General features: G+C 38.9%; 3 protein-coding genes across 5 annotated transcripts; 2 read left to right on the forward strand and 1 right to left on the reverse strand.

The window, feature by feature from the left end:
• The first annotated feature begins 23,185 nt into the window (after window positions 1-23,185).
• On the forward strand, window positions 23,186-37,070 carry LOC110686392. Its single transcript, XM_021862998.1, has 17 exons — window positions 23,186-24,148; window positions 24,742-25,095; window positions 25,190-25,330; window positions 25,848-25,980; window positions 26,078-26,191; window positions 26,297-26,370; window positions 26,456-26,530; window positions 28,653-28,745; window positions 28,831-28,891; window positions 30,374-30,706; window positions 31,767-31,893; window positions 32,060-32,159; window positions 33,213-33,282; window positions 33,374-33,526; window positions 33,625-33,720; window positions 34,088-34,407; window positions 36,321-37,070. The coding sequence occupies exons 1-17, from the start codon at window positions 24,068-24,070 to the stop codon at window positions 36,579-36,581; spliced, it is 2,586 nt and encodes an 861-aa protein (XP_021718690.1). The 5' UTR covers window positions 23,186-24,067; the 3' UTR covers window positions 36,582-37,070.
• Window positions 37,071-40,939: 3,869 nt separating this feature from the next.
• LOC110686394 (probable 1-acyl-sn-glycerol-3-phosphate acyltransferase 5) lies at window positions 40,940-50,970 on the reverse strand. Of its 3 annotated transcripts, none has more exons than XM_021863000.1 (5): window positions 50,363-50,970; window positions 49,835-49,959; window positions 43,402-44,005; window positions 42,780-42,910; window positions 40,940-41,435 (listed from the first exon to the last, which is right to left on the reverse strand). In XM_021863000.1, exons 3-5 carry the CDS (start codon window positions 43,971-43,973, stop codon window positions 40,993-40,995), a joined length of 1,146 nt encoding a protein of 381 aa, XP_021718692.1. In that variant the 5' UTR covers window positions 43,974-44,005; window positions 49,835-49,959; window positions 50,363-50,970; the 3' UTR covers window positions 40,940-40,992. The 3 variants fall into 3 exon arrangements, with proteins under 3 accessions (XP_021718692.1, XP_021718693.1, XP_021718691.1); XM_021863001.1 differs by lacking the exon at window positions 50,363-50,970 and adding an exon at window positions 50,167-50,185; XM_021862999.1 differs by lacking the exon at window positions 50,363-50,970 and having other exon boundaries at window positions 49,835-50,153.
• Window positions 50,971-59,557: 8,587 nt separating this feature from the next.
• LOC110686481 lies at window positions 59,558-61,079 on the forward strand. The gene is made up of 4 exons (XM_021863107.1): window positions 59,558-59,968; window positions 60,051-60,104; window positions 60,360-60,642; window positions 60,787-61,079. Exons 1-4 carry the CDS (start codon window positions 59,558-59,560, stop codon window positions 61,077-61,079), a joined length of 1,041 nt encoding a protein of 346 aa, XP_021718799.1.
• The last annotated feature ends 11,010 nt before the right edge of the window (window positions 61,080-72,089 follow it).

Here is a 72,089-nt window from a genome sequence, read left to right on the forward strand (position 1 = left end):
AACAATCATACAAGTTAAAGGAGAGGTTACCTCCATGTTCATACAATTGGAAGGAATTAACGATTAATCTTCAATACATGCTAAGAACTAAACTAAAAAATCACTTGGCTACTAAGCTAAGGAAAATCTAAAGAATCTAAGAAGAAAGCTTAAAGAAAACAATATCCTTTTGTTGATTGATTTGTTAATGTCGTTCTCTTGCTCATCCACTTCTATTTATAGACAAACTTAGTACGATTTTACTCCACTAACTCCAATAACTGCTAGACGGTTACAACTCCTTGTGTCAGTCCTTCTTTTTAAATTTAAATGTCTTGTTTGCTTCATAACTGGTCATGTACTTCTCTTTGGGTCTTTCGACTGGGCCTTGTCCACTAATCTACATTTTCATCATAAGAGTAAGACCTTGAATAAATTTCAATTATTCACTCTTCCTTAGTCAACAAGTCAAAGTCAAAGTAAAAAAAAAGTCAAGATTTTTGGGTGTAACCAAAACAACGAAGCTCCGGTTTGACGGAGTTTCGCCTCCAACGGTTAAGTTAGTGCCGGAAGGTCAATGGTCAAAGCAAGTAAATTGAGATGAGCTTAATTACTCTTTGGGATCTTACTTGCTATGTAATTCATGTCTTTACCATCATTAATGCTAGGTTTATATAGTGAATGGGAATGCACGTTAATTAGGGCTTTTGCCCTAATTTTTAGAACGTAATTACATTGCTTAAAAAATGAAGTGGAACAAGCTAAGCTTACAACCCTGTAGGATGATTTGACCTAATTGCCACGTGTCCAGCTCTTAGTGGTGAGCTTAATAAGAAATCACTGAATTAGTAAGGAAAGAATCTGCTCATCCCTACAAAGTCATTTTCAATTGTGCAGCAATTTCATCACACACTCCATCATTGACCGAACGATAATAAAGAAGGTGGAGAAGGGGAAACATTACAAGAAATCAATGAACTAATGAGGAATTGAAAAAATTTGCTCATTCCTACAAAGTCATTCTCAGTTCTACATAGTGGCAAACCTAGCAATTTTTTCAGGTGGGTACAAATAAATTAATACTAAATTCTAATTAAGCTTGGTTTATTATACTATATTTGTATACATATTGTACATATATTGCACTATATTGACCTATAAAATAATAAATTACTATCTAAGCTCTATTATTATTGTGTCTATTCAATCACCTTAGTAATAACTAAATTTTTTTTTAGTGCAATAATTAAGTTATATGCACTAATAAGCGATTTATTTTTCTATTACATGTATACCAGTTATCTCTTATCGTTTTATTTTTTAACTGGCCATACACAAAGCATCTATTTAAAACTTGGTTCGTGCAATTGTTGATTTTGTAGTTGTATTGTCATCGTATCTATATTCAACCCATTTAACATTAAATGGCACTTATGGTGATTATTGTTATATTAGAACGATCCATGACATTGTCTCCGCCAGGAGCTAGTAAAACTTTAAAAGTACGAGGAATGCTAGTTTCTTATCACGTTAAGTGTCCCACGTGATGCTTGGTTAGTTGGTCTTTCTCCATCTTGTGAATTCGTGTCCTGTCATAGAAAAACAGAATTCATCAAGGTTATGAAATGCATAAGTTTGTAATAAGTTAAAGGTGTTGTTTTATGGTTGTTTAATTATCCATCAAATTTGTTGTCTTTCCTTGCCTACAAAGTGTAACTTTTAGACTTATTAGAGAGGGATTGAAATTACACATTAGAATAGATTGGTGCATAGCCTTTTATTTTATGTGCGTTTAGTATATACTAGCATTTTGTGATTATGAATTTTCATAAATTGGTTATCTTAGTGATAGGGAGGAAAATTATCATGAAGGAAAAACAAATTTTAAAGCATTTGAAACTTTCACAACATCATGATATATGGGCATAAATTTATTTAAATTTGTTATAACACAATAAGGTGCAAGTAATTAACTTTAATACATTAAGTAAAATATTTTTTTTCTTACCCCATAAACGTTTTCTTATGAAGCTTGTCTCTCTTCTTCCTTTGTTATAATGCTTTAAATGACAAGTTGTAGTTATTAATAAGAATTGATTTCGATTGATATTATGCCACTAATTATGGGAATAAAATCAATAATTTATATTGTAAATAGTAGTATCTTTGATAGAATTATCAACAACATAATACTAAAACAAATACCGAGAATGACACATGTCACTTCTTAGTTTTGTTTTTTTCCCTCCAAAAACAATTTTCCAAAAATAAATATATTCTAACTTTATTTTTCTTTTTAATTGACAACTTATTTAAGAATATATATATATACATATATGTGTGTGTGTATTCTAACTTTATATATATATATATATATATATATATATATATATATATATATATTATAATAGCAATTAAAGATCCTTATTACTGATACTAAAATTATATGCTTAAATGATTTATTTTTCCTAATATATTACAATTAAATGGGTTTAATATATAGTACGAAATAAAAAATCATCTTTACGTTATATTGCATCAAATTCACTCTAACAGAAAAATGTATAACTGTAACTATATATTATATTAAATTAAATAGCATATTAAATTTTTTAATTGCACCATTTGCAATTTTTCACTATTCACACGACCTCCTTTCACCATCTTTGTGATTTATCTGTAAGGAAAAACATAGTCATGTGGGATCTCGTTAGATTTGTCTCGACGTCTACTTTTCAAATATCAACTTTTATAATTCTTACTTAAGTACAATTAAAGATATTAATGATCAAAGTATTGCATCGGCAAGCGTGAAATGACAAATGGTGCAAATGAAAAAAAGGAGGAAGTATAAAACTGATTCTCAATATGGCTAAAAAAAATCACCCGCTAATTGTAACACAAGTACATTCATAATTATTATTTATGTAATAAAAAAAATTCCTCTCAAACATGTAGATCCTAAAAAATAGATGCAAATATCAAAGGTCAATCCAATAAATTAAACTCACATCTTATAAATTCAAAGTTGTAGGTTCATCTAAGTTGTTTCGGGGTTTTTTTTATGTCCTGCGGGAGAGTTACAATTCCAAGACTGACCTCTGAACGCCTGTACCTACAAAACAACGGAGACTCCTGTGGGTGAGAGTTTCACCTCCGACGATCAAGTTAGAACGTGTATGAGGAGTAAAGTGCAAAAAGTAAAGGGTCTATCTTGGATTCCAAGAGAGTATCTGCAATGTGAAATTGCTCAGTTCGAGGTGTTAGGTGTCTGACTTTCTCTGATTGTGGGTTAATGTGAATTAAATGTTTTTTTGAATCCCCTTCCTCAGAGAGAAACATCTCCCTTTTATAGGGTATTGGAAAACGTGCCCAGTACTAGGTTTTAGTAAACCTAGGGCTGACTGGGCTTTTCCTAGGAATTTGGACCGCAGGAGGCCATTTTCCTGATGGGCTATCTGTCTGCCACGTGTCGTGGCCTGATTAGTCCACTTTGGACCTCTCACGAGGTGACACGTGGCGGACTCTGATTGGTCCACGTGGATGACACGTGGCAGGGCTTGAGTGGTCCACGTGGCAGGAGAAAATCTCCTAATCTTAAATCACTAATTAGAGGCTAATGTGACTCTTTGCAAACTTTTTTTTTAATGTATTATAATTAGTTGCAATGAAATTGAAATTATTTTGATATTATCTTGCATCTCATACTGTATTACATTACATTAAATGACCCGATTTCCCGGACTAGCAACTAGATTTCTTTAAATGTCAACTTTCTTCGGACTCCTCCAACTGCAAGAACAGCCGGTATACCAAAGCTTGTTCTGTATCATTACCCGACCAAGGGGTCGGGGTTTACTTGACAATTTCAATTTTAACATTTCTGTCGGTCTCCTGACCGACTGTTTATATTAATCATCCGACCGTTTTGGCCGTTTTCAAATTTTTCAATCGAATTTTGCTTTTCATGCAATTTTGCCATGCATCACATGTTTTGCTAAGGGCATCCTGCCTTTTTGTATGAATGCTTCGTATTTCATTAGCCAAGTTTTGGTATACCGACTGTTCTTGCCCCTGGCCGGCTGTGCGCCTGGTTTTCTAAGGTTGATGGATTATCTTGGAAATCTTTGATACTTCAAAGAGTATGACTGATTCTAGGTCAATCAATCACTATGGTGATTTCCCCAAACTAGGCAGACAGGCGGCTATTCGACAAGCGGGCACTCGGCATTATCCAGCTCTCGGCCTCAATATAGTTTCAACGAACTTCGCTCTACCACTTAGTTTATTTTATTGATTGTAAATAGTCCGTCTGCTTGGTGCTTCTACAGAATAGGCGCCAATCTGGATGTTTTTTAATCAAAGTAGGTTCCACGGTGTTGCTAACCTATATAGGAGTAGTGGTCGAATGCCGTCTGTTTATTACAAGGACAGGCGGCTTTATTCGTACCTTTTAGACTTCATTTTAGGTTGGGTGAGTGACTATGAGTTAACCTTTTGAGGTTAATCAGTCTCCGACACTTGAATTTGAGTAAACAGAAGAATCAATCGGTCGTGGTCGCATGTTTCTTTCCTGTTTACAATTTTTAGGCTATTGATCGTTTCTCGTATGGAAACAGGCGGCGCTTGGAATATTCAGCCGTAGTAGTCGCCTGTGGGTTTACAAGCGATTACTGCTTGATAACCTTTAGAAGGAATAGTGGTCGAATACCGTCTGTTTTCCAAAAAACAGGCGGTTTGATTGGCACCGTTTAGGTTCCATTCCAAGGTTGCCAATATGACTATGAGTTAACCCTTTGGGTTAATCAATCTCTGTCACTTTGATATGAGTGAGTAGAAGAAACAAGCGGATTTGGCCGCATGGTACCTCTGTATTCGCCAAGTTTTGCTTAGCTATTTACTCAAATTATGCCGACTGTATTGTCCCAAGCAATAACAGGCGGTTTCTGACTTAGATTTTAACTATCTACTGAGTGTTCGCAGTAAAGTGGTACGTTTATCTTCGTCTTAGGTCAAACGACTGTGAGGTTGTCTTGGAGACACTCGGTAGGGCCGTTTGTTTTAGGTTTATAGAGCAATGTGCCACCCATATGGGAGATGCTCTCTGCGACGAATTCACTCGGATAGATGTCGCAGGACGCCTGCTCTTTTTTGGGACAGACGTATTGGTTTAATTTCATAAGGATCATCCGACCATGGGCCTTAGGTTGATCATCCGGTATGTGGCCTCAATAGGTTGATCAGTGAAGAACAGTTTGCTAAGTTGTCTAGACTTAACAGTTTTACTCAAGCGAGAGAGTGATTGAAAGAAATAAGGCCGACTGTGTATAGACGGCTTGCCCCACTGAGGAAACTTACAAAAAACTAAAAAAAAAAATTGCAAATTTTATTGATATGCTTACATATACAAATAATTTACAAATCTCAGAAGTAGTACTTTTTCAAGTTGTCTACTTTCCAAGTTCTGGCTAGCTGCCTGCCGTCTATTGTTTCCACGCGGTAGGTGCCGCCTCTAACTTCTTCATAGATTCAGTAGGGGCCATCCCAGTTAGGAGTCAGCTTCCCCTGTTCATTGGCCCTACTGACTGCTTTCATTTTTCGTAGCACAAAGTCCCCTACTTTTAGAGGCCGCTTGTGCACTCTTTTATTGTAAGCTCTCGTCATTCTCAGACGGTAGATCTCATGGCGCAAGGCTGCATTGCCCCTGCGTTTTGGAAGTGAATCCAATGCTAGCCGCATGGCCTCCCAGTTAGCCTCTTTGTCATAAAGCATCACTCGAAGCGTCGGTTCATAGTGCTCAATAGGCAGAACAACCTCTGCCCCATAAACCATGAGAAATGGAGTTTCACCAGTCGCCCCTTTTTCAGTCGTCCTGATGGCCCATAGAACATGCGATAGCTTGTCAGCCCATAGGCCGCTAGCTCTTTCAATCTTCTTTTTGATGCCATTAAAATTTAACTTGTTAAAGGCTTCAACCTAGCTGTTTGTTTGGGGGCGGCCAACTGATGCAAAATAGTGAGAGATCCCTTGGTCTCCCAACTAGTTCTTGAGAGCAAGCGTCTCGAATTGAGGTCCATTGTCAAAGACCACTGACATGGGTACCCCCTACCGAGTGATGAAGTCGGCAAATGAAGGAGATGACATCTTTTGTTTTAATTCCCTTGACTGCCTCTGCTTCTACCCACTTGGTGAAGTAGTCGACTGCTACCAAAATATATCTCCGTCCGCCTATAGTAAGCGTATAAGGACCCAGAATGTCCATGCCCCATTTGGCGAATGGTACTAGGCTATGGATAGCCATTAGGTTAGTTGCCGGACGATGGATGAGCTTGTCAAACCTTTGACACTTGTCACATTTTTTCACCATCTCCATGGCGTCTGCTTCTAGGGTAGGCCAGAAGTAGCCTTGCCGCCTGGCTCTCTTTGCTAAGGTCCTGCCATCTATGTGGGAGGCACAGAACCCTGAATGCAAATCTTTGAGGACCTCTCGGCACTTATCTGGGGTGATACACTTCAAAAGAGGTTGAAAATAGTCTTTTTTGAAAAGTTCCCCTTTATGAATTTCAAAGTTGGACGCACGCTTTTTCATTATGATCATTTCTGGGTAAGTATCCGACAGGGTGCCACCTGTTAAGTATGCCCGGATGCCATCCATCCAGGTTGAGCTTCGATCAAGGACTCCAATGGATTCCTCCTCGATGCTTCTTTTTTCCATCATTTCCCAGAAAACAGACCTTGGTGCGTCACAAGAGGCGGATGATGCCAATTTGGAGAGGGCATCCGCCTGTTTATTCTCAGACCTGGGCACTTGACTTAGATGGAATTCTTCAAGTGTACCAGCCTCTTCTTTGACCGCCTGTAGATACTTGATCATTGCCAGATGTGTGGCTTCATAGTCACCATGGTATTGGCTAACAATCAATTGTGAATCAGAACAAGCGTCTACTTTCTTTGCCCCAGCCGCCTAACACATGCGGATGCTGGCTAGTAGAGCTTCATATTCTGCCTCATTGTTCGAGGCTTGGAACTTAAAACGCAGTGCATATTCATATTTGTCCCCTTCAGGAGACTGACATATGACGCCTGCACCACAACCGTTCATTGTGGAGCTCCCGTCCACATATACCTTCCAGACTTGGTTAGGATTGTTTGGATCAGCCGACCTAGTCATTTCAACAATGAAGTCGGCAAGTGCCTGCCCCTTCACTACTTTCCTTGGCTCAAAAGTAATTTCCAGGCTTTACATTTCGATTACCCATTTAATCATTCGGCCGGATGATTCCATGGTTGTTAGTGGCCGCTTAATAGGTTTTTCAGTGTAGACCATGACCGGAGGTGCCAAGAAATAGGGTTTCAGCTTCTTAACTACCATGAAGAGGGCCAGGCCAAAATTTTCAATCATGGGGTACCGTAACTCAACATTTTTCAGGACATGGCTAATGAAATAGACGGGGAGTTAACAGTCGTCTCTTTCAGCAAGGATAACGACATTGAGCGCATGATCAGAGACGGCCAACTACATGTATAATACTTCCTTTGACAGAGGGCTGACGAGCCTTGGCAAAGAGTGCAAGTGTTCCTTCAACTTTTGGAAGGCTGCCTCTGTATTCGTCCCCCTTTCAAACATAGTCTTCTTCTTGATTGCTTGGAAGAAATAGAGGCACTTGTCGCCTGACCGACTGAGGAATCTCCTCAGTGCCCCCAGACAGCCTGTTAATTTTTTAACTTCCTTTACAGTACAGGGCGACTGCATGTCTATGACCTCCTGTATTTTTTCTAGATTGACCTCTACCCCCCTTTGATCAATCAGAAATCCGAGGAACTTTCCAGACTCGACACCAAAAACACATTTCTTGGGATTGAGCATGACCTGGTGCCGCCTGAGTGTGGCGAATGTTTCTCGGAGATCTATAAGATGGTCCGTCTGAAGTTTAGATTTCACTATCATATCATCAATGTACGCCTCTACATTCCTTCTAATTTGATTAACGAAGACTGTATTAATCATTCTCTGGAAGGTAACGGGCGCATTTTTCAAACCAAACGGCATCACAGTATAACAGAATAACCCCTAATCATCGACGAATGCCGTCTTTTCTTGATATTTTTTCCACAAGGGTATCTGGTGAAAGCCTGAATAGGCGTCCATGAAGCTCATCAAGGCATGGTCGGCTGTAGAGTCGGCCAGACTGTCGATCTTTGGGAAAGGATAACTATCCTTCCGTGACATTTTATCTCCATTGCCACGATATCTAAGGACTCCTTACTGATATCGTTGAGCTTAACCAAGACAACTTGTATACCTAGTATACCTTACGTCCCTAGGGAAGTAGTGATGCCTCGCTTTGGCGTAGCCCATCACATACGCACATTAGTTCGGTAAGTGTTGTTCTTGGAATGGCATATTTTAGCTCAATATTATTAAGGGACCTAGGGTTTCTATGTTGGTTGATTTAAGTGAACTTAACTAATCGTCGCAACATATGAAATCCTAGACATGCATTTAACATTCATATATAACAATAAAATATAAAGCATAAATTGATGCATTTGGCAACAAGCATGACCCCTTGAAATCTTCAATTTCCATGGGTCTTCATCTTGGCTCGTCTTCATCGAAACGCCGTCTTGAGACATCTTTGCCAAAATAAATTAACTAGCTAGTATGACTAAGATTAATCTAAAGTACAAAAATACTTAACGGTTCGCAAACCGTATTTAGATTTACAAAAATACATAACGGAACGCAGTCCGTATTTTGTATCCTAGTCGGGTCCCACTAGTTGCCATTTTCAATAACCTGTGTTGAAAACAATCTTTCATTCACCCATTCACTATTTGTGAATGGCACATGCATTTTACGAAATACATAATTAAACACGCAAAAATAGTAACTAACTTAGGTGGTTAATCCGATTAACGCGCCTAATTAAAACTAGTCAAAGTTGTTTAATCCATTATTTCTAAAAGCAAATTGCTCAAGTAATCAACTAAGCTCCCACTAAATTTCGTATCCATACTTAATTAATCCGATTAATTAAGTCGGCATAACCCATAATTTGTCAAAATCAAAAATTTTGCAAAAGCCGAAAAATCGAGGTCTAACCTCGTTAAAATAATTACATAAATAATTTTAAACGGCAATATTTTCGCAAAATTACATAGCTCAAAATTAAGCAAAATAGCCCACACAAGAGCTTGGTGGGTGCGCACCATGGCTGCTAGGCAGCCCATGTGCTGCGCCTGCTGTGTTGTGTGCCAGCATCCACGCCCAGCGTAGCATGTTGCGCCAGCCAGCACTAGCAGCTCGCTACACATGCTGCGCATGCTAGCTGGTGCCTGGCAGCGTATGGCAGGCTGGCTGGGGCTTGCTGCCTCACTGCCCAACAGCACCCACAAGCAACTCCAGCAGCCCTTCCACGCAACTAGCACTACAGCAGCACGCAACTACCATGCCACACAGCAGCCCCTCAAGGCACACCCCTGTGCGCACCATAGGCAGCCCGGCTAGCCTTGGTGGCGCTTGGGTGTTTTTGCCTTGATTTGCGTGCCATTTCTCGGGTTTTTATCCCGATTTGCGTGTGACATAAAATTAATCTAAATTTATTTTAGAATTAATTTAAGGGCAAAAATGATAATAAAATAAGTCCAACTTAATTAAATTCAATTTTAACGGTGCACAAGCCTAAATCATCCAAAAAAATTATTTTTGAAATAATTTAGGTCTTCCTTTATGCTTAAAATTGAAATAGCTATGTCCATAATTAATTTAGCCAATATGCAAATTAATAATGGATTTGACAAATAGGGAGTTGGAAAAATAAATTAACCATCTAATGATAAAAATTTTCCAACTTTCATACTTGTGTAAAATACCAAGATTACATCTTCCAATATGAAGATTAATCGAAATTTTACTCACAAGTATTTGAACTTCATGGATTTTAATCAACCAAAATAAAAAAACCCAAACTTTGTTCAATATGGAATTTAGGGTTAGAGTTCCAATCATTTAAACTTTTAAAGATTAGAACTTTAACATACTTGGGAACTTAAAATTACACATTCACATCAAACATTCACACATTAATGCCGTTTATTTGCATAATTGTGAAAAAACAAGTTTGTGTAAAAAATAGCATATCAACTCAAGCACTAATTATAACTCCATAATTATGCTCAAGGATAATTAAAATAGCAGTAGATTAGGGATGCAATAATGCATTTAATCTAACCTTGGAATGCTTGCATTAATCAAGGCTTTAAAATATTTAAAATTTTCGTTGAAAAACGAAAAAAAAACCCCAAAAACTTGGTTTTCTTGTTCGAATTTGGCTTCTGGACAGTTCTCGAAGAGGGTTGAATCTTTTTCAGAATGTCGATTCCACCCAAAAATCACTATTTTTGAGCCAAAATCTGGGTTCGACAGCTAAATCGAGAAAAATACGAGTTTTAAAATTAATTAAAACGAGCTTCTAATCTAATTAGAAAAGCAAAAACAGAATGTAAATCTTAATTTAAAACACCTTAATCAATAATTGCAAAATTAAAAGGAGCGTGGCTCCGATACCGCTGTAGGGTTTCGTAGTGACCCACACTACGCGGAATGAAACCCGCCAAGACCCGCCCCCATAATAAATGCAATTAACAAGCAAAACATAATTAAAACATAAGAAAGGATAAAAGATTATACCTTTGACGCGTGCTTCGCTCAACAATGAGCTCTTACTTGAACCTCGAAAACACGAGGCCTCCGATGGGATCGTACCCTCGAACCCGACCCGAGCGTCCTAAGCCTCGAAGGTTAGTCGAGGCCTGGACAATATAAACTTGGAGTTTTACGAATTTCAAGTTATACTCAACAATGGAGTTGCCTTTACTTTTCCACTCAAGTGTTATTTCCCAAATACCCAAGCTTTGGTATTTATAGGGAAATGAACCCTTGATCTTCATTTCCCAGCCAATGTGGGAGGATGAATAATTTTGATAATTAATTTAATTCCAAAATAAATTAATAATCAAATCAATCACAATGCAACAAGTGTCAAGGGGAGAGAGAGAGTTAGGTGAGGACCAAAGGCTTGGGGGGGACCATTGCCTTGATCCCCAAGCCATTGCTCCAAGCAACGGTCCCCTCATTCAAAACGGCTCATGTGCAAGCCAGCTGTGCTGCTCGCCAGCTAGCACGCCAGCTGGCCCCTTGCCAGCACGCCCAGCGCTGCTGCTTGCTAACTAGCCAGTCGATGCTGCTTGCTAGCTAGGCGCTTGTGTTGTGCGCTAGTGCAAGGCGTTGCTAGTGCTGCACTGGCGCTGGCCCCTAGCACTCCCAGGCACTCGCACATCCAGGCACATGCACACCCCCTCGCATGCCTACGCACAACCAGGCCAGCATGCACTAGCACTCGCACACGCATACGCGTAGGTGTGTTGTGCTTGGTGTATGGCATGCGATGGTGCCTACGCACACGCACACACACAAGGATTCCTAGCATGGTGCTGCTGTGCGAGGCTGTTGTTGTGATGGTGCGAGACACACACGCATACGCACACACGCTAGTGCCCAGCACTACGATGGCTGTGCTTGGTGCGTGTGGCCTGCGATGGCCCTAGGCACATGCACACGCACACACGCATAGGCCTGGCCATGCGATAGTGATGTGCATGGTGCGTGTGGCCTGCGATGGTGCTGCCATGCCATGCGAAGGCTGCGATGGGCTGCCTTGTGCGCCTAGCACTCATGCTTCGCCTAGCACACCATGGTGCGCCTAGCACACACATGGTGCGCCTAGGTTTGCGATGAGCTAGCCTACCCTAACAGTCCACATGGTTAGGCTAGTGCGATGCTACGGCTACGCTCATACTTGCTGCTTGTGATTTTGCAACGCTCGGTCTCGATGCCCTAGGCTCGATATCCGACGTCTGTATTCGTAAAACTCCATCGACTCATTAAATCCTTCGGATTAATTCATCATCTCGGATCGGTTGTTCGATTGGGTTCGACCCGAAGGGTTCAGTTAAGATTAAGCTGTAATATTAATTATACCTTAATATTACTGATCGGAAGCAGCCTCCACCTAGGCATTCCGATCACTTGATCTTACTGAAGAATTAGCTCTGTAATAATTCTGAACCCTCTATCAGAATAATACACTTGTTGGAAGGACACCATTCCTTTCAGTTCCTGTAGAAGAACGGATTGACGTACGATAACCCAACAGAGCAAAGTGGAGTTTGTCAGGCCAATCTTTGTAATTTTCTGTCATCTTTTTTATGATTGTCTTTAGATTCTTATTGGCTGCTTCTACTACACCATTTGCTTGAGGTCTATATGGAGAGGAGTGGTGATGTTGAATACCATACTTCTTAAGTAGGTCCTCACAATCCTCTTGAAAGTGAGTACCATTGTCGCTTATCATTTAATGTGGGACTTCATATCTACATATGACGTTTCTTTCAATAAAGAGTGCCACATGTTTTGCGGTGAGTTTTGAATAGGATGCCGCTTCAACCCATTTGGTGAAGTAATCGATGGCAACGAGGATGTATTCATGACCTCCTGTTCCAAGGGGAGTGATCTTTCTAATAATATATATTCCCCAAGTTGAGAATGGCCATGGAGATGTGTAAGTGTAAAGGAGAGATAGTGGAACATGTTGCAAATTGGCATATATTTGACATTTTGCATATTTCTTCACATATTGAGGGCAATCCTTGTTCATGGTAGTCCAATAATAGCCTTAGCGCATGACTTTCTAGACTAGCATTTTACCATTCATGTAAGTTTCACATGCTCCTTCATAGATAATTCTCATTACTCTTTGAGCTTCCTTTTTGCCTACACATAGGAGAGCTCTGCCTTTAGGTACCCTTTTATGAAGTTCATCATTTATGATGACGAACTTTGAAGCCAAGAGTCTTAAGGGACGTTTTTCTCTTTTAACAGCATTAAGTGAATATTCCCCTTTGGTGACATAATTGAGGATGTCTGTATACCATGGTTCTTCTTCTTCTTCTTCTTCTTCTTCTTCTTCTTCTTCTTCTTCTTCTTCTTCTACTGTTTCTTCTTCATCCTTAATGGCTTGGATGTAAGCAGGCTTATTCCTTTTCTCTATTATTAAAGGTATTTGCTCAATTTCCTTAGGAATCCTAACCATCGAGGCTAGTCTTGCCAAGGCATCAGCAAATTGATTTTCTTCCCTTGGTAGGTATGTGTATTCTACCTTTTCAAGTTGATTAGTGAGGGTTTCTAAATAGGTTTGGTAGGGAGCTAGGATTTCACTCCTCGCCTTCCATCTTTTGGAAATTTGGTTGATGATAAGAGATGAATCTTCGAATATTCGAAGTTTCTTGACTCCCAATGCCAAGGTTGTTTCGAGGCCTACCACACATGCTTCATATTCTGCAGCATTATTGGTAACGTCGAAGTCAAGGTTTATTAAGATTGGGACATGTTCTTCTTTAGGTGATTCTAATAAGACTCCTACGCCATATTTTTTCTACTTGGATTCGCCATCAAAGTATAATGTCCAAGTATCATCCTCAGTGATCCTCAGTGACCATTAACTCTTCATCTGGAAAGTCAATTTCTTAGACTAGTGTAGAATCTTTAATTGGAAAGTCTGCCAAGAAATCAGAGACCGCAGATCCTTTGATAGCCTTTTGAGGCATGAATCTTAGGTCGAATTGAGCTAAGTTCACTATCCATCTTGATATTCATCCATTAAGTGTAGAATTCACAAAGAGATACTTGAGAGGATCCATTCGAGATACCACATGGACTGTATGGACTAGCATGTAGTGTCTTAACTTAGTTGTGCCTCACACTAACTTTTCAAGTGGTGTGTAGTAGACTTCGTATTCAAGCATCTTCTTATTCACACTAACTTAGTTCCGACGTGTCGCGGCAGTTTTCTATGTTCTAGGAATTTTTTGATTTTCGTAGTATTTTTTCGATTCTAGTTGTGAAAGATATTTCCAGCTTTTTCCTACATGTAAAAATCCTATGTTTTTTACGCATTACGGATGGTCTTTCCAATGCGGACCTTATGCCACAATGTTAATCAAATTACGCACATGAATATCTAGAATCTTTCAAGTCTCATCCAACCATTCTAAAGTCAATTGCCAAAATAAATTTTAGGAATCAAAATTAGAAATCCTCCCCAGCGGAGCCGCCAAAAACTGTAGGGAATTTTTCAAACATCAACTTTAAGCCCCACTGTGATCATGCTTTTAGGCATTGTGGTGTCCAAAGGGAAGGAAGCTAGAGATAAAAGAGTCGCCAACAAGTTTTATATGAACTTGTAAACCGTTCACGGGTATGAAGGTTACACCTTATTTACGATCACAGAGATCGCTAGCTCCATAGTGGTTCGGAACCATGACTGGATATTCGGGGATGATGGTACGAATCCAACCTAAAAAAGATTGAACCCACCTTAAATCGGCCTCTACTTAATTCTTATGATATTCATGTGCGCTTTTCGAACAACATACATACAATAAATTAATTCTAAGCACATTCAACCTACATTGGTTGATTATTAATGCACAAATAAATCTATCGTTGGTGATCACTTGAATTAAAATCATATTAATCTAAATTCAAATTATTAAATATCTTATTAGGCGTGATTTCAAGTACAAATTCCCTTTAAACCTGCAAGCAAAGGCGTAATCAATCAATAACAATCAATCATGAATAATCAAGCAATGTATAATTGACACAACAATCATCATCATAATAATAATATCAAAACATGATTAGTAGGATCCTAGGCATTATACTAAACGGATTAATAACAAACCCTAGCATGTCACTAATAATAAAAATCAAAGCTTTAGCTTAAACATGATACTAGGAATATGATATTAGAAATCATAAATCAACATCCTAACATGATACTAGGAATGAAAATCAACATCCTAACATGATAGTTGTTTCGGGGTTTTTTGATGTGTCCTGCGGGAGAGTTACAACACCGAGACTGACCTCCGGCTGCCTGTACCTGCAAAACAATGGAGACTCCCGAGGGAGTTCCGCCTCCGACGATCAAGTTAGAACGTGTATGAGGAGTATAATGCGGAAATGGTAAATAGTTCTCTCTGATTCAGAGAGAATTCTGCAATGAAGATTGCTCGGGTTTTGTGTGGATTGAATGTGTATTCAATGTTGTGATCCCCCTCAACTGCTGTGAATGATCAGTATTTATAGAGAGTTTTGATGGATTTCTAGGGTTTCATGGGCTTCAAGCCTGGTTTCCCCTTTAGATGACACGTGTCATGCTTTGAGTGGCTTATTGAGCGCTAAGCGTATGGACACGTGTCGCATTGGCATTGGTCTATTTGTAGGGGTATTTTTACCCCAAACATTAGCCCCTCGGAAGGAGTAATCTCTCGCTCAAGGGAGATTATTCCTTTCGAAAGTGAGACTCTTTAAGCCTTTTTTGGTCGGCATGTGTCTAGTTCAATTAAAGAGAGATTTGATTAACTTGGAAAATTTTGATACCTTGAGTGGTATGATATTTTCAAAGTTAATCGAATCATAATAATGATTGCTGCTGAACTAGACAGATGTCGACTCTTATTGCTTTTAGCCCCACTATGTTGATAGCCCCAGACCAGGCGTACTGTTGACCATCGAGCAGGGGGGTAAGCGCATAATATTATCCGGCCATTGGCCTCTTTAATATGAGCTGCAATATACTAAGTTTGGTACTTAGTTTATTTTGCTAGATGATGGCTGGCCGTTTGCTTTGGTGACTGCGTAGGAGCAGGCGTCAAACGGAATGTCCAACCAAAATAGCTATGCCCGTTTATAAGCGACAACATTTTAGAAGTATGGCCAATCTAGTAGGAATAGTGGTAGAGTACCTCTGTTTGCCAAAAAACAAGCGGACTTCTCATACCTTTTAGGTTTCGTACTAGGTTGGTTCGAGTGACTGTGAGTTAACCAGTCTCCGTCACTTTGGTTTCAGTAGTAGGGAAGCCAGGCAACGGAGGCCGGATGGTCCCCTTGATTCGCCAAGTTTTGCTTGGCTATTAACTCAAAGGTTGCTAACCTAGCAGGAGTAGTGGTTGAAAGCCCCTGTTTGCTAAAAAAACAAGCGGGCAACTCATACCTTTTAGGCTCCATACTAAGCTTGAGAGAGTGACTATGAGTTAACATGGGAGTTACTCAGTCTCCGTCACTCCAGCATGAGTAGTAGAGGTACCAGACGGCGGAGGCCGGCTGGTCCCCTCGATTCGCCAATGTTTGTTGGCTATTAACTTAAGAGGTACCCCCTGTATTTATCCCAAGTAATACAGGCGGTCATCCGACTCAGATGTCAACTGGCTACCACTGGTTTGGTTAGTGGTAGAGTTATCCTTGTCTCAGTTGTAAACGGCTACGTGGTTGTCCTTGGGGACAATCGTATAGGGGTCGTGTGCTTAGTTTATAGAGCAATATTCCACCCAAAAGGGAGCTGCTCTCTGCGACGAATTTCATCCGAAGGGATGTCACCGGACGCTTGCTATGATGTTGGGACAGGTCGTATTAGTTTAATATTAAATGAGATCAGTCGGCTTTGGAGCCTGGGCTGATCATCCGGCCATGGGCCTCAATTTGATCATCCGGCCATTGGCCTTCACTTGATCATAGAGCAATGCACCACCCAAATGGGAGATGCTCTATGCGACGAATTCACCCGAATGGGTGTCGCCGAACGCCTGCTAGAGCAGACAGATTGTTTTATTTTAATTTTGATCATCCAGCCGTTGGCCTTCGCTTGATCATTCTGGCCATAAGCCTCATTAGGTTTGTTCAGAAAGGAACAACACTCAGCCGCTTAGTCTTTTAGACTTAGCTTAAATTTGCTCATATTGGAGCAGATGGTTGGTTTAAATTTTGCCGCTTGCACATTGCACAGGCGGTGTATTTAAATTTTGCCGCCTGCACATTGCACAGGCGGTGGTTCTTCTTAAGCCTATTCAACATACTTTGAAACCTTTTCTGGCCGGTATGCTGCCCTTGAGGGAGACTTGAACCAATGTTTCACAAAATCAAGTAGGATGCAATAAGGATGCAAACAATACTCATATTGAGTTTATTAGAATGGTACCTTTCTATGGAGGATATCAATATGCTGGACGGCATTGAAATGCCTCCTGCTGATTTATGATACCAAGCTCTTCGCATGGGGACAGGCGGTCATGAGATGCTGGGTAGCAGAATCCAAGAGATGAATTTGAATCTCCGAGTATACAGGCGGCTCTTTGCTGAGGCGCCTCCTGCTTGACTACTCAAGTCGCTTAATTTCATGATCATGCTGCTTGTTTTGGTGTGGTAAGGCATACAACCCCACTCTCAGTCTTCAGCCATGCTATTTCAAGAGGTTGTATCGACCCATATACATGCGGCGAGACTTCATACATTTGATAATAAAACAAGTTGTTGAAGTACCCAGGCGACTCCTTAAAGCTTTGCTAGCTGATACCCCAGACGGTTCACCGGCTGAGAGCAGTTTGAGATCAAGGGAGTCTGCTGAAGTATGCCCAGGCGGTTTGATGCACCTTGAATGTTGATGGCACGGGCGCAAGGACTGCTGCTTCAAGTGCTCATTGGTCATTAATCATGATGATAGCCAATCTTGGCTTGCCGCTTGCTATTGCTGGACGTTTGTAATTGTTGCCACCTTGCTGATAACAGCCGGCCAGGTGTTCTTGATTTTGCTGGAGATCTGCTCTCCACTTGCGATATTGCCGAGTGCTCCCATGGCCACGAGGACTTGCTTGCTAGCATTGTGTCACAACCGGCTCAAGGGATGCATCACAAGCACCGGCAATACAAGCGCCCTTCCTCAACACCCAATGTTTGCCTTTTTGCTCAACTTTCATAACCTCTCATGCGAGGCAAGGCCAGTTGTGACAAACTGTTTTGACTGCGGGACCACTTGTTGTATACACAGGCGGCTAGGGCATGGATCGCATGCTTCCTTCATATGCCCTTAACCGGACTAAATTGGCTGGGAGCTTGCTTTAGCTGGCTGGTTCTATAATGCTGCATGCCTTAATTATGTTGTTTGCAAGGTGTGCGAGCTCATTTGGCTTTTTAATGGTATGACTCATGCACCACGCTGCCAATTTCACGAGCTGGCATTCAATGCATATGCGGCCGGTGCCTTTGATAAGTTGGGATTATTCTGGCTGAATGCTGCCTGCTTTTAATTTGTTCAGCCAGCTTGAGGGTCACTTAGGCGAAATATTGGTTTGACACGAGCCTGGCTGATTGCTGGGCTAGTTGCCGCCTGGATGCCTTTGGCTAGCTTTCAATTGTAGCTGCTCCACACACATCCGGTCTATGCCGGATGCATAGTTTTTTTTTTTTCTTTTATAATCTTCCGGCCCTTTTTTTTTATAATCTTCCGTTTTTTTTTATAATCTTCCGGCCTTAATAATCCGGCTGTAATCATAATAATGATGCACCAAATATCTTGAGGCTTTTTCATTAATGAGCATTCGCCTACTATGTTGCTCGATCAATGGTTGACTAATCATGCACCCTCAACCGGATGCTTGACACTTAGCTAGGGGTAGCTGGCCGGCTGCTGCCTGGCTTGAGCCTAGGCTAAAAGACCGCCTGCCATGTTGGCTCAACCTCAAGCTCATTATTTTCACACTTATGCTCATACACACAGCTGTCCTCAAGAAAGAAAGACAAGCAACCGGCTTTTTATTCCCATATGTGCATGCGGCAAGGTGTAACACATATGCTACTCAAGAAGGATGCCGGTTGTAGGTTTTAGAATGACAAACCATTCATCTCAAGGGCTCAAGTGCTCAATATTGACACGCTGCTAATGCATTCACAGCCGTACTCTCAGTGCCAAATGGGTGCTTGGCTGAACATTTGTCGCTTGCTCTTCATTTGTGGTAATGCCGAATGAAACTTGAGACAACCGCCTAGAACAGTTGCAGCTAGCTCGAGCATACACAGCTGATCTACGTATTGGGGCAACAAGGGTGTCGGTTGTGCAGTTGATCATTGATATCATTCTCAATGCTGCATGCCCCTATTGCAAATAGCATCTAGCAGCTAGTGCACCCACAGCCAGTGTCTATTATGGCCAGATGTAATGCTATTACAGGCTATCGGTTGTCTTGCTTGTGTATATTGTGCCTTCAATGCACACGCAGCCAGCCTTAGTTAGCCTTTATACAGGTGGTTGCTGTGGTTGTGTTGTTTAAACACAATATTCTTAGGAGGCAAGATTTTGATGAATGGACATGCACCATGTACCAGCTGTTAGTGTCTCATGGCCCCCAAGTTTTGCCTGCTTGCTGAACTTCAAGGCTATCTTATATACTCGTCACTTAACCGGACGCTTGGTTTTTGTTGGATGGCGCTGACATTCGCACCCTCAACCGGTGCAAATCTAGTCGGCTGATATGTATAAAAAGCCGCCTGCTTTTTGAGGATAGGTGCCATTACTTTGCCGGTCAACATGAAGGGAACCGGCTGTCTTCCACTTATAACATGCGCACCCTTAGAGACGGCTGTAGGAGCTTAGGCTGAACACCCTCCCCATTTAGTGCAGCTGGTAGTTTGAGAAGCTGGCCATGGTTTGACATGTGTGAACACAGCTGGAGGTGGCTAAAATTGGCTGGCTGCTATGCTAATTACTTGAACACTCTTGACGTGATGCATGCGCAGCCGGGAGACGATATAATCCTTTACACCGGCTGACCCTTTTGATTATCATAACGGACCGCCTGTATGAAGGATGATCAGGCCGCCTGCTGTGCTTGATCTGTATACTCAGGCGTACTATTTGTACCGGATGTGAGCTCTTCTAATCAAGGCCGCCTGGCCCTTAAGGCTGCAATCTCGTGAACTAGCCTGCATATCAATGCATACATGCGCCTATGATTGCTCTCGCAAGGTAGCCGTTTGTGTATGCGGAAATGGAGCTGGCTGGCTGTCCTCATGGTTGCCGCCCGCAAGCTTTTGGATCACCATGGAGGCTTGATGCCAATCCTCTGCTTGATGCCAAATTCAAGCTTGCTTCAAATTATACATAACCGGGCCACATACGGTGGATGGGTGCTTTTGCTGGGAATGCCGCCTGGGCATTGCTAAGCTTTATTATCGTTTGACCCTCACTTGTTTGCTCCTAGAACTTTTTTTTTGTTTGGGTTATTCATTGAGCCTTGCCTCTAAGTCACATCCGGCCTTCCTTATAGGAAGCACAACCGCCCAAGACAGGCGCTTGACTAGAGTTAGCGTGGTTTGGCTACACTTCTTCATGCGGCTACTGTCGCCTGATAGCTTGAGGCACTATATTTAGGTGTTGCCTGTAGTTCAACGCTTGTAAGCACTTTAGGTCTTGAGTACAAGGTTCAGCATTGAAGGGCTGACTGCTCATGCGCCTATACAGGTGACCGCTTGTATGCCTGGAAATGGAGGCTGTTATTGCCTTTTAAGTTTTGGCATGAGTTATGTGGGCTATCCCTGTTGAGTGCAATTGCAGGCTCCCGGGAGAATGCCGGTTGCATGGTGTGGAGCTCGTGGATGGTTGTGTATTACACATCTCCTGCTCTTTGAATGGTCCCATAGGACTCAGCCTACAGGCCGCCTGTATACAGCAGGCTTAAAAAGGTTGAAATTTATTTCCTTGATTGAATTTACTACCTCTTGCATGCCTTCATGCCTGAGCATGTCGGCTGATCGCGAGACTGCTTGGTGGCATGATGCCGCCTGACTAATCATGAGGCAAGTATAACCCCATGACGTCTGCTACACAAATCCTTTGGCCTCATGGTGCCTGCTGTGCTTGACAGTTGGCTGGATGACGCATGTATTTGGCCGTCTATCACTTTCGTACCAGAAGGTTATTTCCTTGTGAACACAGAAGGTTGTTCAGCAAGGTTTCGCAGACGGAGCTGTCTGCCCTGATGGACATTAATGTCGCCTGACCCCTAGAAAGGGGCCGGTTGATTACAATGTTGTCCATACGACATGCATGGCTGCTAAGGCGCATACCATGCCGGATAGACTATCTGAGGGTCAGAATGGACGGACAGGCCGCCTGTCTGACCCCCTTGGTTTGATTGCGAATACCTCATTGAGGTATTCTGAAGAACTCTGGGTAGGTCGATGTCTGGGTCGACTCAGATGCTTAAGATAGGGAGGAGGCACTCGGTTTTTGAACTTGACCGTAGGCCGCCTCCTATTAGCAGACGGTACAGACTGCTGTGAAGCCATCTCGGTAGTACTCTCCCCACAAATGGCGCCAAATGTTTCGGGTGTTTTTAGTCCCTTGGGAGAGTTACAATATTGGGTATGAGCGCCTGCCTTCTATACCTGCAAAACCACGAAACTCCGGTTGGGTGAAGTTCCGCCTCCGAAGATCAAGTTAGTATGATTCTGGATGAGTAAGCGTGCAGAAAGTAAAATGGGTGTTTCTCTCTGATTCAGGGAGATTACGCAATTAATATTGCTCGGGATTTGTGTATGAATTTTTGAATACCAATAAATGAGGATGATTCCTCTATTTATAGCAGATGAGAATCTGCTCTCCATTGGGGGTTCAATGCCACATGGCATCCTCTGATTGGATCCCCTTGGGCCTGTATGAGGGTGACACGTGTTAGGCCCTCATTGGTCCACGTGGCAGGGGGCAATTTTTACCCCAATCAATAGTAGAAATCATAAAAGCATGCTAACATGATACTAGGAATTAATATAAAATTCTAAGCATAATTTCTATATCAAAAGAACAATTAAGTAATCGAATTACTCACTTTGATGCCTCATACCTCTTTCGATAAAAACAGTACACACGTTAGTAACCTTCAAGAAAGATTAAATCAAACAAATCAAATATAGATTGAAATATAGATTTGGGATCAAACCCTCAGAACTATCAACCTTTCACGTCGAGGTTGAAGTCAACTACGAGATTGGCTAGGAGTATTCGAGGCTCATGAAGGACGTATGGTGTTTGATTAGGAAAAGTATCGAAGGATGTGTGTTGGGATGTGTTTAGGCTAAGGCTAGATTAAGGGTAGGCTAAGAAATCAAGAGAAAGAGAGAAAAAGAAAGAATAAGCTTTAGCTTAAAGAGGGGAAGAGATGATGATTGTTGGTGAATGAAAGCGGGATGATACGACCTCTATTTATAGGGGAAAAGAGGGTCAAAAATCAGAAAAAGAGTCAGAATCCGACTCGGAGTAAAACCAGATCCTTCGCGGCGCGCCAGCTTTGCCGCAGCGTGATAGGCTCATCGCGGCGCGCCAACTTTGCCGCGGTGTTCTGTCGCTCAGCGATGGTTTTTGGAAAATTGAATTCGTATGGAATCCAACTTCCAATCAAATTGGGTTAATCAAATTTCGTACGTACTATAATTTTATCGGGATTAAAATCATTGAAAAACAAGTGTTTTATCCGATGTAAAATTCTCAAGTCTTTATCTTTTCGAAAACAAGATAAATTAGAACCTTCTAAAGAATTCTAGAAACCAATAATAAGTCCTAAGGGATTTTGGATCGAAAACAACCTTCTAGAGAATTCTAGAAGCTTGTAATAAATCCTAATTGGTTTAGAAATGAGGTTAAGGTTAATGGACCCTTCGCATGATCATTGGGTCGTAAGTAAGGCTCGGTTTGGGCTCAGTTTAGTATTTTGTCCATAAGGTTTGGGCTTATAATATATCGTTGGAAAACTCTTTTCAAACCCCATCCAACTAAGCAATAATTGGACCGAGATCATGGACCAAAATAAACTGGCTTGGACGTTTTTATAAGTTGGACACGAAATAAATGATTTTAAGGACACAAAATGAATGATTTTGGGTTTAAAACATTTAAGGACAGATTAGAAATGGTTAAGACGAAAGGGAAATTCACGAGACTCTTCAACTCTTCACCTAACTCGATAATCAAAGACATGAAAGGTACTCATCGCTGGGTTTGGTTTTTTGGGAAGACACAATCAGGTGTCTACACTAACCCTTTTTTTTTGTGGCATGGTAGGTCCCTCATCCTATAACTTCTTCAAACTCAAGTTAAGAAGTTCGGTTCATGACAACTTAGCGACAATATGCATCATCCTTTAAGACAATAATAGCAATGCACACACTTTCAATCTAAGTAACACAAAAGTTTTTATAAATGAATTTAAAACTCATCATAGAGAGATCTGACTAGCAATTGAGAGTGACATAAGAAAATGTTATCATCAAAAGGAACAATCTTCAAATTATCAATTCATTGCAAAGATCGTGGGTAGATCCATGGCTGATTGCTCATATAATCATAAGTATTTGCTTCCTTTTTAATAATTTGATAATTAGAGTATTAGTTTCCCCATACCTATTGAGAAAAAAAATTCAAATATTTCACGATTATAAGAACGAAAAAAAAAAAGAAAAAAGTAAACCATTAGAATTTAGGAGGATCCAATAATCAATAAGCCATGATTTTCACCCAATTGCTAACTTTATTGAAATATAATACTCCATAACAAACAAATAATTGTCTACCCACCATAACCTAACCTTTCATAGTCTCCCTTTTTCTCACCTACACTAAACTACTTTATATCATTTCTCCACAATCCATTACCACCATTATCCAACATCAAACAACCAAAACCTTCCATATTAAAAATTAAAGCTTTCCCAATTCCAAAAAAAAAGAAAAAAAAAACAACCACTTTGTATCACATATCCGTTTTATTTTTATTTATATATTATTTTCTTAAAATTAAAATTTTGCTCTCACTCGTTTGGTAGCTCCACAAGTCCGCAGTACAACCCCACCTCACCTGAACGGCTGAACCCAGAAAAAAAAAAGAAGAATCAGTCTTTCAGTCTTCAAATTCACTTCATCATTTCCCTTTTTCCCCAGAAAATTAATATCTTACCTTCATTTTTTCAGTTTTAATTTAATTATTTTTAAATCAATCAACTATAACGATTTGTTCTTCAGTCTTTTTTCTACCTGTTCTTGGGATTAATTTTGAAATGTTGGGATTTTTATGGGTCCGTGTTTCGATCGAAATAGCGCTGGATTTTTGATGGGAAAGTGGGTTTTTAGTGAAATTATTCATGGAGGTGATGATTTATAAAACTCCATGTTTTGGGTTACGATTTGTTAATTGTTTCAGATTTGCTGTCATTCTTTTCGAGGTAAGTTTTTACATCTTATGTAATCTAATTTGTGTAATTGTAGAATGATTACATTAATGGAATACTGGGTTTTTGTTTTTGGAATTATTTCAATTTTTTTGGGTTTTCTTTTTGGAAAATTAATGTGAATATATGGTAAATTTGTGTCATTTTTCCAAATGGGGGTTTAATTTTTTGGCTTGATTGGAAATTAGTAATGAAATTAATACTTTATTTACATTATTTCCTTAATTTTTTTGTGTATTAAACAGATTACTAATGTTAAATTTAACTCAGAGAGAAAAAAAAGTACTACTAGGTATGACTTAAGAGATTTAATTGTGTCATTATTAGCTCAAATTACACAATCAAAGTGACAATTAATCGCAGACGAAGGGAGTTAAACTTATAGTGTGTCTAATTTTCAATTCTTGAGTGACATTTGAGGTGACCAAAGTGTTTATTTTTAAGGGAAGTTCTATTTTTTGGTTTAGTTTCTAATCAATTGAATTTGAGGTCACTGATTTTTGCTTTGGATAGTGAAGCAGCTTAGTTAATTGTCAATTCACAGTTGTCGTGTAAGTTGCTTATTGGCTAATGTTTTACTGTGGCAGATTGTTTTGGTATTGGGGTTTTTCTCAATCTCATCAGAGTCCATAGATTATCAGCTTCAACAGCAAGGGCAAGAAAGGGAAGTCAAAAGTATTAGCTCACATTCTTGTATACATGATCAAATTATTGCACAGCGGAGGCGACCTGGTCGCCAGGTTTATTCTGTTACCCCTCAAGTGTATGAGGAGCCTAGTTTCACTGAGTCTCTCAGCCGCAAGGGGCGTGCTTTGCTAGGTATGATGGAATCCATGCCACAATCTGAAGATGGAAAGTGGCCAATTAGAATATTTTTAAATTATGACGCAGTAGGTCATTCTCCTGATAGAGATTGCCGAAATGTTGGGGACACTGTAAAGGTGAGGATTGGGAATGGTAGCTGCATTTATGTGCATTGTAGTGGTATGCTTTTGCTGATTCTCTTGTCTTGTATGTTGCATCTTGGTTGATCAGGTTGGGGAGCCTCTTATGACATCTTTTCCAGGAACACCTTTTTGTAATCCTAATGTTGATCCACCAATTTCGGGGGATTGCTGGTATAATTGTACTTTGGAAGATATATCTGGAGGTGACAAAAAGCATCGCCTGCATAAGGTTTGCATTTTGCTTTCCATTCTTACTCTATATGAAGCATGGATTGTGTTGATTTGTTTTATGCCACAAGCCTAATGTTACAGAATGTGGTGTGAATATGTACACTGCAATGTGATTTATCTTTTTGTTGATCATGTATGTTTTATTAGCTGTAGTGATTTAAAGATAGGGGCAGCCTGTCTGTTAAAACTTGGGTGATGCTCAAGTGAAGCAATAGGGAATTTGGAAAATTGGGATACATGATGTAGTCCAAGTACTTACCGGGCTTGAGCTTGGGGTCAATAATTCCAGTTTCCTGGGTTTTATATAATTGTTTGACCCCCTTTGTATCAATCACAACCTCCTACGGCTGGAAAAATGTTTAGAAACAAAAAAATTGTTCATTGTTCTTGCAAGTTCCCCAATTTAACAAATTTTAGGTTCATTTAAGAAAATGTTCAGTTTAAGTATTACTCAGTTTACAATCTTTACATATGGACCTGTCAAGTAATACCTATGTCTGTTAATGGATGGGCAGGCTCTGGGGCAGACAGCTGACTGGTTCCAGAGAGCCCTAGCCGTTGAGCCTGTTAGAGGAAAATTGCGACTGAGTGGATACTCTGCATGTGGACAAGATGGAGGTGTACAGCTACCAAGGGAATATGTAGAAGGTTCTGTCTTATTTGGCATTTAGTGTCAGGAATGGATTCTATTATGTCAATCTTCTGTTAGGGTTCATGACAAAATTATTTCACTTTTTCCTTTCAGAGGGTATTGCTGATGCAGATTTGGTTCTTTTGGTAACCACAAGGCCAACAACTGGAAACACACTAGCATGGGCTGTGGCATGTGAGCGGGATCAGTGGGGCCGTGCTATTGCAGGTAGATTTACCATACATGATCTGGCATAGGGATTGGGTAATTGGGTTGATGTATCTCTGCTATATTCTTGACAAGTGATAATTTACTTTTTTCTTGTTCTTGAAGGCCACGTAAATGTTGCTCCCCGCCATTTGACTGCAGAAGCTGAAACACTACTTTCTGCAACCCTCATACATGAGGTTAGTGATTTTAAATTTTCTTTTGATTTTTGTTTGAGATAGAAATTAATAAGCTTTATCACCTATCACCGTTTAATTTTTTCAGGTTATGCATGTTCTTGGTTTTGATCCACATGCTTTTGCACATTTTCGTGATGAGCGCAAAAGAAGACGAGCTCAGGTAATTTTCAGTCTAACAAAAAGTTTGTGTGTGTGTGTGGGGGGGGGGGGGTTCCCTTGGCATACCTTGTGTACGTTTAAAATTTTGGATTATGGATGTTAGATTTCTTTATAAAGAAGGCAATTGGTGGAAAATTTTTATATAATGCTCGAAATGTTTGTACCAAAAAACCTTTAAAAGCTCAAGGCCAGCTACAAAGCAGTGGACACGATTCACTGGCTCATTGTTGGTAGTATACAAGCATGTGTGGAAAGTATGTAACTTAGTTACTGATTATTTTTATTGAAAGCATGCAAAGTACAATCAAACATGGTTTGTTGCACACTTGCACTTTGGCTTTTATTACATGAAAAGTGGAGTGAAATATGGTTGGGGTGGTTGTAATTAACCCAATCCTCAAAGGGAAAAAGGATATATCTAGATCTTTTGGCAACAGAACAAATGTGTTTTGTGAAACCTTATATATGAAAAGGAAAATATCACCACAAATCTCTTGCCTTGAGTAGAACCTTGACCTTCCAGGTAATGTTGGCTACTAAGATATGGTGCTGTGCACTGCTGATGACAAAAGATGTACACATCCTATTAGAAGTGCATGAATTCCACACTCTCGAGTCTACCACAGAGAATTTTAGAGCCAGATCATCAGCATGTTTCTTAACCTTCCTAGACCTCCGTGAATGTGTTTCTAGTATCGTCAACTTGGTAAGCAGACAATCATTAAACCTAAACACAGAGGTCAGTCGGTCACTATGAAAGCTGATGTTAGATTCCATGGACAAGCCAGCGTCACTCTAGATAGACTCTAATCATCCTGCCTCATATTTTCTCATGCTGAATAGTTGTCAAAAGATTTACATTGATGAGGGGAACACAAATCTCTTACATCCCGAACCTCCATTTAGTTTCCAATGACACAACAAATCCAACATCCAATATGGTACTTGTGCTTAAGATTGATTACTTGTCTTAGATCTGGCCTAATTGATCTAATGAAATTCTTTGCAAAAGTGTTGTGTTCCTTCTAATTCAATGCTTGGTCTCCTGTGTTCATAGTTTGAACCTCTTTTACTATAAATTGGAGAGGGGAATTCACTGAATATGAGAGAATGCTTCCAATGGTCGGCCAATTTATGTTACCAGTAGTCTACTGTGGAATTTCTAATGAAATAAAATACTTCCTCCGTTTTTTATTAGATGCATAACTTTCTAAAAATGGAAGTTATGATTTAGATGCATCACTTTCATTTTTAGTTGATAAATTCTCTCTATCTCTCTCCTATCACATGTGCTCCCTTTATTTTTTTTCTCTCTATCTCTCTCTTCTCCAAAAATTGCCTAGGAGTCTGCAATTACAAAAGTGATGCAACTAAAAAAATAAAATAAAAAAACAGAGAAAGTAAAATGTGATGTCAATACTCTATAATTTAATTTAATTTCTTTTCATTCTTTTGTGTTCTACTTGGTTGATAATCATAATATTGATATATTATATAAATTATTTTGAAACAGGATGAGTGGATGTTAGATAAAGTAGGATAAAGTAAGAGAGAGTGTAAAAAGGTGGGGAAGTGTAAAAGAAAGGTGAATAAAGAGATTGTGCGGAAAGGTGTAATTATTATGGGATAAGAGGGGTTAGATAGTAAAGTGAGGTATGTCTAAAATAGAATAAAGCAATGTGAGCATTAATAAGAACTGAGTATCTTTTAGACTTAAAAATTAGGGTGCTTCTTGCAAGAACATGATTGCTCCACGAATGAACTATAGTTGTGCATTTATTATTAGGTAGTTGAAGCCCTGTTGTCTGATAGTGCTATTGCATTATAGTTTATTCACAGCTTGGTAAAGTTTTGAAAGTTTGACAATTTGGGAAGGTCAATGTGTCGCTTCCTTAGGCACTTGCCTTATTTTCACTAATCCTTTCTAATGTTAGTGCCATAGTTTCTCTACTCAATTTAAAGTCTCTATGGCTCTCTGTTCAGATTTTAGATCTTTGTTGTGTACAGACGTCATTTTGAGGAAAAATCTTCTTTATCTGAGCAAATAATCAGCATTGATTAACAACCTTTATCTATAACTATCTGTAAATTTCTGTAACTTTGGCCTCACGTCTTGTTTGCAGGTCACAAAACATAACATGGATGAAAGGCTAGGAAGGATGGTAACACGTGTGGTGCTCCCTCGTGTTATAATGCACGCGCGGTATCATTATGGGGTATTTGATTAAACTTTCAATTCTTTGTGCATGTAACTATGCAAGCCTTATGACTTAGTGTATAACATATCTGTTACTTTGGCAGGCATTTTCTGAAAACTTTACTGGTTTAGAGCTAGAAGATGGTGGTGGGCGAGGAACATCAGGTCATTCCATTCTCTTTTGTCTTTTACCCTTTCTATTTTTATCAAGTGTTGCCTTCTGAATTTTAAGCTATAATACCTTTATGGGAAAATAAGTTACAAAGAACCATTTTTAACACAGCATGTTATGTATACTGATACAAGATCCTTGGCCAACTCTCCACTCTGCTTTTGAACTTGGAGCCCCATATAAATATCTCCCTTTGTTCCAATTTATTGTCCACTTGCCCTCTTCCCTGTATGAAGTGGAATCCTACTTTCTCTTATTTTTATCCTTTTTCCATCACATCAATCTGATAATTTCGTAATTTCCACACTTGCTTTGTTGCTCTTGCTACTTTTATATTATAATTTCACAATTTCTACAATTTCCTATTTTTCCACTTTCAAATATATTATTCTCTTTTAACACATTTTGTCCCAGCTCTTGTTTTCTTAATATGCATGACAAAGCTTAATTGGAAGATAACATTTGGATGTTGATGTACTAATCATAAAGAGGGCTGGGGTGGGATCATTGTGAAGCGTAGGATTTTATGTCAGTGGAAGATATATTATGAGAAGATTTATAGGCTGTAATAGTGAAAGTCAGGGAGGGAGTTGACAATGGCTTCACCAATGGTGATGTCGTAAATGATGTGAGAAAAATGACTAGCAGTAGTTAATTTAAGAATTGTAAGTGGCAGCAGATCTGGATTGAGAGATACAGACAATTGAATTGCTGATGGGATGTTAATGATGAGATAAGAGAGGTTGGTAGTTGGTACTGAATTCAGATCTTGAATTTCGTGGCATGCCGAGGAGAGAGTAGATAACAAGAAAAGGGGGGGGGGGGAGGGATTACATGGGTAAAAGGTTCAGTAATATCAAGAATGTTCACTGTGAATTTTTTAACATTAATGCTTGGTAGAAGTGGTCATTTCAGGATTTTGACATGTAAAATTCCGTAACAACTATGAACGTTCTTATCATCAAAGGGTCTTTTAACATATTATAATATGTACTATGTTATGTTACGGTTTAAATTATTTTAAATAATTTGTGCATATCTCTTCCTCAAATTGCATGCCTATGAGGTGATTTGCATGTAAAAGGAAATGGAGAAAGTATTTTTTTTTAAAAGCCATGTGACCATGTCTATACCCGTGTCCATTAATTGGACAGTGCCCGTATTTTCAGGGCTATGACAAATTAGGCATCCAAATTCTTATTTCCAACCTTGTACTGCAGTGCTAGTAACATAAATTTGAAGTCAGGAGATACTGCATGGATGTAATAGTTTTGCACTTTTTCCATATCTAATCTAATGTAATTCACCTTTTGTAAAACCTCAACTGTTTTCTTTGTTTGTACTTCCTATAAGGCTATAAATCTTATAAATCTTTGTTTGTACTCCAATGCAAACATTCCTTTTGTGCTAAGTTCATTAATGTATCTAAGATTTTTGCAGTTCAGTGACTTCTAGTTCATTGTATATGCTTTCAGGCTCGCATTGGGAGAAGAGACTATTGATGAACGAGATCATGACAGGATCTGTGGATACAAGGTCTGTTGTTTCAACAATGACTCTGGCTTTATTGGAGGATAGTGGATGGTACAAGGCCAACTATAGCATGGCAGACCGCCTTGACTGGGGGCGCAATCAAGGCACTGAATTTGTTACCTCACCATGCAATCAATGGAAGGGAGCCTATCATTGCAACAATACCCAATTGTCAGGTTGTACATATAACAGGGAGGCAGAAGGGTACTGCCCCATTGTAAATTATATTGGCGATCTCCCTCAGTGGGCCCAGTACTTCCCACAGGCAAATAAAGGTGTATTTCCATGACATGGATCTTCTATTACATTTAAATATTCCCCTCATACAGTCCTTCCTGCCCAGTGGCATTTGTGCTTAGTTCCTAATCATGTTGCTAGTGAAATGATTGAAAAGGTAATAATCTGTGGTGTGATTTATCACCATGGAAGAGAATTCTTTGTTAGATGCAAAATAGCTTCAAATGTTGAAATAAATTAGCTTATTTGTAGTATAAGAAATCAATCATATACCCTAACTCCTGATCAAATAACCCTGGAAGCATGTAAAATAATAAAAAGCATCAAATTGCATTGGATACTTTATTTTTTCTGCCTTTTCTCTGATACTGAACATTCACCTTCTGTATTTTATATTGTATTCTTGCTCTTGGAAACAAAATATAATTCTAAATATGAGAAGAATAAGGAGCTCTACGATTTAAACCAATCATGACAAACATAGAGCTCAGTCAACCTAGAATTTGTTTTTTATAATCTGGGTATTGAAAGATTAAAATTTCTCATATAGTGTTCAGAACAAAGATATTCCTGGTATGGTATCCCCATGAGCCTATTCTTCAAATGGGGTAAACTGAAGTAGCTGATAATTATGGCTATTTCATATGAACTGCTGAAAAAGACCTGTTTCTCATTTGAAACGGAGTGGGAGGAATTATTAGTGACTGTAATTTTTTAAAAGGTATCTTACTTCTGCCATTACTCCCATTAGATAGAGAGTAAGGTTGGATTTGAAATACCAGAATTGGTCAAGGGTTACACTTAGGTTCAACTTAAGAAAGTCTCAATTCCACGCCTTTGCAAATGAAAGAGCACATCAAATTTGGGGAAATTCCAAACTAATGAATAACTTATCTACAAGAGCAAATTGTTTATTTAAAGTTCTGTAATTCAGGATATGGAGAGTGGAATATTTGGAGTTTGAAGCTCTTTCAGGGGGGAGGGGGGACTGGTTGAAGAGGAAGAGTAACCTGTACCAGGAGTTCTATGCGCAAGTTATGTTGTTTGTAGACGTTTAATTTTTGTCTGTAACATAGATTCTGGATTTGGCTATTGCAGGTGGGCAGTCTTCATTAGCAGATTATTGCACATACTTTGTAGCTTATTCTGATGGATCTTGTACCGACACCAACAGTGCAAGAGCACCTGACAGAATGCTGGGAGAAGTGCGTGGAAGCAACTCCAGGTATTACTTATTCTTTATATTTGAGCCTGAATCTTGTCAGGTATTTTGGTCATGGTGTTGTTAATGAGCCTTTCTCGTTTCTGGTGGACATGAAACTTCTTCTAGATGTTAAGAGAAAATATATAAGTATTTGTAGCTGCTAAATTTTGTCTTGAACATGGTGTAGGTGCATGGCCTCTTCTTTAGTTCGAACTGGGTTTGTACGTGGTTCAATGACTCAGGGAAATGGTTGTTATCAGCATCGATGTATAAACAAGACATTAGAGGTAAGGCTGGGATATTTAATACTTGTATTTGTTGTGTACTTAAAAAGATATGGGGCTTCAACGTGATTGGTGGAATGGCTAATAGAGCAAGAGAAGATGCAATAGGAGGGATGGAAGGGGCCGTAGATTATTTGAAGCTAGTTGATTTGACAGGATGTATTTTTCCTGAGTGACAAAAGTCTTACTTCCTCCATCCCTTTATAGTCTTCCTACCTTTACTTTTTTGGTTTGTCCCATACATACTTTATTTTGTTTTTAAAATTTTTGGTTTGTCCCAAATAGACTTTTGCATTTCCTCTTTTGGTTTGGCTCCAGCTAAAATCTTTTAAACCCTCCCCATGATATGCTCCCATTATCTCTCTCTTGAATTAAAATTAAAAAATCTTAAAAATACTATAAGACAGTTTTATTTGGTAAGACCATATACTGCCTACTGGGTAATAGTAATGTTACTTATATGATTAATGAAGCAAAAATGGTAACTAGAAAAAAATGTAAATTAATACTCGTATATGAGTAGCAAACTAATATAAAAACATGATAACTAATTTCTAATATTATATATCACGCCACTGAAATGGTAACATGTAAAATAATAAAAGGTAACCAATTTTTGCTAGTAGTTACACTTCTTTTTACTTATAGTTACCCCTTGGTAATTAGTTATCAATTTTATTTTATTTTCTCTATTAGCTAAATCTTTATTAGTTACCAAGAGTGTGCTGGTGTCGTGCTGACATCATAATGGTCTTACTTACCTGGTTAGACCACCTTACAAGAGACATACTGTATATTAACCCTATATCACACTCCCCCAATTTCTCTCTCCTAAATAAAAATAATAAAATTTCCCTGCCTCAGCTTTTTAATCGTACTATACATGACAATGGTCCACCACTAGAAGTCTTCTAAAATTTTTGGGAAGATTTTTATGGAAAAAAGTCCTATGTAGACCCTTTAGCTAATTTATAGGGTGCTGTCTGCATTAGCTTGTAAGAGCCATTTTGTTTGACAAGGCAATTTGCTATTTAATATTCCTTTTCATGCTCATAGATTGCAGTGGATGGCATATGGAAAGCCTGCCCTGCAGCTGGTGGCCACATTCAATTTTCTGGGTTCAATGGTAATCACACAGCTAACTTGTGAAGTATGTAACTATATAATTATCTTTTCTTCCTTCTGCAGCCCTAAAATTCTATTGTTGCTTTGTTTAGGTGAGCTGGTTTGCCCTGCTTATCATGAACTTTGTAGCACATCATCACTTCCGATCTCAGGTCAATGTCCCAATTCTTGCAATTTGAATGGAGATTGTGTAAATGGGAGGTGTCGTTGTTTTTTGGGGTTCCATGGCCATGACTGTAATAAACGTAAGTTACCCCTTGCCCTCTGCAGTCTTCATTACAAAAGAAAGTTCGAAATTTTATTTTCCATGCCTCTGAAAGTACGTGCTAATTTTGTAATGCAGGCTTCTGTCCTACTAACTGTACCAACCATGGAAACTGTCTTGATAATGGGGTCTGTGAGTGTCATAATGGATACACAGGCGTTGACTGTTCCACAGGTAATGTTGAAGATCCTCAACATAATAAGATCACTGCTATTTGTGTTGTGTGATTTAGAGCAAGGGTTTACGGCAGCATAAACTTTGATTAGTTGGTTTTGCTGAAAAAGAACATATTACTGTCATCACTCAATATCATCATGCATAGTTGTTGTTTCGTGTTTGATGTGTGGCAATTAGCCTATTAAGGAATGAAATAGCTATCTTAGTTTTGCATGATTATGATTTCAGTGTCGGCTTCATCTATATGTTTGAAAAATTTATTAAGACTAGTAGATATCATTGCCTGTGATTTGTGCAAAATTTATCATGTAGAATTAAGTAGAGCCTCCTTATAACTTGTATTTTACATGAATGTGATTTGCAGCTGTATGTGATGAGCAATGCAGCCTTCATGGAGGTGTCTGTGACAATGGAGTTTGTGAGTTCCGTTGCTCTGATTATGCTGGCTACACATGCCAAAATAGTTCTTTGTTGATGTCAAGTCTCTCAGTCTGCCAAAACGTCCTTAAAAATGATTTTTCTGGGAAACACTGTGCTCCTAGTGAACTAAGTATATTGCAGCAGCTTGAAGAGGTGGTTGTCATGCCCAACTATCACCGTCTCTTTCCAGGTGGGGCTCGAAAGTTATTCAACATTTTTGGCAGCAGTTATTGTGATGAAGCTGCTAAAAGGCTAGCTTGCTGGGTAAGTTTGTTGGTTAATATGACTTATGCAAATCCCATTCTTTTTTTGGTTCATTCCATTTGCTGAGATATTTAGAGGATCTTTTAATTCTACATCTGCAAATGTTAAGATCAAAGTTGTTTAACTGAGTGAGTGTGTCAATATTATGCCAGTGCTAATTTTATGATAAATAAATGAGAGTTACTTTGCATGAAATGACAGTTTAAGTACCATTAGTATGTCATAGTGCTAAATTTTTGGAAAGCATATGTAAAGGAAAGTATTAACTTTATTTGTAGATCCCATCATTGTATTTTGTAATTTTCAAATTTGTAAATCCCATCATTGTATATACTTATGTCAGCTATATATGTATCCAAATACGCCATTGACGAGTTATCCACTGAAATTTATACCATTCCTTGTCAGAGAATACCAGCACTGCTAGCCAACTGCCCATACATCTATAAGATGATGCTCTTGTGCAACAGTGCCAGTTGGCTCATCCGTGGGTGATTTCATATCTCTGTTAGCCTATTTGGGGCATGTGGATGTGGTTCAGATGTTATAAGATTATTTGATGGCCTTTTCTATGGCAGATTTTGTGAAGGATATACTTGGAGTTTGAGGTTTGCTTATGAGGGCATGGAAGCTAGTTCAAGATAATAGTCATTTTGATGATGAACTTTTCATAGATGTTATGGAGTATAATTTGATTTGAGAGAAGGATGATTGTCTGTCATAATGTTGATGACTTTATAAGGGCTTGATTGAGCAATGAAAAAAAGACACATGTGGAGCATAAGAAGTTTGACTCCCATATGCTTTCCTTTTTATTTTATAACCTCTACTAGTCTACTTCCTACCCTATTTTACTTCTCTTTTCATCCCTAGTGTTTTTTTTTTTTTTTTTTCCTTATCTTGACCAATTTCTACATGTGCTGCCCTTGTAGGATAGAATGTAAGTAAGCAAGAGAAATGGTTGTTGCATCCCTCCATTCTAGTGAACTCATCTATGTGACTTATTCTACTATAGTACAATGTGCCTTAGTGACTTTGTGATGACAAAAAAAATCTATATCATTAAAAACCTACGTGATGAAAGGGAAGGTTGAGACCCTTAAGGCCATAAACCAATGTGATGGAGGATTTTGAGCTAAGGTTTATTGTCGGCTTCGGGTTAACATGGAGTAGTCAGGGAGTTGAGTTGTTTTGTTTCATCAGGGGCCAGGGTAGGGGATCAAGGGTGGTCTACTTGAAAAAAATATATCAGATGGGCCTATGGGCTCGGATAAGGGGGCAGTCATTAAGTGGTATGTAGTTTAATTAGGGTGACCCAAGCAGTTATTAAGTTGTATGTTGCTTAATTAGTTTGACCTTGCAGTTGATGAATTTTGTAGGATACATGTGGTTTCTGTAGATGGTTTTCATGTGGTGAGGCCGTGAGGGTGGTAGTGTATAACTTGCAGCTTTCTTTTGTTGCACAATTTTGGGAATTTGTTTAAAATCGATGAAGGCTTGAATTAAATTCTTCTTTTGTACAAAGAAAAGCCTTACTAAGCCTTTATTTTAACCATTAGATCATTACAATGCATGGTAAAGAAATATATTTACGTAAAAAAAATCATGGTACATGCAATAAGATTAGCTTTGTTTACTGGCACTCTATCTGCTATAGATTTAGGAAAGCAATTTCCTTTCAGTTTACATGGCATCCGTCAGTAGCCTTTATTGATCTGAAGTGATTCTTCAATTATTCAGTTTGCATTATCAAGCTTTATTTTTAGCAAGTATATGCATTTTTTTTTTTTTTTTGTTGTAGATAGCATTTATTTTCCAGACATTGAGATATTTACACGTGTATGTGTAATACTACGTATTTGTTAGTATATCTGCATCAGTTTAACTCACATTTGGGGCCTTTCTCATTCTAGATTTCAATTCAAAAATGCGACATGGATGGTGACAACAGGCTAAGAGTCTGCTATTCAGCATGCCAGTCTTATAACTTAGCATGTGGGGCTTCGCTGGACTGCTCAGATCAAACACTTTTCAGCAACAAGGAAGAAACTGAAGATCAATGTACTGGCGCTAGTGAGATAAAGTTGTCATGGTTTAGTCGCTTTAGAAGCGGCATTCACTATGTTGATAGTTCCATGAAAGAATCATCTGTAAAATATAGTCAGAAGCTGTAACCCCCCCTCTCTTTCACCTTTTAATTTTTATAGGCTGTTTATTGTAGGAGAAAGGCAGGCGCAATCTGTCGTGCCTTTAGGTGTAGGAATTTAGCTTTCTTCCATTCTAAATGTCATTTAGGAACGGGGGTTGAGTAGGAAAATTCAGCTAGCTAGACTTTCGAAATGAAAGTCCCAATTGTAGAGAAAATTGTATGAGGCAAAAGGAAAAAACAAAGAAATATCAAGGAAAAAAAAAAAAAAAAAAAAAAAACAGGAAATTGTAGGACAAAAGAAAAAGGAATACTTTTGTCAATGTTAAATCTCAGAGATGGCCGAAGGCTGTTTATAAGAGAATGAGAAATCGTCAATTTCGGTTTGAGTTTCGTACTTCATGTATGTATATTTTAGTGAAGGCATTTCTCCTCTGTGTCTTAGATGTTTGTAAATGTTAAAGCCTGGACTTGTATGTATGTTATACTATTGCAGAGAATAATGATTATCTTGCCATTCTACTTTGGTACCAAAAAAGTTGCAATAGTAAGGAATCTTTAACTTATAAATTTGAGAGGTTGTGAGTTTGAATCTTATCATCTTTATGTTTTCGGGGTGGTGAGTTTACTTTTTCTTTTCCCTCCCTTCTTTGAAGGACTTGTTTTGCATTCTTGACAAATATTGGATTTAGCAGACATTTGTGATTTGGACAAATTAATCCATTCGTACTACTGAAAAAAAAAATTTATGTCAATTTTATTTTTTATTTTATTTTTAGCTTAAACAATAGACTATTTATAATCAACTACTCTCTCCGTTTTTAATTACTTGCTTCACTTTCTATTTCCGGCCGTTTTTTAATACTTGCTTCATTTCCTTATTTGAAAGTTTTACAATATTTAATTCATTTCTCTCACCTAGTGGACTCAATATAAATCATATTTTATTAATTTCATATTCTCTATCCTCCAATTTTTCCACTATTTTTGCTTTTTACAATTTTTTATTCTTCCACCACTAACACCACTACCTCTATATTTTATTACTTTCTCCAATTTCTCCTAAAACTCCGCGCATGGAGAAATGGAGCAAGTATTTAAAAACGGAGGGAGTATTAAAAGAAGACAAGTTGTCGCTTGCCATAGTTGCCAAGACATGCGCTCTATTGACCATTTCCCGGCTAAATTTTAATGGGAAATTCTCAATGATGACCCCTAACTTCTGCTACGCACACATGGTGGCCCTTTTGAAAATAGATTGTAAGAAATGACCCTATTTAAAAATTCTATCTCACTTATAACCTTATTTCATTAAATTGTAAATAAAATTAACTATGGTTAGATATTTTGAGGAAAAAAAAAAAACCTTAACCTTAACCTTAACTGCCACCGCCTATCTGGCCGGCCCAAGACTGGATATGGTTTCCCATTACCCCGGCGGCGACGCTACCCCAGCCCCACCATCACCCAGAACCCCAAACCCCGCCGACGACCCTCCCTCTCTCTCCTCTTCCCACCGAAATCTTAAACAAGGGGTTCGACTGAACCACAACCACCATCTGTTTAGGGTTTCGACTGAGGTAAGGTGGTTCCGAAACCCTAACCCCAACCATCCTACCTTAGTCAAAACCCTAACCGAGACGGTTTGGGTTCGATTTGGGCGGAGGAGAAAGATATGGGGTTGCGGTGGGTGAAGAGTGGCCACGTGGACAGGGTTTAGGGTTCTTGGTGGGCGATTGTCGGGGTGGGACTTGGATAGCGTCGCCGACAAGGGTGGTAACCCAGGGTGCCGGCAGTGAAGGGGGAGGGGGAGACGGTGACTAGCTGGTGGAGGTGGTGGTGTGGGTGGATAGTTGGTAGATGTAATTTTTGTATGTGTTTTTTTTTTTTTTTTTTTTTTTTTTTACAAAAAATCTTATTATAGTTAAGCTTTATTTAAAATTTAATGAAATAAGGTTATAAGTGAGATAGAATTTTCAAATAAGGTCATTTCATATAATCTATGTTCAAGATGGTCACCATGTGTGCATAGTAGAATTTTGGGGTCACCGTTATAAATTTTCCAATTTTAATTAGTTTAGGGATAGATTAATCTATTTTAGAGAAGGGGGATGGATTAATCTATTATGTATTAGTTAAATACAAGTACTTACCAATGATTTTATTTCTTATGAAATAAAATAAACTAAAATTTATTGTATTATCAAGCAACATGAGGGGGATAAAAAGAATAAAAGTGCGAGGATAGTTAAAAATTTAACATTTTAATAAAATGTTCAAATTTTCTACTTCCTCTAATTCTTTTTGTTCTTCCCATTTGAAATAGTGGCACTATATATGAAATGATAAAATATATTGAATTTTTCTCGATATTTATAAAACGTAATGTAATCATGTTGAGTCTTAATCTAATATCTCAATATCTTGTTTATTAATAGTCATAGGTTATATTATTTTTACTAATATGCAACTAACGATATTTATGGTCAAAGTAATATATTGACAAATATGAGCAGTTAAAATTGGAAGAACTTTTGGAATCAAAGGGATATAAATTAGCACTATAACACTTAAAATTGTAACCCTATTCCAAATTATGTTCCTGGAAATGATCATAAATGATCAGGGTAACGATGATGATAACAAGGATGAACTTGAATTTTATCCTTCTCAAGACAATTTTAATGGGTCATAATTGATTAGGGTAACGATGATGATAACAAGGATGAACTTGAATTTTATCCTTCTCAAGACAATTTTAATCGGTGCAGGATTCATGCAAGGAAACTACCACCCCCACGATGTGATAACTACTATCCAAGACCTCTATAAAAATAGAACAAAACACCATAATTCAAGACATCAAATCAAATAATCAAACTTGCATTTTACATTCCCTTTAGATTTTCTTAAGTCTTAGTTTTTAGCACTCTAGGGGTAGCGGCCTAGATTAGTTAGTGATAGCAAAAGCATTAGTATAATCTCTGAGAGCGGCTAGACATTTCCAATTGAGATTGATTATGAAGATAATTCATCTTCATTGGAGTTGATTCAATCATTAGCCTGTTTGTTTCTTTTAACTTCCTACTTTTATTTGTATTCTGATTTAAATGATCAATCAATTAATCTTGTCTGTGTTGCTTTGGTAAAATTAAAAAAATTACTCGTACACTAGTAAGAGCACGTTAATTGGCCTCGAGTGCGTTCGAGGAAACCTCTCCGATGCCTAAGTCAGTACTTGTGATTGATACTCAAAGAGAGAAATCAATGCACACAAGTGTAATAAATGTGAGAGTGTTTGTAGATACCTTGTTTGGTAATTTTTGGAGTAGTTATACCTTGGTGACATGGGCCCCAATGTGGAAGGGCTGACTTGATCTATGAGGCAAGTGAGATTGCTTAACAGACTTTGGATGATTTCAACTTGTAGGCATGGAAGGGCTTTTGTGGACATTGGGCTTAATTGGTTATTCAACTGATCTGCCCAAATAAGTTATTTGGACCCCAAGTAGAGGTTTTAATTATTTAAAGGATAGTTTGGTCTTTTGGGTTCTGCATTTAAGTTAATTTATACTGCATTTAGTACTTGTGTTAAAAAACAAATAACATATAAGTTTTTATTTTAGCCACGGCCCATATATACCGGGTAGCCGGCTATGGAGTATAATTTTCAACTATTGTGCACCGTACCCTAATCCCTACCTTACAAAAAAGTTTAACAAAACCCTTTATAAGGATTGAAATAATTATGAAAACATTGTAGTTTTTTCTTCTTTTACATATATAATTTTTTTAATCGGGGGGAGGGCGTGACCGTGTGAGTTACTCATTAACCGTGTGAGTTAATTGTTTTCGTAGTTGAGAATAAAAGATAGCTCAATTGGTTAGATCTTGTCTCTTGATTTCAAGGGATCTTGAGATTGATTTTCATAATCCACCCCTAGTAGCTCAAAAAAAAAATGTTTCCATAGTTCTAATATATTTCCTATTCTTGAATTAGATAGGTAGAGCCTCGAGATGAGGGAGATCCTTAACAACAACAAATTCATAGCTTTGTTACCAAATATATATTACATGGAATCGACTGCATGAACCGAGAGTTTACCTCATATGGTCATCCACAGTAACGGATCCTAACATAGTGCAGCTCTTTCCCTTACCCACAAAAGAAAGTAAATAAATAATTTACCTGCTGTTCTCAATATATTAGACTAAAAATGCCAGTTCTTTCCTACATTACAAAACTGGTTTATTTTCTTTACTTATAGTTTGTAGATATTCAGTATGATATATCACCATAGTTAAATTGTACATCCACAAGCAATAGCCTGAGAAGGAAAAGGGCATCAGATAACATGTGTTTGTATGTGCTTCTAGGAAACTATCTACAAACTCAAATTTTATGGAAAAAATTTCAATTTTTTTTTTTCTAATATTCTTCATTTTTTACAATAGTCTCTACATAGCCGTGGCTTTATAAAGTCCAATAGTGGCAACGGTCGAAAGTTAAAATAAGTAACGGAAGAAAGATATACACAACTTAAGGCTATGTAAACTCTTACCCACGTAGAAACAAAGGCAAAATATGTAAAAATACCAGTCAATGCGATTACCAGGGTACAATTTATCAAGCACTTAGCAGTTGACAGTTCTGCTTCGGTTCTCTGGTTTGGAAAATGTCCTTTGGTGTTGAAGTATGTAAGCAACTGATCCTTGCGCCGAAATGCATCCATCAACCAAGCAGAAGCCTCCTCTTCAGGTACTGGAATTTGCTTTAATGGAATGCGCCGAATATTAACATGGACTTCTGAGGGATCTACTCCAAATACATTGTCCATTAAATCAGGACAACTGTTCTTGTATGCAATAGTCACATCATAAACTGCAAAAAATAGATCAGAAGCTGGAAAACTATTGTTGGAGAAAAAAAAACAACAAAAGAGATCCTAAGTCTTGTCACAGATTTCACCTACAAGGCTACAAAGCCTGTCTTTGGACAAAGGTGACCTTCCATTTTCCATTGTTGGAGAGATTTGGAAAATGGAAGGTCACCTTCTTCCTTCCCCGTCCCTCTTTTTCCTTCCCCTCCATTTCCCTTCACTATTGTTATCCAAACATAGTGTTAATTCCATTTTTTGGCAAATTCCTTTTACTACTTACCCCTCTTATTCAACAATATTTACAACATTTACTCACTATTTCTTATATTATTCACATTTTGCTTACACCTACTCACCTTTATACATTATCTCTCTTAATTTACCCACCTTTCTTTCGCCCACTCATCACATCAACATTCACTCTTGACATATACATTTTGTACTATGTTTATACCCGCTTTAAGGTTAATTTCGTATGGTTTTCAGCTCTTCAGAGCCGTTCTCCTAATAATCTCTCTTCTAGCGTGGTTTGATCTATTTTATTGTGTTATGTAGGAATTTGGAGATTTTGATGTGATTCCCGACCTCATTGGATGTTACAAAAGAAATATACCCTTACTCAACTACGTAATAGGACAAATAATTAAGTTATACTTCCTCCGTTTCTTTATAGTTGCAACACTTCCCTAAAATGAAAATGTCACAATAGTTGCAACACACTATAAAAAGAAGGTTTTTATGGAGAAAATTGTACTATTACCTTTATTTAAAGTTCATGGCTCACTTGATTATACACCTAACAACCTCTTAACCCCATTTTAAGTGTATTATATGAGGTCCACTTTTCTTAAATATCGTGATAAAGCGAGTGTTGTAACTATAAAGAAATGGAGGAAGTATTTGTTAGGTATGCGACACGCCTATTAACTCTCCAATTATCTTAACTGCAAATAGTAAATGTTAAGAACTTCTAACGACAGCAGAGGTAGTAGCACTTAATTTTTATTTTTAGAAATGTCCTTTCCAAAAGAATTTTGAGTTTCAACTCCCTCCACAATATTATATTCTTTTAACTACAATATAATTGGTAATCTCATGCATCATAATATTATCACAGATACAAAATTTCAAAACCATGAACCACCAATTCAAATATTTATTTAATTTTTTTAAATGAGCAAAAGAAGAAGAAAATGGGTGAAGAGTCGGATTTTCATAATTTCTTTCTTTAGTACCCACTTCTCAGAGATTGTACTTTACTGCCTGATTCCTGAAACACATTCTTTGGGGAATGGCATGAATGGAAATTAACAGAAAAAGGTAAAAAAAAATAAAATTGAACCTACCTGCGTCTAAGGAACTCCTTAAAGTGTCCAGACAAGCACAGAAACCTTTTGTTTTAGGAAGCAAAACATTCTTCAGAACAGGAAGACCATTTTGAGAGGCGAAGTTCTGACTACTTGTACATTTCTGTTCACTGCCAAAAATATAAAGAAAAGTGATAAAGCAGTCAGTGGCTAAATGAAGGGAAAAACTAGAACAATTAACATTAAAAGATAAACAATACTTTGGCAGCCAATAAAAGTCAAGCATGGAATCTATTGCTTGACTAACCTGTCAGCATAAAATTCCATAAAATGTAGAACCCATGGTGCCTTTTTCATTGCGAAGCATAGCTAAGCAATAAATTGTCACTGGAGTTAATGCCCCAGTAGTTTGGCCAATAATTGGCCACCATATTATCAGGGACTACAACGTGCAGTAAGAATAGCATCGTAATATCAAGCTAAATTAAGGAACTTTCAGAAGCATTGCATTAATATGGCAAGCATTGAGAACAGTGAATTACTACATTGTACACTGATGTTCGATTCAAATATCACTATGCTTGTCACTTTTCTCAAAATAAAATATCAAACCAAGTGACGAAAATATATTAATTTGATATAGAGGAGTATGAGTTATTACGTAAAATCAGTTCCTTCAGGGAACAGAGCAAGCCACAAGGGATCCTGATGGCTAGTAAATGTCAGTAGCATTTGGTGCATGATCGGTTCATCAGTCTCCCACTTCCTTTCTAGAGGTATGAACTCAAATACATTAAATGCCCAGCCAAATATTGGAAGTTTCATTAAACTATTTTTAAGGATGTACTTGATGTAGCCAAGACGTCCTTTCCTCAGTGCGAGATCCCATAAGTACATCCAATCAATCTCAGTTCTGTGATTGGCAATAAGCAAAACACGCTCCCCAGCAGGAACGTTTTCTCCAGAGAAAAAAAGATTGGTTTTGTTTATCTTCTCAAATAGAAAAGGCCATAATGCCAACCAAAGACCAAAGAAAAAGGCTGCAACTTTCCTACTGTAATGGATACTGCAGACCCGTAACAAGCCTGCTACCAGAGGTGCAAAGAACACTAAGAACATAAAAGCAGTTGAAAGAATGACCGTCAAGCATATTAAACCCCTCAAAATCCTAAAAGGTGTCAAAGGACGGTGCTTTAACTCAATTTCAGTTTTAAGGGGCTTGCCAACTTCCATCTTCAAAATTCAAACCTCCCTCCTCAGTGCAACTGCATAACGAAAGAAAGAACACGGCATTTGGATGTCACCACGCATTATAAGACATTAAACACAATATTTAAATTTTAAGGGGGGAAAACACATTGGCTAGACAGTGGAAATGCAAAATAGACGATCACTTAGCTGTATATAATTGATGAGAAGCAAAGAAAATGATCATGGAACAAGCCCCCAAAACTATGTAACAGAAGTGTACTACAGAACTCAAATATGAGAAGATTTGGACAAAATAAACACAAGAAGAATTTGCCAACTAGGAGAGAAGGAATGAATAAGTGACTTTGGACAAAATAAATAAAAGAAGAATTTGCCAACTAGGAGAGAAGAAATGAATAAGTGGCAGATGGGAACTGCAAGATGCTGTTGATGTTAGTTTGGCCCATCTAGCATGATTTATCATTAAAAATGGCAATAGCAACTAGCCCATCTAGCATGATATAACTTTAAGACTGTGAATAGAAACCTAAAGAAACTTAGCACAAATATGAATCTTTGCTTGAACCTATGAGTTATATTTTATTTAGTCGTACAATGTTATGAAGTACTATTGTACTAGTTTCTAGCCCAGACAATGCTTTTGAGTTACTCTATGCTCTAAAATGCATGGATAACTTATTTGAAATTAAATAATCCCTCCATCCCAAATTACTCGCCACACTTTGACCGGGAAGGGTTTTAGACAAACAAATTGACTTGTTGACTTCTAATATTCATTTTGATAGTGGTGGGAGAATTTTTATTTTATAGTTAGTGAATAGTGGGTTTATTTTTATTATAGATAATAATTAGTAAGGTTCTCTTATTAAATTTAGTTAACAGTGAGGGTTTTTTTTTTATGACTAGTGATAATAGATACCAAGTAAAGTGAACAAAAATAATACTCCGTACTAAATAATAGGCCCATGCATTTATAGATGTGTTGCACGCAATAGGAGATGACCTAATAAGAAAAGTGTTACAAGTATGCAAAGACGGAAGGAGTAATGATTATTTTCCTACTCCTCCAGTAGATGGGAAGGAAAAATAATATAGTATATTGGTAGGAGTTTAATTTTGTGACTTGGCATTAAAGTGTGAATTTTACTGTCCTCATTTTCCTCCTTTGTTACTATGCACTTTGATATATACTCCAGAAAAAGGGGGAAAAGGAGGAATGACATCATGCAGTAAATGATCAGGAATGATTGGAAAACATACAAGGGCAGTCAAGGAATTATCCATATGTTTGTTTGAAGAGTGAGAAGTAACATTTACTAGAATATAAATACGGGAATAAGATAATGGAGAGGGCATACTGAAAACTGTTTCATTACTTTTGCTTATTGTTAGCTAGGAGGCCAATCCACTCCTCAAATTTTGTGGTAGCTTGTAATTGTTTGGTTACTCTGATCAATTAATATAAGCTTATCTCCTTCCTCTATTTCTTCTTTCATATGCATCAATTAATTTCCATTAGATCATCAATTTGTGAGAAAACCCGACCTATATCCCAACAAAGAGATGCATTTCTAGTTCAATTATCCTCACATGGACCGTTCCTTCAAACTCATATAACCACCCAAGCAGAACCAAACATGCATAACTTTAATAAGTGAAAAGGTTTGAAGTATTGAAGGACAGGAGTAAATTATTTTAGGCTTGAACCATATTTCATCTACTCTTGTCATCTCAACTACGATCTAACCATGAAATTAGTCTCATGGACAATGATAAAACAAACTTAAAGGTACCAAAAATCTACAATAACATCCCACAAACTAATTATTGACAGACAGCATTGGTTTCCAGATAAAACTTTGTGAATTTTATGGGTACGAAGTACTATAATGTTTTCAAGATAAGAGATCGTAAATCTCCATGTTTCAATACAAACATATATAAAGTTAACCAATTTGAAAAAAAGGCCTACACAATATCTTTATTCTTATGATTCAAAAACCACAAACTTTCACACTCTTCCATCTAATTATTAGGAAATTTTGTGTAAAACTACCCTAAATATAGGCTGTTTTGTGAACAATTACCCGTGTTTTTCATTTTGTTTAAAACTACCCATAAGATTGCAAATATTGTCAGCACTACCCATAAACAATTTCCGTCCAACTGAGCCGTTTGTGGGACCCACTCCTACGGTTTCTCACTCAATTTTCTCCTCCTTCATATATTTCCCCTCCAAACTCAACCAAAAATCAAAGAGAAAAAAATTCGAGCAATTTAACACAATTTCTCACTAAATCATGTAATGTTTTAAGCTAGTATTTTAATTCTTGATTTGTTTAATTGGTTTAGGGTTTTTAATTTACTTCAATTAACATAATTAGGGATACAATTTAGGGTTTAGAGCTTTAAATCAGTTTGGAGATTTTAATTTCTAGGGCTTAAGGATTTAATTGAATTAGGGGCTTTGCTTATTTTGTTTATTAAAAATTTAGGGTTCTAATTTGAACGATAAAAAATTAGGGTTTCCCACATGTTCAACCTTGTTACTATATTGTACCTCGTTCATCCTTGTTTTCGTTTAATATTTTTTGCATTTACTTTCCCCTTCCCTTTAATTATTGGTGTAGTATCACCCTCTGACATGAAATTACCCAAAACAGCAAGAAGATGAATAGGAAAGAGAGAGGCAACAAAAATAAAAAGGGTTTTAGGCCCTGTCAATTTTCTGAAAAGGGGATGAATTTGGAGATTTGCTTAGATCAGATTAAGATGGTGAAACGTGGAAGGCCAAAGAAAAGAAGTGAAAATGGAGGGAAAGTAAATAATGAAGGAAGAGAGAGGTAGTTGAGGAGGGGAGTTGATTAGGTTGGAAATCATAGAAATGGGCCCTACAAACGGCTCAATTAGACGAAAATCGTTTACGGTCTTATGTGTAGTGGTAGACAAATGTTTGCGATCTTATGGGCAATTCTAAACAAAATTTGAAAAAACGGGTAGTTGTTCACAACACAGCCTATTTTTAGGATAGTTCTACCATAGAATAAAAATGCGGTATCGGTCCGGTCGCAGTAATACGGTAACGGAAATGATGCGTTGGTCTCGGACCGGGTCGCGGTGATCGCGATAGAAAATTAAAAAAGTAATAATTTTTTATGTGCTGTTTCATAAAAATCAGAACACTCCTAGTAGTAATAATAGAAAATAAAGACTACAGAGTATATTTCTTAAAAGAAACTAATAAAAGTAGTACATAGTACATAAGCTGTAAAAAATAAAAGTAAATAAAAAAATATAATAATCACATGGTACTACGTAAAAGTATAAAAGTAAAGATGTGTCCAAAAGTCAATAGAATTTGTGATGACAATAGGACATGGGTAAAGTAAAAGAATTATAAAATATTTTAAAGAACAACCATATGACCACACAGGTGTCCCACACTCCCACACTTCTCCCACTTTCTCTTTCTAATTCTTTATCATGCAGTCATCGGAAACAATGGAGCTGCATAAACTTTCAACCAAAATTCAAGCTATTTATGGGCGTTCTAGCTGAGTACCGCCCGTATCGGCTAAAATGTGGTGTTTTAAAAAAACCCGTTACAAAATGGGAAATCTCGTAACGGCAAGCTCAAAATCCGTGACATCTCGGCCGCATTGCGACGTAACGGGCGAGTTTTTATACCATGAGTTCTACACAAAATTTCCTAATTATTATTTTTGATTTCTACATATACCTATACTATGACAATTGACTTAAATGGGGTGTTTTGATAGCAATGGTGGAGGGAAAGAAAGGGGTAGGACAAAGAGAGAAGGAAAGGAGGAGTAATGCAAGCATCCTTTCCTTAATCCAATTTAGCTAACTAATTTCTCAGCTGTTCAGTTGAGACAGTTGCTTTATGTGTGTAGGTAGCTAGATTATCTTCATTAGTTAGGCTTTTCATACTTAAATTAGTTTGAAGTTTTCCCAAGGTTGTAATTCAGCCAGTGGTTAAAGAAAGCTCATTGAGCTTGAAGACTTAACACAGGAAATCTACAACAGTTCTAAGAGTTGAAACAACAGGAACTTAATTAGCTTTAACTACCTAAAGTTCCATCCTATGATGTAATTCATCAAATAGGTATAGTTATTTTAAGATAAAACTACCCGTGCATCATTCTGAAAAGCTGCAACAAAGGAACAGCAGTCTGCAATGATGAAGCTCAAGAAAGAAGGCAAGCAGCTCCTACCAACTTGGAATATAGCTCCGCTTAAGCCAACATTTCCTTAGCTATAGAGGGCTTTGATCTTAATGGTTAGATGTAAGGTTGTAAAACTGATGTTCGCAATATTTAATACTGAACACAGTACACCAGCAGGGCTTAATAAACCAGCTCAGTAGATAGACCTTTGATTCAAATGTACAAATGACGATGAATATAATTTAGAACTTTTTAATTTGTATAAGGGGAAGTGTTCTATTTCCTCTTGAACCTGGTTTGTTAGTTCTAATATGGGATGTCTACAGAGTTATGGAATCAGTAGCTTGATTGGCTAAGTGTGATGCATAAATGCCATCAGTGCTAATTCCAGCGAGGTCAAGCTTGTTTTACAGTAAAGTACTTCATCTTATGGCAGCTTAGTAGTTCTATTCAGATTACTTAGGTACATTAGTCTAATTTAATGATTGGAGCATGGAATTACCCCAGAAGAATGTTTGAGTTTCACGTTCATTAATTCGGACTCCCTCTGTCCCCCGTTAAATTTTCCATTTCTCACAAAAATACTTGTCTCCCATTAAACTTCTGATATCACATTTTGGGTGGATCTACATAACAAAATGCTGTTTTCAATCGTCTTATCTCCCCTTAAAAAACATACCCACTACCTTTTTCAAGACTTCCAATCAACAAGTCTTATCTCCTCTTAAAAAACATACCCACTACCTTTTTCATGACTTCCAATCAACAAATCTCCGCTACAACTTCTCTCCTAAAACCTGTGCCTAGGAGAAACAGGAAGTTTAATGGGGGGCTGAGGAAGTATCTTGTTTACTATTAAATTTTTCATCATCCATTGCAGATTCTTAGCTCATCGAGCCAATTTTGTTCTGTCCAGTTCGCCTTTCATAAATTGACGCTTAAATTAGTCAATCTAAGTTAGCAGTCAACAACTAACTCGGTTGGTAGCATTTCTACTTTAATTTGATACGTACCACCTTAATTAAAAAGCTTGCTTATAATATCACGATAAGTGATAGATTGGTTTTATCTGAATTAATCCAAGCCAATAACTTCTCACTACACCGAGGATAATTGTAGTCATAATTCTAAATTCTACACATGACGGGTAATATATATTAACGCCGATGCCATATCCTTCCAATAAACAGTAGGAATCCGATCCTCGTTAAACACCAAATGTCGGAAACATGGCTACGAAATCGAAATCGGATCCTCGTCTAACATCAAGCATTATTCAAGATGTGACCAGATTTAGAGTCAAAGGAACTTTGACTATAACACTGATTGATAGTTTATGTGGTACAAGTCATCCTAAAACTACTCTATCATCTTAAGGTCAACAAATTTTGGGTTGGTAGGATTACATTTTAAAATCCACAAACAGATTAGCAGCCCCAATTTTGACCCAATTATCAAATTTAGACTCGAAAATAAGTCAAATTCTACTGGATTCAGAATATGAGTAGAAAAATTCTAGCAACAAAATCGGTAATTACAATTTTTCGTAACTTCAGTAATTATTAGCAGTAGTCCAATATTTCATCTTAGAAGAGCCCTAAATTCACTAAATTTACAATAAACGCTAGGTTGTGAAATTCATATTCGATGATAAAAAAAATAAATAAATAAATAATAAATAAATAAAAATATTACCTGAGAAGCTGCTTTAATGGAGGAGAGAAAGCTCAGAAGCTGCTTCAATGGAGAATTCAGAGTGCGCTTTAATGGAGGAGAGAAGAAGGAGAGGGGTTGGTGGATGCAGCGTCAACGTAAAGAAGCTCCAAAGAGGAAAAAAAGAGAAAGAGTTAAACATAAATAAGATAATTAATAATGACACGCATATATCAACCGCCAAATCTTAATAAAACAGTCATTTTCATTTATGGAATATGTTTGGATTAATACTGTTTTTTAATCTCAATTTTGCTCAATTTATTTTAAATAATCCCAACTTTCGATTATTCTGTAATAATCTCAGCTCTCACCTGCGTTTTCTTTCTTCAATCTCAAACCAGTCAACGAAAGTCAATGACCTCTTATTCTAGGTCATTTGACACGTGTCAAGTTGTAATTGGTTCAAAAAATTAAAAAAAAATATTAAAAAAAATTCAATAAAAAAAAAGAAAAAAAAAAACCAACCAAGCCACCACCAGCCCACAACCGCTGGCGGTGGCCACTCACCCAAAAGCACCATCTCCGTAGCCCCAGTCCCCAAAACCTCCCCAGGTTCGCCCTACCACCGCGAAACCGGCCCACTGTGCCTTCCCCCATCCCCTGAACTAGCCATAGCCAAAACCCTTGCCTTGAAACCGCCACCCATAAAACCCGAAACCACCATAACCAAAGCCCACGACCTTGAAACCGCCACCCATAACCCCCGATACCACCTGTAACAACAACCCTCACCTTCGAAACCACTTCTCCAACCCCCAAAACCACCAAAAATGCAGCCCCCTCACTTTCTTTCTCCTCCAATTGCCGGAAAACGCAAACAATGGTAAGTTGAGGGGTGGCCGATTGTGGGTCGTCATTGTTGGTGGTGGGTTGAAGGGGAGGCAGGGTGGCCGATTGTGGGTTGTTGGTGGTGGTTGGTTGAGGGGGTGGCTTTGTTGTGTGGGTCGCAAATGATGGTCGGATTCAGGGGGGTGGTTTCGGGGTTTCAAGGGTGGTTAAAGTTTTGAGATTTCAGGGTTGCCGGTTTTAGGTGGGTATGGGAGAAAGGAAGGGGAGGGTTGGTCGGAAAAGGGTGAAGGGGGTGGTCGGAAAGGTAAGGGGAAGGGGAAGGGGAAGGGGGAGGGGAGGGGCGGTCAGGAAAGGGAGGGGAAGGGGAGGGGTGCTGCGGTGGGGTGATGGTGAGGGGAGGTAGGTTGATGGGGGAGGGGGGCAGCTAACTGAGGGGACGGAGGTGGGCGATTCTGGTTTTGGTGAGGGTGGGCGGTGGCTAGATGGTTTTGGTGAGGATGGATGGTGGCTAGCTAGGGTAAAATGGTGGTGGTTGCCATGGCAGCTAATAGCCACAGATGAACAACAAAGGGGAGGAGAGACAAAATGGATCTTTGGGTTTTTTTTTTTTTTAATTAATTTATTTTTATTTTGGTGAACCAATTAGCATGCAACACGTGTCAAATTTTTAACCCTTTCTTCAAGTAATCGGTAATCCGGATCGAAGAAAGAAAAGACACCCTAAAGTTGGGATTATTGCAGAATAATCGAAAGTTGGGATTATTTAAAATAAATTGGGCAAAGTTGGGATTAAAAAGCAGTATTGATCCAATATGTTTTTGTTCTTATGGAATTTTACAGGTTGATATTTGATAAGGATGTTTATGGAGTGCAGCTAGGCGCATAGTTGATATGTATTTGGAATGCATATATGAGGGCTAAGCTAATTGGTAAATTCATTTAATTTTTGTATTTTTTATTGCTACACTAATATTTTTAATGTACTATTATATTTACAGTGGTATTTTTAATATACTATTATACATGTATTTTATAGTATTAGAGTATAAGTTGTTTTAGTAGTACTATTTATAAAAAAAAAAAAAAAAAATCACCACTCTTTTGTCTTATAGCTGCTATTTATTTGCCATGTAAATAGCAGCTATGCGCCAATTCTTAACCGTGTTTATGATGTGAGTTGAATTCGAGTTTCAGGTAGCTCGACTTGACTTGTTAATATATTGCGTCGAGCTTAATGGGGTCAAGTGTTGACCGATTTTTTTATTGAGTTGAGGTTTGATCGATCTGTGCCTGAGTCGAGGTTTTACCAAATTTGACTAAGTCGACCTTTGCCTAAGTCTTTCTCGATTAGCAATTTGATCCATTTTAGTGAAACCTGCTATTTAGTGTAACATCTCTATCAACTCTTTAATTTTGTCTTTTGAGAAATATACATATGATGATATGAGTACATAAATACCGTATATCTATTAATTATTATTGTAATAAAATTTAATCAAAATTTTATTTTTATTAACGTATAAAGGAATTCAGATATCTCATGAGCTTTTGAGTCAAGTAAAGAGCTACTCAACTAGACTCATCAACATATCGAATCAATCTCGAGCTCGAGTCGAACTCACTAAATTTGAGTTTTAACCGAGTCGAGCTCGAGAAGCTTGCCAGATTTCTGTACTCATAAGCACCCCGCCGGTTGTGATTAAGTTTAGTTCAACTTAGGGATCGTTTGGTTTAACAAAGAGAGCAGATATGAGTACGTTCAAGAACACCATAACAGGAAAAATTAAATAAGGATATAGAAATAAAACCCTTAAGAGTTGTTGTCTTCATTATTTTAATTTTGTGTTGCAACTCATTGTACTTAATCATTTGCAAAAGTTATGTTCACTGATGAAAAATTATTATTGATAACTTCATTCATTTATTGCAAATAGATGGCACAATTTTAAAACATTAAAGTAGAACTACACCAATGTTGCTTCCTATTACAGTAGTATCATTACAACACAAATTACGTAACATAAAATAGAAGTACACCAAAAAATATCCATGACAAAACCAATGCAATCAACATTTTTAATTCCTTGCATACTTCATTAACTCAATCCGCATACGTGACACCTCAAATTTCATGTCTTGAACATCTTCATCCAAATTTTCCCTCTTCAACTGTAGCTTCTAATTTGGTCCCTTATTTTTTTGTTCAACCTTCATCCAGTGGCGGATTCGAGGGATACACAGAGGTGCAGCTGTACCCCCATTTTGAAAAAAAAAAGAGGGAAAAAAAATTAACAGTAAAAGAGACCTGTTCTCTTAGATACCCAGTCTCTTTGGCTGAAATATTAAATAGCTGTCAGTCCCCATAAACAAGTAATTATTATTAAAAAAAAGGACCCAATTCAAATAAAAAAAACACGCTCTCTCTCCTCACTTCCTCAGTTCACAATTTCACAAAGTACAAAACCTATATCTAGAATTCCTCCGTTAGTCCGTCACCTCCGACTGCTCAGCGGCGCCTCACGACCTCAACCCACTTCTCCGGCAGTGGCGATTTCACTCTGGCAGCAGGTTCCACATCGACTGGGGAGTGAAATTGAGCCAACAATCTCACGGTAAGTGCTTTCAATTTTTCGATTTTTCAGTTTTCATTTTAATTTTTTAATGTTCCAAGCTTCCTACAATCCTACTTTTAATTTAATAATTTATATGTTATTCTGTTTACCTGTTTAATAATTTTGGTTTGTTAATTTGTTGAATTAGTGAATTAGTTTTAATTTTTCAATTTCAATAGTTGAATTAGTTGTATGAATTTGACAGAATTGGAAGATGAAAAACAAAAGTTTAGAATACTTTTGGAAGGGAGGTGGAGGGAAATCACAGAAATCTTGTATTGCATCTTCCCCAAGCTCACAACCATCACAAGAGCCTCCATACCCTCCAATAAATGATATTGAGCAAGAAGTGGATGGATTTGTTGATGAGGAGATTGAGACCGTGGAGCATGAAGTCCCTGCTTCTCTAATTCAGGAAGAAAATGAACAAAAAAGGACTGAAAATACACATGACATTACAGCAAGAACTACTTGTGAGGAAGCTATTTATGATGTTGAGCTTCTTCCCCATGACCTGGGAAAAAGAAAGCCAATTTCCTCTTATCCTCCCAATGATCGAAATGCTGTAGGGAGGATCCTGGATTATTTTAATATTTTTTATTAACTTCGTAACCCCATTATCCGAATCCTAGATCCGCCACTGCTTCCATCTCACAAATAATGGTGGTCTTTCTCTAAAATCTTCATTGCAAGTCATCAAAATCACTGTTTTGATTCACCCATCTAAACATAACACATTGTGTATCCTATACACAACAAATGATCAATAATTAACCAAACAAATCAAAAATTGAAAATCAAACAACTTATTGGCCATAAAGGGTAACAATAGAATTTCATCCCCAAATTTGGTCTTTGTCTCACAGTACGAACCACTGCATCCTTCCCACAATTGCAGCTAATTTTTTATTACCCATCCCTTCTAGAGATTGATGATGACCTAGATGAATTTGGGGATTGCTTCCTTGAAGACATGGGGACCAAAGTAATTTAGAGAAGAAGAGGAGATGGAGAGAACCTGGGAGAAGAAGATGTGGGGAACAAGTAAGGCTGGATAAAATGGAAAAAGGGAGAGTTTTTTTTAAAAAGGTCAAATATTCCGCGACGACCACTGCCACGTAAGCCCTTTACCTTCAACAACCGGTTATCCATGCGATGCAGAACTTAAACTTTTTGATGAAATATTTTTTTATTAAAGAGATGTTCTCATAAAGCTACGTTTCCCATAAATATAAGTAAAAAGGAAGAAGTAATTAAATCAATATTGAACCCTTAAAAATGGCAGATAGAGAAAATCATTTTTATCCTAGAAAAACAGGGGGATAAATAAAAGCAAAAGAAATTTCACATTCCAGAATAAAAAGAAGAATATCATAAATTGTAACAGTAATAAATTAATCAATATCTCAAAACAATTATATGTCCTGTATATAAAATGAAAAGACCTTTTGGGTGATAAATTTCAATATCCCTAAATTACCCCTCTCAAATTGCAAAATTACCTATCTTATTCACAAATCACAATTATTACAGATATAATAATTTTTGTAAAAAAAAAGTCTTATCATAACTACCCATAATTTTTTTTAAACACATAACCACCCTATAATAACTGCTCCCTTTCTTCTGCGTAAATTTATATCTTCAAATGTTCTTACTTCCTATAAAAATTGGAACTACTCTTAATTTTCTTTTTCTTTTTTTTTTGAAAAATACTCCTCCAAATTTTGCTCATTTATGGTTTTTTTTGTTCATCTTTCTTTCTTATGCTTTTAGTAAATATTTCGTCTGTATTATCACACAACTCCTAATACACGTGTAGCATGTACCTCTTAGCTTGTTGAATTAATCCAAAAGCAACATTGGTTAAGAATTTCTTTCTTACTCTAAAAAATTAGAGCCGACATCCCAAAGATAAAATCTCAATTTCACATCACTAGTCTAAATAATGTCTCCTAAATCAACTGCTCATTTTTAAAAATAATCAACAAAATTTTAGAAAAAAATCAAAATCTTTCATATTGTCATTTTCCCAAAACAAATGAACCAGGTAAAAAGATCCACATTTATATACACATGTCAAAGTGGAAAATAATTCATGTACAACTCCAAATTCCTAACAAAACAAAGGCAATAAATTTTTTTGTTTTTAAGAAAAGAGATGTAAAATTTTAGAAGGATAAACACTACTACTTGTATCATGCAAATCAAATACTTAAAAAAAAGGATGTTAACAACAATTTTAAACATTAAACTCCATAAATATAAGGAAATTTTGTATTTTACCACCCACTAAATACACCTATTTTGAAATTACCACCCAAAAAAAATTATTTTAAATTACCACCCATTAAGTTAAAAAACTAATTAAATCACCACCTTTTTCATATTCGTGGTCATTTTTCCAATAGTGGGCTCTACTTTTTTTTTTGTTTTTTTTTTCCTTTTTCCTTCTTTTCTCTCGATTTCTATATCTGCTCTACTCTACTCTTCCTGCATTAAATTTCTTCTTCTTTCCTCATAAATTCATTGTCAAATTATCAACCTCCCCCACCATTAATGAAAGTAAACCCTAAATTTCTTCCTCTTTGCATTAAGTCTACTTCAATGTCCACATCTACCCTCAAGTACTGAAATCTCAATACCTTAGTCTCACCCATTCTGCAAAACAATTTTATTTTTTTTTATAAAAAAAAAAACTGCTATCTTACATCTACATCAACACTCCTTCAACATGAACAACATTTAGTAATTTAAACAATTCAAATTGTGCATTTATTCAACTACATCCACGTTATAAATCAAGTATATCCACAATCATAACCATAAAAACTCTTATCAATACATTAATCATCATTTGTTTAATTAAGACAATTGCATAACAATAACCGCGAAGAACCCTAATTTCTAAAAACCCCCAATTTAATTGAAGTAGGAACCCACCCAATTCAATTGAAGTAGGAACCCTAACTTCAGAAAACACCCAATTTAATTGTGCGAAGAACCATAATTTAACAAAGAATTGAGCTTACATGATTGTGAAAGGAGCGTCTGCACTTGTGTGAAAGATTTCTTCAAATACAACCTTGCAAATTTTGTGAGAATTTGGAGGTAATTGATGAAGAAATTGTGGAGGAGATTGAAGAGTAGTTTTATAAAATAAAATCGATGAAAAAAATAGAAATAAGGTCAAAATAGCCGTTATGTGGGGTCCACTGTCGGAAAAATGACCAGAAATATGAAAAAGGTGGTGATTTAATTAGTTTTTTAATTTAATGGGTGGTAATTTAAGATAATATTTTTTTGGGTGTAATTTCAAAATAAGTGTATTTAGTGGATGGTAAAATACAAAATTTCCTAAATATAAATGTAAACCAGAAAAGATATAAATTGATTTTTAACTATGACGGATATAGAAAAAATATTTAACAGGGTCAAAATAATTTGATAAATTTTATTGGGTCATTTTATAAAAATACAAGTAATAAAAATAATTTTATATGAAATTTTTATGCTCAAGTGGGGTCTCTTGACACCACTTAAATGGTGTGCTTCTGCCACTGGTTTTTGAGAAAAAAAAATATAAAATTTAAAAAGGATAAACACTGCTATAATGCAAATCAAATACTTTAGAAAAAGGATGTTAACAAATTTTTTGCATTTATACTCATTGTTTCTTATGAAATTTGTGACGATTGGACTATTCATCACAAATTTTTACAATTGCTCACAAAAATTGTATCCTTCAGTACTTCAACCTATAACAATTTTGCATTATGCTCACTGTTTCTTACAAAAATTTTGACGATTGGACTATTCGTCACAAATTTGTACAGATTTAAAATCATTAACTCAATAAATTGACCACTACTTTGATGTAAAATTGACATTTGTATTAAATTCATCAATTCATGGCAAACACAATTGTAAATTTCAAAGAAACATACCTTCATTTTCTTAAATTAAACATAAAATGGGGAAAATTGGATAAATTATTGTTGCAAATCAGAAATTAGAATTCAACTCCAATGGTTTGTTTATACTTCAAATACACGAAACAAAAGAAGAGAAGTAAATTCATAATATGCTTGAATCCAAAAACGGGGAAGAGACATTGAATTGGTGAGGAAGAAGAAAAGAGAAATATTAATATAAAACTAATGGTTGTCGAGGGAAAAAACTTAAAAAAAAAATAAATTAAATTTTTTTATTGAAGAGATGAACCGCATACCAGGAATGTTGTGAAATTTAAGATGAATACCATTATCAGGATTGTTGGTATAAACTAAAGGAGATGAAATGATGGAAATTTGACATTTGCTACCAGTAAAATGACCATGGTTGACATTTGCTACCTGTTTAATTTTTTTATTTATTTTACTACCATCCAAACCCCAAAAATATATATATCACTACCATTTAACGGTTTATGTCAATGTTGCTGTTAGTGGGGCCCACCTAATTAACTACCACCCTTCATTACTCTCTCCTCCCCGTATCTACCCCTGTCTCACTCTATCTCCTCCCATTCAATACTCCCAACCTCCATTATTAACCCCATTGAAGATTTTTTCACCCATTTTATCCACGAATCTCTCTTTCTCAACCTATCAGTTGCACCATTGTGCTTTCTCTCTCTAACTTATCTTCATATATATGGTTTGTGTGTGTGTAAGCATTTGACTGGAAGAGGAGGTAGGTCCACCTGGGTTTAGTGTCATTGATTTGTTCATTTTGTATAGAGATTTACCCCTGTCCCTTGGTTATATTTAGGAGTATTTTTGGCTCTTTGGAGCCACTTTTATTACTAATATGCATTTTCTAGTGTTCTCGTAGTCTTGGTATTATTTTATAGGAAATTGCGGATTTGTAGATATGGGATGGGAGGTGCCTAACATATTTAGCATATGATATAAGGAAAAGGGAAAGACTTGGACAAATGGGAAAAGGAAGATTATGAATGAGAAAGATATTAGGGGGTTCATAGAAGCCAAACACAAGGATGGGTATGTGGAGCTTTTTCAAACAGTGGGGTTTGAAGAGTGGGACAGGCTGAATTCTAGTGTGACAGACCATATTTCAAACTCACCCAATTCCAACCCAGTTGAATCTGGGTCATAACCATCCCCTTCAAAACCAAATGAGCCTAGCCAAACTGAAAATGGATCACTAGCATCCCAATCAAACCCATACCAATCCAACCCATCTCAAACACAGTAGTGCTTAAATTTTAAAGGCCCACCAGAAACAGAAAACACCCTAGATCTCAGCATTGTGCCAGTGAATAGGAGGAGCCCAACGTTTGTGAAGTGTGCTGAGAGTGAACCACCTAAAGTTTCCTTACCTCTGTCAAAACTCCAACAAAATAAACCAATTCAGTCTGTGGTTAAGATCGGAGAAGCCCTAGATTTATCAAAGATTCTGGAAAGGGTTAGGTTGTTTGTGGTGTGAATGAAAAGGGGAAGGGTGTATCCGGTGTGGTGAGTGAAAAGAGGAAGGGTAAGGAAAAAAGAAAAGCATTCACAAAGTGTAAGAGGAAGCCGTAAGGGGGAGGAATCTGGATTAGAATCATGATCTTCTTCATAGACAAACAAGAAAGGGTATACTAGGAGAGGTTCAAAAGAGTATACAGGTTAGTGAGCAAGGTGATAATTCAAAGAAAATAGTAGAGCACTCAAAGCATAAGCTTAAACAACTTGTGAAAGACATTGGCTGCAAGGATTTAGAGCTGGAAGTAGAGGGGAGTGACTCAAATGAATTTAGAAGTCTTCATGGGTCAGATGAGGAAGAAGATGCTAGCCCCTGATTCAAAGAAGAAACTAACTTTAAGAAGCCAGTTGTCCTTGTTGACCAGCTCAAGTTCAGCAACAGTAATGTGTTAAGGAAGGTATTGAGAACACATACTATAGAGAATAAGTATGAGTACTACTACTTGCACAATGGAGGGGACAGGGTAACTAATTTCTGTAAAAGAAGGTGTAACGAACTGTGAGTGAAATCCTAAGAGAAGCAACTTGCCATTATGCAATTGCAGTGAAGAAGTGAGAAGGTGTGGATTTAAGATGTTTACTAGGAGATTATTTGACAGTTGAGCTTGGAAAATCAAAGAGTTGAGGCTAAAGCACAAGTGCATGAGATCAAAGATGAATTCATGTGTTATAGTTGAGTACCTGGCAGAGAAGTATGTGGATGAGTGGAGAAGCAATCCCACCTAGAAAATCAAGAGTTTCAGGGCTTAAGGGACCTGGGAATACAGATTGGGTATTTTAAAGCTTGGTTAGCAAGAGCCAAGGGTTAGTTAATGATATATGGTTCAGCTTCAGAGCAATATGCTAGGGTTTGGGATTATGGAAAGGCAGTGATTAGGTATAACCTCGACAGTGGGGTTTATGTAGTTGTTGATGGAGTTAATAAACCAGAACCTCCTATCTTCATGAGGATATACATCTGTTTGGCTCCATTGAGGGCTGGTTTTAACAAAAGGTGTAGGCCTCTGATAGGTCTTGATGAATGTAATTTAAAGGAAGCATATCTAGGTCAAATATTGGTTGCTATTGGCAAGGATGGAAATAATAAAATATTTCCTTTTGCATGGGCAACAGTTGAGGTGGAAAACAAAGAAACATGGTATTGGTTCTTAGAGTCTTTGAAGAAGGATCTTGTTGATATCACTAATAACTTAGGTTTGACTTTCATGTCTGACAGACAAAAGGTGAATGTTCTAAACTAAAGTGTGACAAATTGAAACTATTTTCATCATATAAGCTATTTATTTAATGTTTTTGTTTTTTTAGGGGTTGCTGGAAGCTTTTGAGCAGCTAGTGCCATTAGCTGAGAAGAGATACTGTGTGAGGCACATATAGGCTAATTTTAAGCTCCAGTTCACTGGTTCAACATTCAAAGATTTGTTCTAGAATGCAGCTAGGGCCACTATTTTGGTAAGTGCTAATTGTTTGTGTTTGGTTTGGTTGGTTGTCTTTTGTTTTCTACAAGTTAGCAAACATAAACTTTCAATTTCATGTGTTGGTTGGTTCTGTCATGGTTTGTATTATTTGCAAATATGTTAAGTTAGCTTGTTTTTTTTGTCTTGATGCACATGGTAGTTTGATTTTGAGGTTGCCATGGAGTCCATAAAATGCCTGTTAGAGGATGCTTATGAGTACTTAGAAAATATACCAACAAGACACTGGTCCAAACATGCCTTTTCTAATATCTGCAAGTCTAATATGCTCTTAAACAACCTATGTGAAACATTTAATGCTGTTATCAAGGATGCAAGGGATAAACCCATTCTTACTCAAATGGAGTGGGTGAGGAAGTATATGATGAAGAGAAATAGAGTGAAATGGGAAGCAGTTCAGAAAATGGATGGGAAGAATATGCCTTGTGACTAAGGGCTTTCAAAGCTAGAATGGAAAAAGTTGCTAGGTATTGCATAGTCTAGGCGTCTAGGGGGATTGTTATGAGTTGAAAGGGGATCAAGTTCAAGTTGACTTGAGCCTTAGGACATGCTCCTGTTATCATTGGCAGTTGACTGGGATTCCATGTGTGTACATGGATTTGCATGTATTCTGGATAAGAGGGTGGACCTAGATGACTATGTGGATGCATATTACAGTAGGGCAACTTATATTTTAGCCTATGAGGATGCTATAAAGCCTATTCCATGCCCAAAGCATTGGGAGAAGATAGACCTTAGAAAATCACTCCCACCTCAAGTTAGGGTTATGCTAGGGAGGCCTAAATCAAAGAAGATGAAGCTGGAAAAGGGAGAGGGTGCACCAAACAGCAAAGAGACCCAACCTAAGCTCCATAAGTTTTAGAAAAGGTGAAAGAAGCGTGGTCAACTTTGTCATTATGCCAAGACTTCTAGTAATGGACCTAGGAAAACACCATTAACCTCCGAGCAAAAAAAACAAACAATCAAGCCTGTCCTAAAAACTTCATTGTTGCAAGAACAGAGGAGAAGAAAGGAAGAAAGGGCTACCAGAAATGTAAGCCTATTTTGTTCATTGCTTTGTTGTACTGTCAATTTTGAAATGTCATTGATGCTGAGGGTTTTTTTTTATTACTTTTTTAAAAACAAACTGCAGTAAGTGTTGGACCATGGAGTATTTCAAATAGGTCCTTTCCACAAGAACAACATCAGCAACAACAACCTTAAAGCTCCCAACTATAGGGTTTCGTAGTGACCCGACACTACGCGGAAGGAAACCCACCAAGACCCGCCCCTAAATTAAAGCAATTAAACAAGCATAATAAACTTAATCAAACAAGATTAAGAACAAGAATTATACCTTTGACGCGTGCTTCGCTCCTAAAGAGCTCTTACTTCAAAATCCCGAAAAGACGAGATCTCCGACGGATCGTACCCTCGACCCGACCCGAGCGTCCCAAGTCTTGAAGGTTAGTCAAGACCCGGACAAAATAACTATGAGTTTTACGAATCAAAGGTTTACTCTTTTCTAGAGTTGCCTTTTTAATTCCACTCAAGGTTGTTTCAAATCCCAATACCAAGCTTGGTATTTATAGGGAAATGATCCCTTGATTTCCAATCTCCCATCAATGTGGGAGAGTTGGTAAAATGACAATTATTTAATTTCCAAAATTAAATAATTAATCAACTCAATCACAAATCGACACTTGGCATAATTATAGAGAAAGCCAAGTGAGGACCAAGGCTTGGGGGGGACCATTGCCTTGATCCCTAAGGCCATGAATTGGTCCCCATACACCATGCCCAAAACCGGGTCAAGGTGTGCTAGCTGGCTGCCAGCTGGGGCTGCCAGCTAGCGTGGCCTTGCTGCCCAGCACCCAGCCAGCCAGCCAGTGCACGCTGCTGCTGGGCTGTGCTGGTGCTACGTGCTGGCGCTGGGCGCTGCTAGCACCTAGTGCTGGCACTGGCCCTAGCAGCCACGCACATCTCTCGCGCGCCATTGCTAGCACAACCAGCATGCGTGCTGCTAGCGAGCCACGCATGCTGGCTCATCCCTCGCATCATCCACGCTACACGCATCATGCACCACGCAATGCTTGCACTAGCCAGTGCCTAGCACTGATGTGCTTGGTGCGAGGTATGCACATATGCACATGCATGCGTGGTGCTGCCTAGCAACCCAGCCACCCATTGCACGCACACACGCATCAGTGCGGCTGCAGTGCGAGGCTGCTGTGCGAGGCTGCGAGGCACACACGCATACACACGCATGCCCCTGGCTTTGCGATGGTGCTTGTGCGTGGTGCCATGCCTTGCGATGATGCCTAGCAAGGGCTGCGTGCTGCGATAGACCACCATATGCACCCAGGCACCAGGCTAGCGCGCTGCTAGCTGCGATGGGTTGCTTGGGGCTCGTGGTATTTGCGATGGCTTGCCATGCGCACCCAAGCACCCATGCTAACATGTTGCTAGCTTGCGATGGGCTGCTAGGGTGCGCCTAGGCTGCGATGGTGCCTAGCACACCATGGTGCGCCTAGGCTTGCTATGAGCTAGCCTAGCCTAGCTACGGCTACGCTCATACTTGTCGATTGTGATTTTGCGATGTTCGGTCTCGACGCCCTAGGCTCGATTTCCGACGTCTGTATTCGTAAAACTCTGTCGACTCATTAAATCCTTTTGGATTAATTCGTCGTCTCGGATCGGTGATTCGATTGGGTTCGACCCGAAGGGTTCAGTTAAGATTAAGCTGTAATATCAATTGTACCCTGATATTACTGATCGGAAGCGGCCTCCACCTAGACATTCCGATCACTTGACCTTACTGAAGAATTAGCTCTGTAATAATTCTGAACCCTTTATTGGAAGAATACACTTGGCTGAAGGACACCATTCCTTACACCAACCTACTGCCTGCACCCAATAGTCTCAAGCATCTACAACAACATCAATTCCCCTAAAGAAGCTAGCAAAGGGTAAAAAGAAAGTAGTTTAAGTGAATTATGTACCCTTTCAAGCTTATGAACAGTTGTTTGTAAACTCTTAGTACTTGATTTCAGATAGATTTTGTAACTAATGCATTTAACATTGTAATGGTATCAAATTATGTTTGTTATCTCAAAAGGCCTGCATTTTCATTCATAATTGAAGGTCTTACAAGTTGAAATTGCCAACTTCATTTAGCAAACTTACATAAGACTTACAGCTACTAACCTACACTTTTTTAAGCACAACTAACATTTCTACCATCATAAAAACATAACATATGACCACACCCCCAACAACAGACCCAAAACCAACACTATTCTGTTGCCCTTCCCTAGAGTATTTCTTCCTGTCACCATTCAGAGCTTTGCACTTCAGTTTAAGATTGTCATTCTCAGTCAACAAGCACCTTCTTTGGCCACTAAGGTCTTCTACTTCTCTTTGCAGTGAGTTGTTTTCGCCCTTCATCAGTTTTTTGTCCAATATCAATTGATTGACAATCAGTCCCATCATCTTCATCCACCCACTCAAAGAACTTGCAACCCTTTGTTTCTGTTTTTGGATCATAAAACTTGCATGCTTTGAACTTTCTTCTAGGGTTTTCTCTTCTCCATGAGGTCAGCTTTGCCATGGGAATGCCATAGTCACAATTCTTGTTTTTAGACGGTGAAGACCTAATTCCCTGCAAATTGACCAAGTTAATGAACAAATACAATACCAAATACATTAGTTACCAACCTACAACATCAATTTCATGAATCTCATACCTAACAAAAAAGCCCTAATTTCAATTTAAAAAACAAACCCTAAATTATATTGCTACAATTAACTATAAATTACTCCAATACAAATTCAATTATAAAGAATACATCATTCCTAAACACTAAATTTAGACAAATTATAGCTATTTTGGGGTTTTTGGAGTCCCTCGGGAGAGTTTCAATTCCAAGAATGTGCGTCGACCGTCTGTACCTGCAAAACCACGAAAACTCCGGTTGGGTGGAGTTCCGCCTCCGACGATCAAGTTAGAACGTTTCTGGATGCATTAAAGTGCAGAATGTAAAGGTTTTTTCTTTTGGATTCCGAGAGAATTCTGCAATTAATATTGCTCGGGTTTTTCGTGTGTATTTATGAATGAATAATAAATGAGGATTTTCCTCTATTTATAGTGAGAGGAGATCAGTTCCCCTTTCATAGGCTAGAGTGCCACGTGTCACTAGAGGATTGTTCTCTCAGAACCCCTCTGATGCTGACACGTGTCAGCACGTGATTGGGCCACGTGGACAGGGTATTTTTACCCTAAACATTTGCCCCTCATAGGTGTGACGTGGCTTGCCACGTGGCACCTGTGACAGGTGTCATGCTCTGAGAAGGTGACGCTTCGTCTCCCTCCTTTTTTTTTTTTGAATTCAAATTTTGAATTCGAATTGGGAAGGTGACGATTCACCTTCTGGGGTTCTCTATAAGTAGAGACCCCCCTCCTCTCATTTTCACACTGTGCAAATTTTTGTTGAGAGAATTTTCTGAGAGAGCGCGCTCTGATACCGGCTGCTATTTTATTCAAAACTGTCTGTCTCTTCTTCACTCATACGGCTACCGTATGGGGTACCCATTACTCAAAACTCATAGGTACCAACTGATCATACTCAATTCCTTTCCTTTGATCTCAATATACCATCATCCGGTCTACCGTCTAGGGTATTATCAAGCAAGATTTCAGAGAAACGGTTAGGTTTCTCAATAATTTTCAGTTGCTCTTGAAGAGGGTACATCCGGGCAACCGTCTGGGTTTCTTCTCCAATTTTCAGTTGCGCTTCAAGAGGATACATCCGGGCTACCGTTTCGGTATCTAGCAAGCAACAAAAAGAATTCTAGCTGCTGATTCGAATAGCCTACTTTCCCCTTACTCAAAGCATTTTCAAGGTACTGTCTCTACCCCTTGTAACTTTTTTGAGTTTTTCCGGTTGTATAACTTGTAAAGAATAATGGACTCACCCAACACACACACGGCACGGCCTAGGACAATTGTCAGCAGGCCACCGGATACGGCTGAGTCTAGGACTGGGGATGCCGTCTGGGGGTGTTTGGACCATCCTTACTTTTCTGCGAATCCGACAGTCTCTGTTCATGTGCAGGACAGAATGGCTCGGACGAGACGGACGGTTGTAGACCATGAATACCAGTCAGACGGCTCAACCGAAGCTCCGGCTGAAATTGTACATTATGACCATCCGGGTGTACCTAGCATGCCCGGAGATGATATCTTGGACGATTCCGAGGATATAGGCGGTGAAGAGACCGTCCAGCAATCAGACTCGCACATGAATGCCAGGGATGTGATCACTCTAAATGCCACCTTACCCTGATTTTTACAAAAGCGCCCGGTTGGGGTAGGATGGGAGATTGTTGTGCCGCCTGTAGTGGCAATCATCGTCTAGGATGACAACCTTGACCATGCCGATGATTATTTCGGCTGCTATGACGCGGCATTTAAAGCCGGCCTCAGGTTCCCCTTCCATGATACAATAAAAGCCATTCTAAGGGGTTATGACCTTGGCGTTTGGCAGTTAACACCCAACTCTTGGGTGAATATACTAGGATATATTGCCGTCTGCGAGATGCAGGACATAACGCCCAGCTGGGAGGCGTTTGCACATATGCACTACTTAGCCGTGCCCCAGGCGGCTGGAATGCGTGGTATACATTGACCACGCATTCGAAATACATAATGACGCTTGACAAGCCGTCAAAATGGAGCAGCTGGAAGAGCAAGTTTTACTTGGTTTCTTCCCCATCGTTGCGTCATAACCACCGGCTGCGTCGCTACAATACACACCCGGCTCTCCTTGGAAAGAAATGCGCCCTTCCTAGAGTAGAAGAAGAGGCTTGGATACAAATAATGGAGACGGGGCTCTTTAAGAAAACCTCCTTGCCTTTAGATGATGGGACTGAAGTTATTGTCCCAAAGAATTGGGTCCCTCATCCGGACTGGCTAAAGGACGAGGTGTTCCTTTCCGCTTGCGGCCTTAGCACAATGTTTAGCAGACGTATGTTGACTGATAACCCGCACTTTATGCTGCCTGTATCATTATTGAATGAAATTTGACTTTGATTTTCTTCTTTGCAGAGAAAGGATTAGAGATGGTGCCTCCTGAGAAGACGCCTGCTAAATTTGCTGCACATATTCGGAAGGATCAACTGGAAAAGAAAAGGGCCCAGCTGGCGGCCAAGGATGATGGGGTAAGTGCCTGCTGAGCTCTTTTACCGTTTGTATGGCTTGAAGTTAATTCTGATATTAATCGGTTGTTTTGCTTTCTTTTTTCAGACGGGGAGCAAGAACGTTCCTCTTTCTTTAACAAAGATGTTAAAGAGACCGGGAGAGGAGCCCTCCCAGCCTGCTTCTAAATCCAGGAGGGTACCGGCCGCCCCTGTCTCTTCTGGAAGGCCGCCTGTGCCTAAGAGGCCCACCTCAGCAGGCAAGAGCCTGAAAGACCTTGGCCTAAGCACAGGGCCGGCTGAGGTTGAAACGAGGGAGCCTGAAATTCCCTCAAGTCGGTTGCTTGCTGTAGCGTCCGGTTCCAATGCGGCTGGGGGTGGGATGACCCATCAACCTGAAAATGAAGGTATGGCTCTCACCTTTGATCCCCCTGGCCACTTGGCCTATGCGAGTCAAGTCCCAAGCTACCCAATCAGGGGATTCTTCAAGCAACCGACATAATGTAGGTGCCGCCTATGCTCAATACTTAACGAATAAATCTGTTGATGCAGATGCCTCTTCTCGTTGGCCTAACCTCCAACAGTACGCCAAGAGGATGATGAGGACCCTCACTCGGTCCAAAAAGGAGGCGGTGCCGGGTGTGCACCAGGTCAACATTGACCACATCAACTCACTGCTTGCTGAGGTAATTGGATGGTTGGTGTGCTTTTGTACGATTTTACTCTTTGGCGGTTGTAGCATAATTGAAAGACTAACCCCTTTCCGGCTGGCTTCGCAGGTGATGCTAAGGGTGGACGACATGAAGGTCCCCTTGCGGAAGAAGCAGGAGGAGGTAAGGGAGCCAATAGAAGGGCAACCGATCTCATAGATGTTACCCAATACAACACTTTAACGTATGAGATTAAAAATAAAAGCCGGGAGATGAAACAGGAGGAGCTTATCAAGGAGCTCACGGCTGCTGCTAAGACGGCCAACAAGAAGGCGGCTGACTTTGAGCTGCAAGTTAAAAACCTCCAAGCTGATGTCAAAGCATTAGGGGAGGGACAAGGAGAATGCTAAGCTGCGAACAGACGTCTCCTGGTTGAAGAACAAGTTGGCCCAGACTCGGGCGGATCACAAAGCTAAGCTGGAAGCTGAGCAAGACCGGTTGATCTCCGAGAACGAGCGCAACTGTGAAGAGCGCATGAGAATGGCCTGGTCTCTAATCAACCCAGACACCGACTGGGCTTTCTTTGACCTGTGGTACAAGTATGCCACTGAGGTGTTCGATGCCCAGGTTCTTAGAATAGAGAAGCCGACTCCCTTTAAGGAATGGGCCGGCATTGCCGAGGAAGAAGAGGAGGATCAGGCTGAAGAGCGAGCACCGGGTGAGACTAACGAAGCTCAAGCCCAGCAAACTCAAGACGCTCCTCCTTCCAGCCAGGGCCAGACGTCTCAGCGTCAGCAGCAGCAGCAGTGACTTAATTGTTTTTCTTTTCTACCTCCGGCCTGCGAGCCGTGTACTTTTGATGTATCTACTTTCCCCGGACATATGTCCGGCTGACAATCATTTTCATTAATAAAACTTGCCGACTGAGTCGGTTTGGTCTGATAATTTGCCTCAATTTTTGCAATTTTTCTAATTTGCTTTGTTTCGATTTTTGCAATTTGACTTAGTACATGTAGTATGCCGGATGCATTGGCTCTGCCTACCCTTGGGCGATTGTTTGCTTAATATTGCCCAACTCTAAGAAGGAAGCCGTCCAAACAAGCATCCGGACGGATAGATAGGTGGTCATTAACCGTATTTAAAGAAGTAGAATTATTCTAAGTTGGATTAACAGATGGTGCCGGCTAGGGCCAATCTAGATTATTCTTTTAACCGGCTGCGGGTTACCCTTTGGGTATCCGTCATTGCCGTTTCTTGGGATGCAAGCGGCCATTGGCTGAGCGTATGCATCACAACCGGCTGTATTGCCTTTGGGTAAAGACCGGTTACATTCGACCAAGATTTTAGTTACCGTCCGTGTTGCTTTGAAGCAACGACCGGTTTTATCTAGGTTTCAATTGATTATTCAAACGGCCGTGAGTTATCTTTAACCTAGACAGTCGGTTAAAGCCGCGTGAATTATGATTTACAAAACAATGTACCACCTAAATGGGAGATGCTCTCTTCGACGAATTCACCCAAATGGGCGTCGCCGGCTGCCTGCTCATGTTGGAGCAGGCGGTTTGAAAACTATCCGGCCATTGGCCTTATAAATATCTGCTAAGTTTGATACTTAGCCTATGTCTACTCAGTTTAGAGCAGACGGTTGCCCGGTTGTGCATTGCACAGATGGGACTGTACAAAAGACAATGAAAATAAAACATTCTTTCATTAATATACTCTATTTACAAAGATTTACTAGTCTTTAGAAGTAGTACTATTTCAAGTTATCTACATTCCAAGTTCTGGCTAGCTGCTTGCCGTCTGGAGTTTCTAGGCAGTAGGTGCCGCCTCTAACTTCTTCAAAAATCCAGTAGGGGCCCTCCCAATTAGGGGTTAACTTTCCTTGCTCATTAGCCCTACCGGCTGCCTCTATTTTTCGTAACACAAAGTCCCCTACTCTTAGGGGCCGTTAGTGTACTCTTCTGTTATAGGCCATCGTCATTCTCAGACGGTATATCTCATGACGCAAGGCGGCATTTCCCCCCGGGAGTGAATCCAATGCTAGACGCATGGCCTCCCAATTAGCCTCTTCATCATAGAGCATGATTCGAAGTGTTGGCTCATAATGTTCAATAGCCAGGACGGCTTCAGTGCCATATGTCATGAGAAACGGGGTTTCACCGGTTGCCCCTTTTTCAGTTGTTCTGATGGCCCATAGGACATGAGGCAACTCATCTGCCCATAGACTGCCAACCCTTTCAATTTTCTTTTTAATGCCGTCTGAGATGAGCTTGTTGAAGGCTTCAACTTGGCCGTTTTCTTGGGGACTGATGCAAAACAATGTGAGATCCCTTGATCTCCAAACCAGCTCTTGAGGGTAGGCGTTTTAAACTAAGAGCCATTGTCAAAGACCATAGACATAGGTACCCTAAACCGGGTGATGATGTTTCTCCAGATGAAAGAGATGACATCCTTTGTCTTAATGCCCTTGACCGCCTCTGCCTCAACCCATTTGGTGAAGTAATCTACAGCCACCAAGATATACCTCCGTCCGCTGTAGCAGGCGTATATGGACCCAGGATGTCCATGCCACATTTTGCAAATGGAATCGAGCTGTAGATAGCCGTTAAATCAGTAGTCGGACAATGTATGAGCCGGCCGAATCTTTGACACTTATCGCATTTCTTCACCATTTCCATGGCGTCTGCCTCAAGAGTAGGCCAAAAGTAGCCTTGCCGCTTGACCCTTTTTGCTAGAGTTCTGCCGCCTATATGTGATGCACAAAAGCCCGAGTGTAGATCCTCTAGAACTTCTTTCCCCCTTTCAGGGGTAACACATTTCAGCAGCGGCTAGAGGTAACCCTTCCTGAAGAGTTCTCCCTCATAGATCTCAAAACTTGTGGCTCGCTTCTTCAATGTAGCCGCTTCTAAAGGGGCATCCGATAAAGTGCCTTCTGCCAAGTAAGCCCAGATGACATCCATCCAGGTAGAGCTTTGGTCAAGAACTCCTATGAGATCATGTTCAATGATTCTTTTTTCCATGACTTCCCAAAAGACTGACCTAGGCGCATCACAAGAGGCGGATGATGCCAACTTAGACAGTGCATCTACTTGGTTATTTTCTGACCTGGGCACCCGACTTAGATGAAATTCGTCAAGTGTCCCGGCCTCATCTTTGACCGCCTGCAAATATTTAATCATAGCCGGATGGGTGGCCTCGTAGTCACCATGGTATTGTTAACGATCAACTGCGAATCAGAGTAGGCGTCAACTTTCCTTGCCCCCACCGCCTTACACAAGCGGATACCGGCTAGCAGGGCCTCATACTCCACCTCATTATTCGAGGCTTGAAACTAGAATCGTAGTGCGTATTCATACTTGTCCCCTTCCGGAGACTTGCAAATTTCGCCTGCACCACAGCCGTTCATCATAGAGCTCCCGTCTACATAAACCTTCCAAACCTGATCAACATTGTTCAGCTGAGTCGGCCTTGCCATTCCACAATGAAGTTAGCAAACGCCTGACCCTTCACTGCCTTTCTTGGTTCGAAGGTGATTTCCAGACTTTGCATTTCAATAGCCCACTTGAGCATTCTGCCGTATGACTCCAAGGTTTTCATTGGCCGCTTGAGGGGTTGGTTTGTGTAGAGCACCACCGGATGTGAAAAGAAGTATGGTTTCAAATTCTTGATTGCCATGAATAGGGCAAGGCCAAATTTTTCAACCAAGGGGTACCGCAGCTCAGCATTTCGAAGAACATGGCTAATGAAATAGACCGGGAGCTGAATGCCGTATCTCTTAGCTAGGAGAACGACACTGAGGGCATGATCTGAGATGGCCAAGAACATATAGAGAACCTCTCCCGCTAGAGGGTTGACCAGCTGTGACAAGGAGTGGAGGTGCTCTTTCAACTTCTGGAATGCCGCCTTAGCATTTTCCCCCCATTCGAATCTAATCTTCTTTTTGATTGCCTGGAAGAAGTAGAGGCACTTGTCGCCTGACCGACTGAGGAATCTCCCCAATGCCGCCAGATAATCGATAAGTTTTTGGATTCCTTGACAGTGCGGGATGACTTCATGTCAATTACCGCCTATACCTTTTCCAGGTTAGCCTCTATTCCCCTTTGATCAATCTAAAATCCGAGAAACTTCCCAGACTCAACCCCAAAGACACACTTTTTGGGATTAAACATGACCTTATGCCGCCTGAGGGTGGTGAAGGTTTCTCGGAGGTCAACAAGGTGATCCGTCTGTAGCTTAGATTTGACTATCATGTAATCAATGTACACCTCTACATTCCTTCCAATTTGATTAATGAAGATTGTATTAATTGTTCGCTGGAAGGTAGCAGGCGCATTTTTCAGCCCAAACGACATCACCGTATAACATAATAACCCTTGATCAATAACGAATGTCGTCTTATCTTGATTTTTCTTCTACAAGGATATCTGATGGAAGCCGGAATAGGCGTCCATGAAGCTCATCAAGGCATGACCGACTATAGAGTCGACCAAATTGTCGATCTTTGGAGGTGGATAACTATCCTTTGGACATGCCTTGTTCAGATCTGTGTAATCAACACACATCCGCCAGGTACCATTTGGCATTTTAACAAGGACAATGTTTGCTACCCAATCCGGGTAGTAGCATTGCCGAATGAACCCGGCATCCAGCAGCTTCTTTACCTCGGCGGCTGCCGCCCGAGATCTTTCGTCTTATTTTTCCTAACCGGATTCTTTTTTGGATCCACGACAAGTTTGTGGACAGCAAGATCAGGGCTGACGCTTGGCATCTTTTCCACTTCAAAGGCAAAAATGTCTTTGAATTCTTTCAGCAGTTGGTACAAATCTGCGTCCAACTTGGCAAAAGCAACAGTCCCCACTTTCACGGTTCCTTCCGGACGGTTTTCATCTAGAACAATGTCAATATTTTCACTAGCTAGCTGGGGACGGAGATCATTTGAACATTCCCCGATCAGTGATTTTATTGCTTCTCTTTTTTTACGGCCACCAGGTTGTCCTCCTTTCTCTTTTTGCCGACTGCTTTGGGAGCAGGCGCGGCTTCCTTGA

The sequence above is a fragment of the Chenopodium quinoa genome, unplaced genomic scaffold, assembly GCF_001683475.1.
Source record: "Chenopodium quinoa cultivar QQ74 unplaced genomic scaffold, ASM168347v1, whole genome shotgun sequence".
In the NCBI taxonomy this organism is placed as follows: Eukaryota; Viridiplantae; Streptophyta; class Magnoliopsida; order Caryophyllales; family Amaranthaceae; genus Chenopodium; species Chenopodium quinoa.

What these genes read in the sequence shown, in the direction of transcription:
- LOC110686392 (XM_021862998.1), top strand. Translation starts at nt 24,068, where the DNA reads ATGGAGGTGATGATTTATAAAACTCCATGTTTTGGGTTACGATTTGTT. An exon ending in TGGTGGGCGAGGAACATCAG is followed by an intron (nt 28,892 to 30,373) that starts GTCATTCCATTC and finishes ATATGCTTTCAG; the next exon opens with GCTCGCATTGGGAGAAGAGA. An exon ending in AGGCGTTGACTGTTCCACAG is followed by an intron (nt 33,721 to 34,087) that starts GTAATGTTGAAG and finishes TGTGATTTGCAG; the next exon opens with CTGTATGTGATGAGCAATGC.
- LOC110686394 (XM_021863000.1), bottom strand. Translation starts at nt 43,973, where the DNA reads ATGGAAGTTGGCAAGCCCCTTAAAACTGAAATTGAGTTAAAGCACCGT. An exon ending in CCTGAAGGAACTGATTTTAC is followed by an intron (nt 42,911 to 43,401) that starts GTAATAACTCAT and finishes TATTTTTGGCAG; the next exon opens with TGAACAGAAATGTACAAGTA. An exon ending in AAGGAGTTCCTTAGACGCAG is followed by an intron (nt 41,436 to 42,779) that starts GTAGGTTCAATT and finishes TATTTTTTGCAG; the next exon opens with TTTATGATGTGACTATTGCA.
- LOC110686481 (XM_021863107.1), top strand. Translation starts at nt 59,558, where the DNA reads ATGATATATGGTTCAGCTTCAGAGCAATATGCTAGGGTTTGGGATTAT. An exon ending in TAGCTGAGAAGAGATACTGT is followed by an intron (nt 60,105 to 60,359) that starts GTGAGGCACATA and finishes TGCACATGGTAG; the next exon opens with TTTGATTTTGAGGTTGCCAT. An exon ending in GGATGGGAAGAATATGCCTT is followed by an intron (nt 60,643 to 60,786) that starts GTGACTAAGGGC and finishes TATCATTGGCAG; the next exon opens with TTGACTGGGATTCCATGTGT.